This window comes from Papaver somniferum, chromosome 8, assembly GCF_003573695.1.
Source record: "Papaver somniferum cultivar HN1 chromosome 8, ASM357369v1, whole genome shotgun sequence".
Lineage (NCBI taxonomy): Eukaryota > Viridiplantae > Streptophyta > Magnoliopsida > Ranunculales > Papaveraceae > Papaver > Papaver somniferum.
The window spans coordinates 63,365,708-63,437,796 of record NC_039365.1 but is presented as its reverse complement, the minus strand read 5'-3'; the positions used below and the strand labels follow the sequence as shown (position 1 = coordinate 63,437,796).

The 72,089-nt window shown below is 37.8% G+C and overlaps 3 protein-coding genes and 1 pseudogene across 12 annotated transcripts; 3 read left to right on the top strand and 1 right to left on the bottom strand.

Moving 5' to 3' along the window:
- Positions 1-14,755: 14,755 nt before the first annotated feature.
- LOC113305619 (glutamic acid-rich protein-like) lies at positions 14,756-15,394 on the top strand. Its single transcript, XM_026554635.1, has one exon. The coding sequence runs from the start codon at positions 14,756-14,758 to the stop codon at positions 15,392-15,394; it is 639 nt and encodes a 212-aa protein (XP_026410420.1).
- A 1,500-nt stretch (positions 15,395-16,894) lies between these two features.
- On the bottom strand, positions 16,895-19,555 carry LOC113302429. 2 transcript variants are annotated; one of them, XM_026551330.1, is made up of 3 exons: positions 19,418-19,555; positions 17,622-18,992; positions 16,895-17,097 (listed from the first exon to the last, which is right to left on the bottom strand). In XM_026551330.1, exons 2-3 carry the CDS (start codon positions 17,952-17,954, stop codon positions 16,981-16,983), a joined length of 450 nt encoding a protein of 149 aa, XP_026407115.1. In that variant the 5' UTR covers positions 17,955-18,992; positions 19,418-19,555; the 3' UTR covers positions 16,895-16,980. Both variants share the same exon structure in this region; 1 of them encodes a protein (XP_026407115.1).
- A 19,215-nt stretch (positions 19,556-38,770) lies between these two features.
- LOC113301366 (phosphate transporter PHO1 homolog 3-like) lies at positions 38,771-47,340 on the top strand. Of its 9 annotated transcripts, none has more exons than XM_026550138.1 (18): positions 38,771-39,039; positions 39,512-39,796; positions 40,147-40,255; positions 40,386-40,428; positions 40,744-41,794; positions 41,955-43,054; positions 43,302-43,659; positions 43,760-43,808; positions 43,904-43,975; positions 44,075-44,204; positions 44,360-44,480; positions 44,635-44,893; positions 44,989-45,093; positions 45,185-45,229; positions 45,331-45,480; positions 45,655-45,933; positions 46,033-46,169; positions 46,478-47,340. In XM_026550138.1, exons 6-18 carry the CDS (start codon positions 42,346-42,348, stop codon positions 46,578-46,580), a joined length of 2,517 nt encoding a protein of 838 aa, XP_026405923.1. In that variant the 5' UTR covers positions 38,771-39,039; positions 39,512-39,796; positions 40,147-40,255; positions 40,386-40,428; positions 40,744-41,794; positions 41,955-42,345; the 3' UTR covers positions 46,581-47,340. The 9 variants fall into 9 exon arrangements, with proteins under 9 accessions (XP_026405923.1, XP_026405926.1, XP_026405922.1 ...); XM_026550141.1 differs by having other exon boundaries at positions 40,147-40,428; positions 40,744-40,851; positions 41,712-41,794; XM_026550137.1 differs by having other exon boundaries at positions 40,147-40,428; positions 40,744-40,851; positions 41,247-41,794.
- Positions 47,341-50,213: 2,873 nt separating this feature from the next.
- LOC113305618 lies at positions 50,214-63,906 on the top strand (annotated as a pseudogene).
- The last annotated feature ends 8,183 nt before the right edge of the window (positions 63,907-72,089 follow it).

Below are 72,089 nucleotides of genomic sequence, written 5' to 3'. Positions count from 1 at the left end.
TTTGCATGCCTTCCACGTGTCTCTTTCTGTACACGTGGTGGATGATGAAAGGTGTACATACAGCTTCGGTGAATAATGACGCTGTAGAGATGAAAGAAATGAAGACGTCAGAGTTGGAGTGGAGTTGTTGGCTGTTGATAGCGACAGAAAGATGGACAGAGTCTGGTTGGATTCGAGTGGAAATGTAAGGAGATGGTGATACTGCTGGCAGTAAGATCAAGTAAGACAGTTGGAGAAGTTAGAGAAACTCAGAGTTTGAGTTTTCAGAGTATAGTGACCGCGAGTGAATGAACGGAAAAAGTGAAACTCAGTGAAAAATATTTTTCACGGAGGAGGAAGTATCTGCGGAGTATTTTGGTCGAGATTAAAATCTTGTAACTTTTATTTTTCACGGAGGGCCTAGTGTACGTGAGTTCTGCCGAAGTCGAGAAATCCACAAGAAATAAAAGTTCATGGATAGTCTGGTATCGGTGGGAAAACTGAAAACATGTACTGTCAGTACCATGCAACTGACAGTTGAGCAAGGCAGTTTACACTGTTAGTTCTCCGAAACTGAAAGGCTTTCCATATTTTGCTAGTTTTTGGCAAGTGGTCGCAACCTAATTCGACCGGGATTCATGTACGGGAAGGTCTGCTTTTGGGAACTCTATTTAAAGGAGAGTTTGAAAATATCTCTAGGATTATCTTTTATCATACTTTGGAGGAGATAAAAAGAGCTAGGGCTTGGCGATTTTGGCGTTTGATCATCAAGATTGAACCTAGGGTTTGCTTTCTTTCTCTTTATATTATTTTTACATGGGGTTTGAGAAATACATGAGTAGCTAAACACTTCATATTGGTTAAGGATGTAGTCGGATATCATAAACATACTACTAAATTAATATCTTGGTTTTGTTATCTTAATTAAATAAATATTGTCTTGTTCTACCATTTATTATCGCCATGTATGATTGCATGAATGTTTGTTTAGGAACGTTATTAAATGACCATGAATGCATATCTATAACTAGACTAGGATTTTAAGATACGTAATTGTTGATAAACCTTGTCATAAGTAGCATATTGTGATTACCAATTGTATTCAAAACCTTTGTGTGATTGCAAGTAGAATCTTGACCTATATTAAATAGTTTACTCGTAGTATTTCTATTGCATGGATTAGTCTAATTCACAAAACTTAAAGCTCTTGGAAGATTAAACCTAATAGCACGTTGCATTAGGTTGTTCACTGAGTAGTATTCACATATTCATCGTTATGGTATGTGATAACATAAGTAATTTACCGGAATATGCTCTCGACTGGGTACTCTAGGACTCTTGATAACGAATGATTGAGTGACAACTCTAATTATTAGTCAAAGTGCATGCTTTGTGATTGCTGATGAACCCTTAACAAGTATTCTCAACCTATTGATTCTCTTTATCCAATCTTTGCTATTATAATTACTTTATACCTTAATAATATAATCCCCCAAGTTTATTTAAGTTTTCAAATACGAATAACAACCCGTATCTCCCTGTGGATCGAATTTGTTCTTATGACTATACTCTTATATAATTGTGAAGTGAAAGAACTTAATAAAATGATTTTTCTTAGATGATAACCGACCAAATTTTTCCGCCGCTACCGGGGAGGCATAGAAGATTGTTATTTTGTTTTTGATTTCTTACTTTTAGTTTTTAACTTAGTTTTCTAGAATTGTTTTTCAGGTACTTATCCTCTGGCTCCCAAACCAAAGAAACCAAAACCTGTTGGTTATCTGCAGATTGGAATCGAGACTCGTACGTGAACTGTTCTGAAAGACAAACAAGAGGAAGCAATGGGTGACGCAAACCGAACACTCAAGGATTTAGCTTCTCACAAGTTGGATACACAGCAATGGTGTATTCAATCAACATCATACTTTGAAATCAAGCCAGGGTTGATTCGATAGCTCCCAAAGTTTCATGGAATGGCTAATGAAGATCCAAATAAACATTTGATGGATTTCCACAACATAGTCATGGCCATGCTACCAAAGGATACAAAGGCAGATGAGGCTATGTTAAGTGCTTTTCCATTTTCCTTGATGGATACTGCTAATTAATGAATGGTTATACTATTTACCTTCTGGTAGTATCACAACTTGGAACGGCTTGAAGAAACTCTTTTTAGATAGGTATTTTCTTGCATTTTCCTGCATCAAAGGAAACTCATATTCGTAAAGAAATTTGCGGTATTAAGCAGATGGCAGGAGAATCGTTGTATGAATGCTAGGAACATTACAAGAGATTGGTGTCTAGATGTTCGTATCATCAATTCAGTAATTTGTTGATTATCCAGTATTTCTACGAGGGTCTTCAGGAAATTGACAGAAATCTTCTCGACGTTGTAGGTGGTGGTGCATTAGTGAATAACACAGTATCTCAGGCTAGAGAGTTAATTGAGAACATGGCATCAAATTCTCAATAATTCTTAAATCGTGGGTCAGAACCACTCGTCAGAAAAATCAATGAAGTGAGTGAAGTTTCTGAGCTTCGTCAACAAATGGGTAATATGGCAGCAATGATGCAACAAATTGCAGTTGTAGGGGTACCATCTTCTCCGCAAATTTATGAAGAAATCAATGATCAATTCAATTATATTTTCCCAAATAAACAACGAAATATCCTTATTCAAATACTTATAATCCAGGATGGAAAGATCATCCCAATTTCAGTTATGCAAACAAGCAAGATGCAGCTCTAGGACCGGTTTTCAATCGTCCTAGGGGTTTCAAACAACAACAACCACAATAAGTTCAGAATTCAGAATCATCAGAGATGCTTGGCATGATGAATATGACTTCAATGATGCATAAAAATCAGCAGACAATTGATAATACAATCAAAGAATTACAAACACAATTGGGAACTATGGCAACTGAGATTAATCATCTAAAAGAATATAATAATGGGAAACTCCCTTCTAAACCTCTTAATCCGAGAGATTCTGTCAATGTTGTGATATTGAGAAGTGGTACACGAACTGTGCAACCGGAAGATGCTGAGAAAAACAAAGACCCCAAGGTGCCGATTTTGGAGATAGAGATTACTGACTCTTCCAAAAGATCCCATAAGCATAATGCAAATGGCCGCCAGCCTTCAACATGAATATTCATGGGCTCAGCACAACCTCCCGCCGGTGCTACCTTGAATGCAGTTATCTGCAAACCCTGCACATATGATTCCAGTTCAACTACAATCTTAGTGGGGTGGATCAAACCTCGCTTAGATTGAATCAAAATCAATACAGACGGTATAGCTAGAGGACACCCAGTACTGGAAGGATCGAGTATTATATCCGGAAACAATGAAGCCACCACAATCTTAGTAAATTCCCAACCTATGGGCTTAACCACCGCCCTCATAGCTGAAACGTGGGATATGTTTATCGCGTCAACAACGGATATAAAACGAGGATGGCCAAAGGTGTAATTTGAAAAGGATTCGGAAAATCTTATGAGGTTTATAACCTCGACCACATAACCACCTTGGTACTTAAGCAATATGATAGCTGAAATTAAGCTTAGGTTGTCCCAAATCCGACACTGCACCATAAAGCACAACTACAGAGAAGGAAATCAGGCAGCAAACGGATTGGAAAACAAAGCAGCGGATGACAACGCGATAGGAAATTTATCAATAAAAATCTGGGACCATAAGACGCCCCCATGTATTAGTCCTATTGTAATGGCTGACTCTATAGGTACAACGTACACCCGTGTAATTTCTTATTAATTCAATATATTATCATGCTTCAAAAAAAACATGAAAAAAATGGGGATCCCCAACCGTTATTCCCTTCTTCATGATCGTTCCGCGCAATTAGCAATGTCCTCGTCCAGGGCCTGCATCATCAAAAGTACCTCCTCAGATTGGAGACTCGCCGAATCAAAAACTTAGCAAGCCTTACCAATCAGCTTGTGAACATCTCGAAGGACCTTTTCAGAAGCCCGCATTTTTTACACAATCTTAAGGGTCTCTTCGTTTTCATCACGGAGCTTAGGCGTCTTGTCGTGATGAATGACCCATTGAGTTTGAAGCATGCCCACCTCATACCTCAACATCAATAAACGCTCCAATTCGTCCCGTATATCGACTGAAAACACGAGTGCGGATACTGCCACCATGGTTAAAGTATACCCATGAAGTCGCAGGGTCGCTTGTTCAGTCAAATATAAGCGGTAATCGGCTACGGAGCGGTCTACATTAACGACTGTCGCAACAGATTCTTTGAACATCCTTCAGCCTTAACTCGAGCTATAACGACATTGTTCAATACACGTTAAACCTCAAACGTCACACGACCAGACGCCTGGTCCCTTTGGGAAATCAAGTGTGTCTCGTACTGCTCGTCCCACGACCAGACGCTTTATAATCTCTCTCAATTCCCGAAGCATCTCCACCTCAGCCTTCACGAGCAGCTGCCGCTTCAACTCCCCTTGCTTGTCCAGGGGGTAACCAACATGAGTACATGTGCCAGAGTCAAAACATATCCGTGAAGGAGGCGCGCCATTTCGTCAGAATATTTGTAAAATTCGAGGCGAGAGAGAGAGAAGGGGTAAGGATTCAGGGTAGAAGAAACTACAGGAAGTAACTACGGGAACCATAAGCCATCTATTTCTAGATGAGTTCATGCCATAAGTGATACAGTAACCGTACATATCCACCAATGCATGTAACGGGATACAACCACCCCAATAAATGCATGACGGAAATCCTAGAGCAGTAGAACCATATAAAGGGGAATGGCCATGAAAAATTAATAATCAGAGAATGGAAAGCGAACGTCTCCTGTGCTTGCGCTTTGCAAGCAAATCAACAAGCTACCTCCACTTAGGCCATTGGAACATCAGAAAATGGCTAAACGGAAGGGTAAAGGAGATAAGAAACAAATCTAGGATTAATCCCAAGGTGTCTATTGGGTTATTTGAAAATTAACCCAATAGTTAGGGTACTAATGTTGATACATTAAAATAATTACCCTTTAATAGGACTAGGGAGTTCTAAGAGAGAGGACAAGCCCACTATGAAAATTGGTACTTGGGGACTAAGGCCCAAGTCCAATAGAGTATGTTCATGAAATAGCAAGGATAAGGAAGGAATTAATAAGGAAATGAGAGTTATGTTAAGAAGAATGGCAACAATAATAAATAAGAAGGTTCCAATGATATGTGGCATGATGTCATGAGAAGAAGGTATTTTGGGAATATCCTATAAAAAAAGATGTAGTACAACGGAAAGCAAGCTCTCTATCATATTATTTTAGGAAAAGGTATAGTCATTGTTGGGACCAGGACGTGTAGGACCTATATCATCTTTACCTCTCAACACGCTGTATTTTATTTTATAATTGGGTGATAGCGTTCTCATGTTCTATCTTTGTTAAATGTGGATATTGAAATTGACCATGATCAAGATATGCCAGAAAGAGATTGTAAACTTCTCATGTTTAACTTCAACATGTCCCATTCAAGCTCTTTGTAGTTTAATTAGATCTAGAAAAAGCCCATTAGTTGATGAAATTGGAACTAATGGTCAAATCCTTTAAATTATTAAACCTATTAGGTCTTACAATGAACCATCAACTAGAGTTACAATATTGGATTGGTTTTTTTTCCTAATGGAAGAGGAACAGAAGGTGTTCGGTTTAATTATTTTTTTATCCAAGTGAAATCAGTGAAAACCGTTAGAAAAAATCGAGCCGAATCGGATCGTTTTTAAAACCGAACACTGCCAATACAGTTCAGTTACGGTTTTGAAAATGAAAACGTAGTATGTACGATTTCATCGACGGTTTTGCCTGAAAACCGGACCGGCCGACTGTTGTGCATTCTCAATCTTAATCTATTCAAATACTAATTAACATCCCCTTAATTCTTGTCCAACTAGGATACTTAACTCCCAAAAGACCAAAAAAAAAAGCTCTTATTTTCAAGTCCAAGACAAGCACAAAGCGCATCTCTTCTCTCTTTTCACGCATAGGCTCGAAACAGACCCGTGAGTAAACAAATCCAAGTTTGGTTTCATTGTTTTGCTCATAACTTCTTCATCAAATATCATATTTGAGTGATTCTTGGCTTGTTGTAATCTTGTTATCGTTCTCTACAAGATGAAGGTGATTATTTATAAATTTGCACAAGTTCCGCCATGTCTTTGATTCATCTTCAGTTATAGTACTTCACTTCTTCATCACTTTTATAGCGTTCTTTATTTCTTTTTGTATGATTTGTCATAACAAAGGCTACAAAATAGAAAATAAAATTAATACAATGTGCAGAAGAAAACCATCAAATAAGCATATGAATCTGAAACTAAAATACGATAGAATATGCACTTATCAGTCATCGGTTGGAGTTTCAAGGGGTTGAACGAGTTATTTTGGAAGATTTCAAAGAGGCTAAGAGTTAAAAAGGGCGTGATAATAAGTGGATGAGTTATTTTTGGAAGTGTTTCTAAGATACATTTTTAATAATTTTTTCTTTTTTAAATAATTGAAATTATTTTTTATTTATTTTTTAAGGACTAAAGGTCATTTCTGTAATCATAACATCTTATTAGTGAGTTTATAATAAACATATAAAAATATAAATTGGGTTACTTTTCCCAATCAGTTAACGTAAAACCATTACTAACTTGACATGTTATTCAGTGTCTGATGGAATCATTAGAGTCAACGAACCATCGAGAAGGAACTACCCAGTATTTAAATTTCATTTCCCTTCCAATACATTTGCACAAAATTTTATGGCCTTGACAAATCGGGGATTGGATTAGAAGATTATTTTTTTCTGACTAGTTTGAGGCCTACCTCATCTATTTAAGACCTACTAATTTCTTTACCCACCTAGATGAAAGGGATTAGGGGTGTCTAAAAAGGGTGAACGTACCAAGTTACCTTCAGTATTAAAACTTAAAAACTTAAACCAAATCGATTAAATTCCACTCTCTTAAGTACTTTTCTATCAACGCACTCCTCTTAATCAAGTTTTTGATGACATCATACATTCAAAATTGAATATTTTTTCGTTTTTGAACAATCTACTGATGTTCAAATACATGTCGACCAATTGTTCTTGATGTTCTTCGTGGTTGAAGAACATCAATCCATAATTGGCCAACACGGACACTCATAAATTAAGACCGATTCTGGTTAGCCTTTTTTTTTCTTCAGTTAATACATGATCATAGAATGAGTATGAAATCATACTTATTCCAAAGCCGAGTAGTGTGTACTCGATATCAAATCGAGCGTACAATTTATACTCAAAATGGAAAATAATTTTAGACCTGAATTGAAAATGAGTATGAGTACAATATTTAAACCCCTAATATGATTTTATACTAGTATGATTTTATACTCGAACTCAAAATGAGTATGATTTCTCAAGTAGAATGTGATTTCATACTCGATCTGAAAATGAGTATGAGATCATACATATTTTTAGCTCGAGTTTGGATTTGAATTATGTTTGATATTGTTCAACATCAGCAGATAATCAGTCGATGTGAAAATTCACATCGACCGATTCCGGGTAAAAGATTTGTTTTATTTTTTTTTTGTTTTTGAAGCTACAATCGGTCTATTTATTAATTAGTATCGGTCTATGTATTAATTAGTATCGGCCGATTCTGGATTCTATATATAAATGATGAACATCAACCAAAGTCGGACTACAAGAGCATCGATTCTTGGTTGATGATTTTACAAAAAAAGATCAAAAAGATGTTATGTTTGATGATCATTAACAACAATTGACTTTTATTTTTAAATATTTGTTTATCAATCGAATTAACAATATTAATAACACACACACTAATTAATCATTAACTATTTTTTTTATTTTTTTTTATAATCAAAGGCCTTCAAAAAGGCTAATGGTCCCCCTCAACTGTTGGTGCTAGCCAGGCAGGAGGCACAGACCAGTACATGGAGGATTTCTTACGTTTTTTCCCATTGAGCTAGCTCATGAGAAACAGAATTACAAGTTCTAGGTTGAAAACTAAAAATACAAGCCGATAACTTAGAAGAATACAACTTAATGTCTTTGAATATGGCACCCGTACTAGAATCACCATCAAAAAGTCCAGAAGAAAATTATTCCACCAGTTTTTTTGCATTGCTTTTTATGATGATATGCGTCATCTTCTGATCCACTGCTTTCTTTAGAACTCCCCAGATAGCTCTAGCTTTCGCTTCTTCTGCAGATGAAACTTCAAACACCATAGCAGCACATAAAGAAGATTTACTAATGAAATGTCTCATCATATAACCTGCACAATTTTCTCTAATAATGTCATCAAAGGCTCTATCTGTGTTACATTTTATCCAACCAAACGAAGGGGGCATCCATTTGTCACTTAGAACAACAGGGGTAGTAGTGGTAACAACAGGGATAATTTTCCTGGTGAGTAACATGGCTCTGTCTCTGTCTATAACATCATTATGATTTTCAGAAAAATTTTGAAAAATCAGGTTGTTTCTACTAGTCCAAAGATACCAAAGGATAGCAACAAAAAGACCTTGAGAGTCATCAGGAAGTCTGGAATTTTGATCCAGAAGCCAAAACATAAGCCAATGATGGAAATTTTTCTGAGAAAAAAAAGAGGTGCTTATGTAGAAGCTTGATAAAAACCATACCTTAGAAGCAAAAGGACACAAAACCAAAGCATGCATGATGTTTTCATGAGGATCCTTACACCTAGCACAATCAACAAAGTGCATAGGCATTCCAGTGTGAAGGACAGTTCTAGCAGGTGGAGCATTTTTAGCAGCTTTCCAAAGGAATAATTGAATTCTGTAAGGAACTCTAATTTTCCAAATATGCAACCAAAGATTTTTACAGGAAGAGGGTTTGATGCCTTTGAGTCCCAAGTAGGCAGATTTTGAAGAAAATTTACCATTCTTTGAAAGATACCAAGCCCTCTTATCAGGAGTGCAAAGCTAGCTTAAGGGAATAGTGACAATCTTCTTAACAGAAGCATCATCTGGGTGTTAAGTCTAGACGCATTCCACATTCTAGTGTTCTCATCAATGAAGTAGTCAACTTTGATACTAGGATCAGGTGGGACAAGAGGGTTGGGGGTTGCAGAACCCAAAGATGGACTCCATTTATCACACCAAGGATCAATGAACTTTCCATCTTCAACAATCTAGGAAATAAAAGGTTTTATCAACTCTTTTATAGCATGTAAGCATCTCCAGGTCCAAGAACACTTATCAGGACACTTAGCGTTTAGAAAATCAGTTCTATGAAAGTATCTAGCTTTTAAAATCTTGGCTAACATGCAATCAGGGTTTTCAATAATTTTCCAGGCATTCCTGGCTAACATAGCTAGATTGTTTATTTCATCCTTTCTAAATCCCAAACCACCTTCAGATTTAGGAGAGCACAGAGTATCCCAACCCAAAAGATAGAGCTTCCTATCTTTTGGGTCTAGGGTCTCTCCCCACCAGAATTTACAAAGGTGAGCATCCATCTGTCTACAGAGATGTTTTGGGATTAAGAAAGCACTTATCTGAAAAAGAGGAATGGCTTGACCAATATGTTTGACCAGAGTAGTTCTAGCAGCCTGAGAAAGGAGCTTATGTAGCCAGATAGTAATTCTGGCATCCGCAGCTTGCATTTGATTTTTGAAGCTGGAACACAGTTGGAGTCCCAAGATATTTCTCCCCTAGATCTCTGTTTTGAATATCCAGAATGTTAGCTAAAAGAGCCTTCCTATGCTCAGGAATTCTTCTACTGAATAAAATGCCAGATTTATCAAAATTAATTTCCTGTCCAGAGGCTAGGCAGTACTTTTGGAGGTAGTCTTTTATAGCAGTTAAGTTTTCTATGGTAGCAGAAGTAAACAGGAGAGAATCATCAACAAACAAGAGATGAGTCATCTCAGGGGCATTTTTACAAACTTTGATACCACTCAGGGTACCTTTCCTCTGAAGATTATCTATATAAGAGGAAAGAGCCTCAGAACAGATGATGTAGAGATATGGGGACATAGGTTCTCCTTGCCTTAATCCTCTTTCTCGTTGGAAAAAGCCAGTAGGACTACATTTAAAAGAACAGAATAAGAAACTGTGGAAACACATTGGTTTATGAGTTTAATCCAATTTTTAGCTAGACTCATTTTCTCAAAACTTTTTCAAGGAAAGACCACTCTAATTTATCATAAGATTTAGACATATCAAGTTTAATGGCAGCAGTACCCTCAGCTTTGTCATTATGATTGACAGAATATATGGCTTCATTAGCTAGAAGAATATTTTCAAAGATACTCCTCTTTGGTATGAAGGCACTTTGGTTTTGGGATATGATATTGTTCATAAAGGGTTTTAACCTGTTAGCTAGAGTTTTAGAGAGGATTTTGTAAATGAAATTACAGAGTCCTATGGGTCTATACTGGTTAACTAACTCAGCTAGAGGGAATTTGGGGATAAGAGCAATGTTGGTATGGTTAAACATTTTAGCAATATGCCATGTTCTGAAGCAGGTTTGGGTCATATCAATAACTGCTTCTCTAACAATATCCCAATTTTTTTTGATAAAAAAAAAGCCTGTAAAACTATCAGGTCCAGGGGCTTTTTTCCCTCCATTTGAAAGACATCATTTTTAATTTCCTCAGCTGTAAGAGGTAGGTTTAAAATATCATTATCATCAGCAGAAAATTTAGCAGGAAAATCATTCAAAATCTCATCCTGGAATTGTTGTGGTTGAGAAGAGTAAAGATTTTTGAAATAATCTATGAAATAATTCCCTATACTATCTCTATCAGTTAGAATAGTATTAGAAGAATCCTTGATCCAACTGATAACATTTCTTTTTCTCCTGAAAAGGGTGACTCTATGGAAATAGGGAGTTCTTCTATCACCTTCCATAAGCCACACCTCTATAGACTTGTCTTTCCAATAAATTTCTTCCAGAGTGTAAATATACTCTAGCCTGGCTTTAAGTCTGGCAGTAGTGTTAGTATCAGTAGGATCAGAAATTTGCAAATCTAACAAATATTTCCTAATGGTAGATATATCAGTTTGAATATTACCAAAAGAAGATTTGTTCCAATCTCTGAGACCTTTTTTGGTACTAATAATTTTAGCTCTTAGTTTGTAGGCTGGAGATCCTATAACATTAACAGACCAGGAACTGGCTATAATGTCCCTGCAGGTGGGATCCTCAATCCACATAGCCATGATATGGAAAGGTCTAGGAATACAAATATCCTCATAATTGAATCATATATGCATGGGGCAATGATCAGAAAAATCCCTAGGAAGGTTATTAACACAAAAATTTGGGCAAAGATCTTCAGCAATTTGGTTTAGGAAGCATCTGTCTAACCTTTTAAGAATTAAATCAGGACCTTGTTGCATATTGGACCAAGTGAATCTAAGACCAGAAAAGACAGGATCATGCAGGTTAAAAACAGAACAGAAGTTTCTAAGATAATCAAAATCAGAATCATTCATTTCAATGCCCCCATTTTTATCTTCAGTTCCTAGAAGGGTGTTGAAATCTCCTATGAAGAAAACAAGGTCATCTATGGGAGCATTAGGTTGTAAGCACTGTTGTTCCCAAAAGGCAAGTCTAAGACTAATATTAGGTTCCCCATAAACAAAGTGAATATGGAATTTTTTTTGAGTGTATGATGTCAATTGAAGTAACATAGATGCCCCTCAAGTTGGAAGATATAACATTTAGGTGAATTTCCTTTTCCCAAGCCAACACTATACCACCACTTCTACCCGCACTAGGGATATTGAAAGTGCAAGGAAAACCCATATTTTTAAGTTTCCTAGCCGCCATATCTTTCCCCATTTTAGTCTCAAAGAGAAAGATGATATCAGGGTTAACATTCCTACATAGAAAACTAAGTTCTTTATTAGCAGTTTTTTTTCCCAAAGCCTCTAATGTTCCAAGCAACAATGTTGATGTTGTTAACAGGAAACTGGTTTATAGTAGAATTGATGTTATCAGATAAAGGGTTTGAAGGGATAGAGTTTACCTGAGTGGTAGAATCAGATCCACCACCAAGAGAATCAGTGGTACCATCACTACCCTGAGAAGTATGTTGGGAGAAATCGAGACTAGAAATAGCAGCATTGAGAAGAGAATTTTTACGACCACCATTGTTGCTTGGGAAACTGTCAACAGGTACATTATAGCTCCCAAAAGAGTTAAAAACTGGTTGGTATTGAGGGAACATGTAGATATATCAATGGATGGTAAATCCCCCAATTTGGTAATTGGAGAACAGAGTTGAGCATAATCAGGTTCAGTAGAAGCTTATTCTTCAGGGATGACCACTGTACTATCTAAGCTAGAGTTAGCTCTAGTGCGTTTCCTTAAATCAGCTCTGGGGTTAATTTTTCTTTTGAGATTTTCTAGAGAATCTTGTTAAGCTGAATTGACTGTTCCTCTAGTGATGATTGGATTGGTATTTGGGATAACAGCAGTTTTGAATCGTCTTGAAGAATTTGTAGTACAGATCGGACCACTAGGGGTTGACTCAGCACCAGAAATAGAGGCAGTCACAATAACATTTTGAGTGGTAACTTGTTTGAGAATAATTGTCAAACCACTCTCCAGATGAGTCAATTGTTGCTAAACAAGACCAACATCAAAGATCTTTAGGGTGGTGGATATGTTTACGAAGGGACCCATCTGAAAAGTGTTAGGTAAGCTCTTCTATATAGTATTTTCTATACTTTGATCAATAGCTTCTGCTTTTCCTTTGTTGCACATTTCAATAGTAGGAGTTTCAATCTGTGTTTCTGGAACTGTTATAGTTTGTTGCATAATGGTATCAGTAATGACAGCAGAGGAGGAATCTACTTGCTTGATTGTATGAGGCATCATTAGCTTTGAGACAGCTGGGAGAACATACTTGCTGCAGGAAGCATCAAGTTCTTTGATCTTTTTCTGTTTCAACTTCCAAGCAGGATAGTTTTGATCTTTATGATCAAGGATACGACGGGAGGTACATAAATACCTTGGTGCTATGATGTGTCTATATTCAATCAGGAAAGGTTCGGTTCTTCCACTTGTAAAGAAGGGAATACCTGTTGGTAAAGCTCTCTGCACTGGGATTCGAATACACACTTTGACATTCTTCTTAACAGGATGTTTACCAAAGGATTTTGAGCTTCAATTAGTTCCCCCATACTGAGAGTGAGTTTCTGTAGATCCTCAAATTCTGTGCATTCATTTAGAATGTTGCATAGAATGAACCACATGATTTCTTCATCAAACTGAAGTTGATGGTTTGCAGGCCATCCTTGAACTGGAACTACTTTCAACACCATAAGATATCCAAAAACAAACCAAGTTTTTTGAGAATTGATTCTGTTAAAATCCTCTTCAGATAAGAAATGGATAAGAACTTTATTTCGCTGTCCATTAAAGGTGGTAATGGTGGGATGTTGATCTAATGGCCAGTTATTGCAGATGTAGAACCTGGTTGAGGAGGTTGGAATCACGGTTTCACAGAAAACGTATCCCTCCATGCACCATTTCCAATTGCTATCAGCTTCAGCTAGAATGTCTTTTTTATCAATGAAAACTGGTTTGGCGAGTGTAGATGGTAAAGTTAATTTCTCAGTCATTTGAGCAGAAAGAGTTTGGATTTCTTGGTTCAAGGTTTGAGTATTTCCTGAAGAGTTTGGGATTTCCATCATGTAAGAGAATTGGATATATATGAATATGGTTTGATGGAGGTCAGTATTCCAAGTAACTAATAAAAAATACAGTTGTAGAGAAAAGAATCTTTTGTTGATACTATGTTGGTATTAATTACAGACAATATGGATGAAGGAGAGATGTGTGTGTGTGTGTGTGGGGGGGGGGGGGGGGGGGGTTTTGTTTATGGATTTGGACCTTAAAAAATGAATGAGGAAAATGTTGACTATGAACTGGAAAGATTGTAGGAGAAATTTGGTGTAAGGTAGTTTTTGTTGTACTGCAAAGCTTGTTGTGTGGAATAAAGTTATCATAAGGAATGTCACTTTCGTATCCTTGCTTTATGGACACTATCATATTTGAGATATTCACGTGAGTGTTACGGAAGAAAAGCCGTGTAAGTACAAACCCAATAATACATTGTTTGTTTTTCTGAGATAGGTTTGGTTGGTAATGCATGACGTACTTTGAGGTTGTTGTATATTTATTGGGTTTGTCTTTTCTCAAGCCGCCAAACGTAATAATGTCAATAGAATTATAGAATGAGAGGTAAAGCAAGAAGAGGGGGGAAAATATTTGGTGTTGATGATGGTTTAGAGGGTATTGTTGTGGTTTAATAGGTAACATAGATTTTGTTTTGTTGCTAGTAACCCATCTGGAAGACATACCCCAGGCCGCACTGGTGCCTCTCAACTGGTGCTGCACTCTTCTAGTCTGCATAAAACACAGAATTTTAATTAGACCCCAACTTACTTTATTAGTAGATAACCTACTAATACACCTCTTAAAGTCAGTTCCATGGGGGGTTATGAGTAATGAAGGGGTTAGGTGTTGAAAATAGGTGTTTATAGGGCAATTATGGTGGGGAAGTTGGAAGGAGTACGCATGGCTCTGAAGAGGCGTGAGGAACAAAGTGAAGGGACTGATAACCAAAGGCCTTAAATGACAGTTAATGAAGGCTTTTTTCCCTTTAAAAGGATGGTTACAGATGAAATTAGCATAACCATTAGCAATTTTTCCAGAAAAAATAAAACATAGGTTTAAGATCTCTAAATTAGATAATGGCAAATCAAGGTAGTGAGAATGCTTCCAACAATGGTGTTACCAATAATCAGAATGATCCCCCACTTTCAAACCCCTTTGAACAAGCCAAAAATCTAGTTCCGACTTTGAGTACCAGTGAACTTCAGCAATTGATAGATCACATTCAAGCAGAGATTGATTATCGTCATCAAGAAATGATTCATCGACGTGAAGAAGAAGAACAAAGACGAAGAGAGGAGAAGGAAAAGTATGATCGTAAGTTTGCTGCATGGAAGCCCAAGTTTTTGGCATATGATCAGAGGAAGGGAGAGGAATGGATGGAGAAGCATTCAGAATGCAAGGGATATGGGAGTGCAACAGATGAGGATTATGATGAATCAGAAGAGGGGATGGAGTATGATCTTGAGGAGGTGAACACCAGCGATTTGGACTTTGATGCTGCAGCAGATAAAGCAAGGACAATGCGTGAGGGGGAGAGTAGCAGTGATAGTGAGGAGACCCTAGAAGATGAGACCGATGAAGATCAGGATGGAAGTGATACTGATGATGTTGAGAGTACTCCGTCATCTGTCGACACATCTCCTGCACCTACTGAAAGTGCTGATGAGTGGTTCCGAGAAGAGAAGGATTGGGATTCTGATGATGATGACTATTAGTCGTCTCATCACAAGTACTGGGATAAGCCAAATATTCAATGTTAGAGAAGATTTTGAAGATGGTCAACAAGTTTTTCACGCTATGGTATTTCCACTATTTCTTCTCGTTCCTCCTAGCTCTATGGTTTATGGTGTTACTCTTCTTTTGTCGGACGGTTGCTGCTTTCTTTTGTTGGTGCAGGTCGTGTGTATAGGAAAAAGTGGTTGAACAGTTGTTTTGGTTAGTTCTTTTAAAACTTTCCTGGTGGTTATGTTCTTGAAAGGATAGAAGTTTATCTTGTTTTTTTAGTTTCAAAACTGTAGTGGACAGGGAGGTATTGATTTTGTTGAATGTGCTGGAAAGATACTCTGAAGTAATGTAATGGTTTAAGTTTCTGCTTTGAATGATTTCAGTGATGTTAATGGGATTGTAACAAAATTTCTTAGTGCTATTTTCCTCTTGTGTAAGAACAAAGGTATGAACTAACTGTGTATTACTGAAAGAGATGTAATTTGAAATTGGTTTTAGGTTCTTGTGTTTGAAATTGTTGTAGATAGTATTACAAATACAGAAATAACAAGCTTTTAGAAGACTAAAGATGATTGAATGAATTAGAGTAGAAATCAGGAGATCTAGTGCATGAATTGTGAAACATATCAGGGGGATTGAAAAAACTAAATTGCACACATCAGGGTGACGGAGCAAAGCTTAATATGAGATCGTGTTATAATAAGTGGAGCAGGAAAACAATTTATCATTGACTAAAATAGTTGGATAAAGTTTTTTATTTTATTTCAAAATGTCCCTTTTATCTTCTAGGGGTGATCTAAATAATTGAGATAAACCTCAAACTGACCATGTTTTTGTTTTTCCTCTTTCAACTTTACAAAGTATCCACTTGATCAAGGTGAGAAAAAACAACTCCCTAGAAATGGGCTCTAAAGAGCCCGGAAATGCACAGTCGGGATAAGGACATGACTAATACTAGAGTAATCGAAGCTGCTAGAGACCCCGGAATCTTACACCACATTTTAACCCCATGACTAATACTAGAGTAATCGAAGCCGCTAGAGACCCCAGAATCTTACACCAAATTTTGACCCCTATGTGTCATCTCCATCTATCGTTGATTTCTCCCTAACCCTACCCCACCAAAACAGTGTCATCTCCATCTATCTTTGATTTCTCACTCACCCTACCCCACCAAGAAAAAACAAAATGTCCGCTTTAAAAATGAGCTAATAGAAATTTGACACATGGGGGTAAATTTTTGGTGTCAAAATTTTGGGGTCTCCCTAGCATTTTCGTAGAGTAATGCAGTGATCCTGTCTCATATGCAGAGTACCGACAACTTTTTTCTGCACATACTGTATCATAAACTTCCAAGAGAGAACAAAAGATTTTTGGCTGGATCTTTCAGTTGCCTACCACAAAATAAACTCAGCAGAATAAAATTCATTCAGATTCAGTAATAAGTAACTAAGCCACGACTAGTAGATATATTATGTTTGTTCAGATTTGTTTTCCAGTCGACCGTAAAAATAAGAAAAACAATTACTGTGAAGCAAGTGGATAATGAGATTTGAAGTTGTAGGGCACCATAAGTTTAATCTTCATCTTCGTCATCCTCATCCTCATGGTATTCCTCTTCTCCATCTGCTTCTTCAACCCAAGATGACTTGCAATTATCACAGATATACTCATCATCCTCCTCCGAACTGGCCTGAAACCAAAAGTTAAATCTCAATACCAGATCAAGTTTAAAAGATGCTTAGGAAAGGAAAGAAATATTTGCAACAAAATCAGCAATTCAGTTGGTTGGTTCAAGTTACATTCATGGATATATGACAAATTCATCATGAGACTTGAAACCAATTATGTAAATTTGATTTGTGTACCGGGTGGCACTGGTAACTCAGCCATGAATTCAATCTAATTTAAGTCATAAAACTAAGAATACTGTACAGTCTAAAGACTGCGACAGATAATGGTCAAGTACTTGTGATGTAAGACTACAACAATAAGCAAACGATTAAATGAAATTTAAGAAATGCTTCATTTATGATGGGTTCTCCAGAAGACTTTCCAAAATAATTTAGCTTTCACATGTGGCACAAAAATACGAATATGTTGTGCATGAAGGGATAAAAGGCTTCCTATTTTGTGGGAAGGCATAACCTAGTAAAGACATTTAAGCTCAAGACCTGATTATAAGATATGCACAAGACGCAAGTGGAAATTTTGTACCTCTGAGTTACTTTCCGACATGTCGGAGTCTAGTAGTTCTTCCGCGTATGGAAGTTTGTTTACATCACCTTCTCCTAGGGCTTCCAATGAAATAAAGCTGTTCAAGTGAGGAATTGCTTCAAGATGCATAAAAGCAGTAGCAAACTGATCGATATGTACATAACCACAACCATAACCATGACCATCTTCAGAACCATAACCATCGTCAGAAACATCTTGATCACAATCATAGATGAACAGAAGGTTGTGATTGTAGTCATCTGGATATTTACCAGATTCACCATACCACAGCAAAACTTCATTCTTCTTTGTAAACGCGAACGGGTCATACATGATTAGAGTACGATTAGGTATACTAACTTCCAGGTGCCAGCTCCATATCTGGTGTTGTTGTTCTCCCACCTTTAGATTAGTACTATCTGTTTTTCTGAATGACCATATATCTATGCTTTTATTAAGCTTCCTGTGAACAGCACACAACCACCTAAAACCCGTAAAAAAACATCATCATCTAAGCCAACATCGGCACCAAAAGGATTTTCATCATTAGGGTCCACAAAAGGAGGTGTTTGGGGCGTGCGGAACTGTTCATCTGCCAAATCGAATGCCATGATATTCAAGTTTCCATCCAACCAGTGAAGAGCCCCGTTTGCATGGAAACATGATCCTGATAGTGAAAACATAATCTTACCTTTGTCTCTCCACCCACTGCCACCACCAAGAGTGTATACCTGGATGTATCTTTCAACCATCTTTCTTGATGGACGTTCGTGTAGCTTAATAAGCTCTTGGCAAAAGATAATCCTAACAACCTTGTATTCATTTGTCGCAGGAAGGTAACCGAATCCACAAGACATCGAAAGCAAATCATATTTATCCGTAATATCTTTACTCTCATACGAAGGAAGATTAACAAATTCTCTAGTGACGGGGTTACATATATAGATAGACCCACCAATGTCAGACTCATCGACACAAATTAAACCGTTGCACAAACCCATGATCTTTCCTTCCATGTCAAGAGGAGGGTGGATGATTCTTTTAAAAACCTTGGTAAACTCCGCATCATTCTCATAATATTCTCCATAGTGCAGTCTTTTATCATGACCATTAACCTCCGCATGTAAGTAAAGAAGACTCACCTTACCAAGCTCAAGTGACCGAAGCAGGTGCATATCAGCAAAGCTAGGACTTTTGAGGAGAGCTAGCCACGTTTTGCATACTTGTTCACACTGAAAGACTGACTCAGCAGGTAAGCGGGAAAATATGTCTAACTTGATCTCTGTTGGAAGACGGTTCTCCATTGAAATATTCATGTCTGTTAGAAGACGGTTCTCCATTGAAATATGATCACAATATATCCACAGTGTTCTGTTTTCCCCACATAGAGAAGCAAACCAAACCGTTTATAAGAAGAGAGAAGCAATTAACCGACTACAAGAAGGAAATTGAAAAAACAAATGAAACAACAAAGATCAACAAATGACACATGATTTTTGATTTCTCAAAAACTAAATTACCAAGGAAAACCTAATAGAAGGTTTCCGAATACTACTACACTAAAAATGATAAACGAGAACAATAATGCCTATAAATATGTAGATGCTCGAAATCAGTAGAATGGAATTCCCAAACCCAACTTGTTGCATGTAAAAAGAAGATATAAAGAACTCTAACACGCATCCGTATTTCACAGAGCGAATCAAACAGTTGTATGGTCAAGCTCATTAACTATGATCTCAACTTAACTTACGAAGATGATCAAAGGATTACAAGGAGAAAGAGCGAGAGATTACCTTGGTTAGAGCATGCCTGCGGAAACTCAAGAGTCAAAACCCTTGTTGTTTTTTTTCTCACGATTTTTCTTCTCTTTATATTTATCAGTCTCAATCAACTCTGTATGGCGAGGAGAAGAAATCAGATTTCACCGATCAAAGCAGAAGCAGAAGAAATTAGATTTTGTGAAACAGTGACAACTTCTACTATGGGCTGGTGGATCGGGTATAGTTTTAACCTGACCCACTACTTTGTCTTTTACACCCGCGATTAACCTGGGATGGACCCGAAAATATCTGTTACCTTTCTGCATACTCTGTTTTTTTTTTCAGTTTGGAAATTCTTCAATTTGATTTGTTTTAGAGGCATCATCCTTGAAATAGATTGTAGCTATTCTCCGTTTTATTTTATTGGAAATAGATGTATAAATTGCCTTGTTTAATCAGCTTGATCTCTCTTGCAAAGATCTTGAAAACTGATTTCTTTTCTCTATTTTGAATGAATATATTAATGAAATTGATCGAGATGGATTCAATGGATATTTTGATAAGCTTTGAACTATCAATATGTTTATTTGGTTGACCGTGTTTGGTTTTCATTTTTAAATGTTTTTCCTCTTTAAGAGCAAGTCTCATGGTGGAATCCATCCATCTTCTATCTTCCACGCCACCTCAGCATTTGGAACCGTGGATGGAAGCGCAAGTGTAATGGTGGAATAGTAGAAACGCTATTCTTAATGGAACTAAAAAAACGCAATTAAGAATGAAGCTTTTTTTTCCAGCCATTAGATTTCAACAACTCATTTTAAATCTATGGATAAAAAAAAAACGCAATTCTTAATTGCGTTTTTTTAGCTTCATTCTTAATTGCGTTTAACGCTATTCTTATTGGCGTTCAGATGGATTCCACGAAACCGTAGAACCTTGTTTGGATTTTCTGTGGAAGACCCCAACTTGGAAGCCACTAGACTTGACATTCCATGATTTTTCCACACTTGGAATAGTTTGGATTCCACCATAAGACTTGCTCTTAAACATAATAAAAAATGGAAAACCTTCGTCCTTCTTTCTCAGTTAATTAGAAAATAGTCCACCTATATTTACACCCAACTCTTCCGACGAGTCCAGTGACTCTAATCCACATTTGTTACTCTTGAAATGAGCCATGAAGGGAGCAGGTGGTTCTCTATGAATCGAGAAAAACAACCACGTAAAAACAATCCCTCTCACATGGATAGGCTTCACCATAATGGGGATAGTATGGGCCATCTTTGGGCCCACAATTAAGAGAAAAACAGAAGAATTAAGAGTCAAATTGAAAAAATAATACTAGTAAATGACAAGAAAGAAAAAAAAGTTTCTAATTTCAATAAGGAGTCGGTGTTTTTTTGGTAGTAAATAGACTGTCCAGTCCAGTCTAGTTCCAAACCTTCGTTAAGCCCTAGGCTAGGAAGAAAAATGAAGGTACCGAAGAAATCAACAACTCTGTGTGTTTTATTTCCTAGCTTAACAACGTTGTTTAAATTTCCCTCTCTTAAACCTAAGTTTCAGACATTCAGAGATCACCAGTATTCAAATCTTCATCATCTTCTTCCCCCTTTTCGTCTTCATCGCACCACCATTTACAACAGCTTACTTAATTAGATCACGAGTCACTAATGCAGTACAGAAGCGTGAATAAATAATTTTGGTAGTAAAAGTAGGAAAATAGTTGAGAAAACTCAATATTGATTGACAATAATTATGTGTGTAATATTTTACAAAGGACTTGTCCCCTATTTATATAACTCTAAGCCTCAAACTTGGAAAATAAGAAATCCCTAAAATAAATAACGTTATAGAATTAAATAACTTCTAAAAATAAGAAATACTACTCTAAATTAATTAGACTCTAAAAATAATAACAAAAATATTAAACCTAAATCTAACGGATGTCCTACATCAGGCCCGCCATCTTGAAAATAATTCGTCTCGAATTAACAAAGTACTGAAGAACATGTGCTACATCAGGCCCGCCATCTTGCAAAGAAGTCGTCTTCGAGTTCACCAAATATTATAAACGACCCGTCCAAAAAATAATATACTTTGAATATGTGGATGACCGTACAATAGAGCACCATAAAACAGATCCTTGAGCACAAAAGTTGATGTTGATATTGGTGACAATTGGAGTAGTAATTATTTCGCATTACTTTTGACCAACAAAAATATTCTTATTACCTAGGTCTTGATCCTCCACAATAGGAACGGACGATACTTCGACTTGGCTAACTTTGAAAACCTGCATAGAAGGTGTTGATGATAATTCTATTGTTGGTGAAGAAAGCGTTGGAGCCGGAGCTTCTACCATTGGAGGAATAACCTCACGAACGGTATCGAATTGTGACCAATCTATTTGATTCAAAATGAGCTTTGCTTCTGCGAGATGTTGAAGACTTTTCTTTTGTGATTCCGCAAATTTACGTTGGAATTCGGCTTGGGATTCGTTACGATTAACAACATGAGCAACCAAATTGGTTGAAATTAATTGAAGTTGACGTTAAGTCTCGAGTTGAGATCCCTAAATTGACGTTGGAAATCGGCTTGAGTATCCGTAAATTTCTGTTGGGACTCTGTAAGTCTCTGTTGGGACTCCGAAATAGAACGTACAAGATCGTCAAAACCAGGAGGATTGTCTTTCTCTTTACCGGTCATGATTAGATAATGAATTGATACTGTTGTTTTGGTGCGCTGGATTGATTAGCTCATACACGAGAAAAGAAAAGCCAACGGTTAAAGTAATGGATGGACTTAAGTGATAGTTGGGTTTGTTTGGTGGTTGGGAACAAAGAACAGTAACACGTTTATGGTGGTGGAAGAGAGAATATATGGGATTAATTAAAGAAGTTGGGTACTGTACGTAGGGAGAAAGATTAAAATATGTGGGAAGATTAGAAACAGAAGACGTGATAGGAGTGGAGGAGGACGAGATGTGTTGGATGTAGAGATAGGCGGTAGTGGTGAGAAATTAAGGGTTTGGTAGAAAACCAACAGACGTCTTTTTTTTTCTTTTTCTTTTTTGCGAGTAATTGGAAAAATAAAAAGATAGTTGATAATACAGTTTGGAAGAAGAGATGCGGAGATCTCAATAAGTAAAGATTACGAAAGGGTAAAGGAAGTTTAGATGAAAAGAATAAGAGGACCGTAAGCCGAAGCTCTAGATGCCTCTTAATGCGGTATGAAAACGTGAATAAAGAATTTTGGTAGTAAACGTAGGAGAATAGTTGAGAAAACTCAATACTGATTGATAATAATTGTGTGTGTACTATTTTACAAAGGACTTGTCCCCTATTTATATAACTCTAAGCCTCAAACTTGAAAAATAAGAAATATGAGAATTTCTAAGGAATCTAAGTTTGGTCCCTCTCTTTTCTATAAACCCATCATTAAAGTATGATATATTTGTAGCCCAAAAGGTAAGATCAACGGCTGAAAACAATAATTTTAGATTGAATTTAAATTTTTATATTTTCATGAAGACTAAACTACCCTTTATCCATTATTATTAACAAATTTTCTTTTAAATATGCATTAACAATCGGTCCTTAAACATGGGCGTTATACAAGTGGGGCGGTTTCTCCTTTTGGTCGACATTAATACACGACTGTCTTTTAGTTTAGATCTGAATTTTAGGGTCACTAATCAATATCCTACGAATCATTTTTTCTAAATTCTGCTTATTCTCAATTTTTTGTCCATCCCTTAATCTGTTTCTTTTCATTCTCTAAAAACATGGATGGCTCCTAACATGGCAATGGCGGCACCTATTACAAAGTAGTAATCCAATCTCTTTTTGGGTACTGTGAACACGTAAATCACGAAGGCATCTATATGTTCACAAACAATGTTCGCACTCTATATACACACTCGTACTAATGAGATGATTGTATTGATTCCTTGGCTCAAAACCTTCGGGTTTATCATAGCCTCATCTAATATCATCACTAGAGGTGTTTACATAGAGGAAGATAAAGAAACGTAGTGTAAAGTAAAACTCGTGGAGTATCAAATGAACGTAAAGTGATGAAATGTAAATAAGACTAGGATTTACGTGGTTCAGCACTAAGGCCTACATCCACGGGGTTGTCGTTTCACTATGCATTAGATGATTACATAGGTAGTCGAATGACTTTGGAGTTTACATAGGTCTGTGAATTGTAAAAAGATAAACTTACACTCACAATCCTTCTCTCTCCCCTCCTCTCTCTGTTTTTCGATCCCCCCTCTCTTGGTGGAGAGGGGGTATTTATGGGGTTAGAGTGTGGGACCCGTTTCTGTGGGCCGTTGGAACCTTATCTTCTTGTGCTTTGTGTCCATCACGCAGAGGTCTTCGTTCAGAACTTGATCACGCAGAGTCATCCTCGTTCGTTCCACGGGTTGATCGACACGTATACTGCTCAGAGTGTTTAATGCGGGTAGTTGAGACGCATGCTCGTGTCAGACAAGTGTCTTCTGCCCCTGTCACGTCCATGTCAGTCAACCTTCTCTTCACCGTTGATCTTGGCTTCTTTTGGGGATGAGATAAAGTAACTCTTCGGCAGTTATTTAGTGCTCCGCATTACATCGTGTTTTTGATACATCTTTTAACTTCTGCCCTTGGATTTGTTCGGGCAAAGATCTGACGTCGACGGGATGAGCTTCTTGGCTGTGGGCGTGTGTCATCATGTTTTGATGACTTGGTCCGCATGCTCTCCACGTGTCTTCCTACATACACGTGTTTGATGATGAAATATGTACACACACTTTTCCCCTTTTCTTCGGGCTTGAGTGTTTAGTGTGAGCATTGAAGAAAACAGACGTTACATATTCTTCCTCTCTCCTAATAACTTCTCCTAGATACTTGGGCACGTTTCTTACTCGTGTATTAACTGCTCATTTAATGGGCACGTTTCCCATTCCTCCATTAACTTCCTTCTCTTTCTTTCGAGTATATTAAGGAGAGGAGAAAAATTAATTTCATTCTCCTTGAAAATTAATTTCATTTTCCCTGTCAGTCTTCATTCTTTGTTCTTCAACCATTAAATTTCTCTGCCCTAGCATTAATCACGCTCGTTTCTTCTTTGTTTTGTTTGTTGTCTTCTTTTGGGATTTTGTTTGTGGTGGTAAGGTTTCTTTTCTTCGTTTCTGTTGTTTTAAGTTTTGTTGATTGTGTTGATTGTAAATTTCTGCTGCTGTCGTACCTTGTTTGTGATGAAGAACATCTTTTGATGCATGTATGCTAGTTTGCCCCTGTTCTTCTTCTCAAGTCGAGGAGGCCATTGTTTCAATTGTATTGATTGAACTTTTAAGTTTAGGGTTTTAGGGTAACATGCATGTATGCTAGTTTTAGGGTTTCTGCGTTATGTTGAGATGAACTGCTAATTTTGTGGTTTTTTGATCTTTGGTGATGCCCTCTGTTTGCTTCTAACTTGTTTTTGTTGCCTCCTCGCAGCCATGTCTGACCGTCCGCGGCTTCCTTATCAAACTCCGGCTTCCATCTACCGAGATCCCTCCACGTAGAGAGTCTGATACATATCCACCTGGGGAGATCTCTAATTGTCGCAAATGGATCCCCGTGGTAGTAAAGTTTCGTCTTCTTCTGGGACGAAGGCTCTCCTCCTAGGAAAGGGGATCCATCGAAGGTCCTTCCGGGTCTCGATACGCTGCCGGCCGTGCTGCTTCTCGTCCTCGTGATGACTCTAGGTGTACGCAGACACCTCCTCGTGGTGGCGCCTTCGATATTCCCCTCTTCGTTCTATAGTGCCCGTGCAGAACCCTCTGCCGCCGCCTCCAGTACTTTCTTTCAAAGGGAAGAACTCCAAAGGTGTGTGCCGAGAGCGAATCGTCTAAGAATCCTCCTTTGAAAAAAAAGCTTCCGAAGCTTTTGTTGGTTCGTCCGATCCCGCGGAAGAGGATGAGGCTGCCCCGGTGATACGCAGCGTTTCGGTCAGCAAGAAGAAAGTCACGTTCAACATATTGACCTTGAAGTTTTCAAGGAAAAGCATGAGCTTCAAGCCTTCGAGGTTCGTTTCTATGCCCCTGAGGATGATATTACTTACGAGCTCATCTCGAAGTATCAGTTTGATGAGTTTCACCTGTTGACTACGGTTGGAGCCTTCGAGGCGGGTCTTATGCTGCCGTTGTAGTCTGGTGATTCCTTTTATTACGATGTGCTGGCTGGTCGTGAAGGCTCTTCCACCAATACTCACAGTCGTTCCGTGTCGCAATTATCGGGGAATATCTCCGTGCACTGAGGGAATGTTATCTGCGGAGTAAGGGGGAGACGACGATGACATGTTACGTTCCAAATCCCGCTGAGAGGGAATGGTATACTCCTGAAAACTTCAACAACTCCTTTGGGGATTATGTCAATAGTAGGAACCGTAAACCGTGGAGTGTTAGCCTTCGGAACCTCGCTGCTCCTCGGGGCGAAATTCGTTTAAGTGAGGTGAGCGATGCCAAACTGAAATACGTTCCAGGCACCGAGGGGTCGAGTCAGCGGAAACTTTTTCCGCGCGCGAAAGGATCAAGCGTGACCATGATTATGAGTGGCACGCCACTGTTATTGAAATTGTTGGTCCTTGGGCGTATGGTTGGATTCCCGGTCCGCGCGGTTGGCGTCCTTCTGAGAGTAGCAGGCCTCGTGAATCTCCTCCTGCTCGTTATGGAGATTTCTGTCCCTGGCGTTTAAATTTCGAAGGCATGAACTTTCCTTATGCTCTCGACGTGTTGAAGGAGACGAGGAAGGTTCTGGTGCTACTTCCCGAAGAGTGCCGCTACTGCCAAGGTATGGTTATTGCAGATTCTGGCCGCGCCCCTCCTTTTTTGAAAATCAAACTGTGTATGAGGAAATAACTCTTTTTGTGGAACGTGTATTGGTTTGCAGGTGTCGAAAAGAAAAAGATTGGGCCCAAGCAGTCTTCTACCATTGTGACGGGTGAGGCTGAGGTTCATGAAGAAGTTACCAGTCCGGTGAACGAAGAGTTTGCCGAGGATGAGGAATGTCTGATGGGGAAGAACGCACTGATACTTCCCCTCCTGATGTCGAGGAAGAGGTTGGTGCGGTTGTGATGGTGTGATGTGTTGAAGGAGAAATAATACCGCGGTGGCTGACGAAGTGTTATCGCGGACATGTCTGCTCCTGCTGGTGAGGCTGCGGAAACTCTCCCCACCATTTCTCAAGAGTTCTCTTTGACAGGATATATTCGCAGGGGAACTCTTTGACGATGCCCTCGATTTTCCCGAAGACTTTTCTTTGCTTTCCCCCAATGATGATTGGGATGTGCTCGGGGGTTCTGGTAAGGAAGATGCTGCTGTTCAGAATGAGGGCGCGGATGATCACAATGCGCGTGGTGATGCCGAAACTTGTGCCGATGGGGCAATGTCAGCAAAGGGGAAGTCTGTGGTTGACTCGCCGTCCGAGGATTTCCCTCATTCGCTGATGTTTGAGGGTGAGGATGCCATAATGGATTGGCTCAAGAAAAAGAGTCTGTTGTTTGTTCCTCATCCTGCCCCGGTGGTTGCTGGTGAGAAAGATTCCGATGCTTATACCCGTCGGATGATGGAACTATCTTCCGAGGCGCGTGTTGCTGAGATGTGGGGGAAAAGCTTGAGTGTTCCAGAGGCTACCCTCGTATCGGACCCTCCCTCTTCTGTTGCTGACATGATGGCCATAGCCGATGGGTACCAATATGGTTTTCCCCAGCAGCGTGTCTTGGAGGTAAGTCCTCGTACATATCTCTTCGTGACAATTGAATCCTTCGGTGTAATAATGTTTTTGCCGTTTGATGTGTAGATGATGAGGAGTGAGCATTGTAACCATGTGTGTATCAATTCTTTAAAGCGAAATCTTTGAAGCTGGAGGCTAAGCTCGTCACAGAGAAAAGGCATTATCTGCGGCTGAGGTGGAGATAGAAGAACTGAAGAAAAGCCTTAAAGAGAAAAGGTTGGGTGAAGCGGAGGCTGGTCTTCGTTCAGAGCTTGCCGCCGTTCGTGCTGAGTTAGAGCAAACTCGCGGCCAAGTTTCAGCTTTCACAGGTTTGGTTCTTCTTCATCTTTTATCCCTCGTAATTCCTCTCACTACTTAGTTGTTCTGTCTGAGTCTCCCCACCCTATCTTCAGTGGGTGGCGTCCCCGAGCTGATATGGCTTCGAAACGAAAGGGCACGGCAAAAATCTCGTATCAAAGAGCTGGTAAAAAATTAAGAGCGAAGCCAAAAAGTGGGACGCTCGAGCTGAGGGATGGCGCGCAAGGCATGTTCAGATGGTTGATATGCAGAATCTGTATAATCATGACCGTACTTTGTTCAATGGTACGCTGCTGTGGACACGTGAGAATCTGCGGGAATCCCGTGAGCGTACTTCGTTGTTGGAGTCTAGAATACATCTTCTGGAAGAGGAATTACAAAAGGCTCGCTCCCTTCCTTTTCCGGGAATTAAGGAGAGTATGTTGTGTCTTACCAGAGAAAGGGACGATGCCAGAGCCGAAGTTGGGGCTCTCAGCAAAGCCCTTGCTGCGTCTCGCGCTGAAATAGCCCGCCAGGCTGAGTCTGAGAGGAATCTCGAAGTATGTATGTACAGACTTAGCAAAGGGGTAACAGAGATAAACAACGAAGTCAACCACCTTCGTCACATGGATTCGATGAAGCAGGTAGAATTAGATGCCAGTCAATTTACTCTCACCAACCTTCAACTAGATTATAAGAAATTATCCGAGGAATATGACTATCTTGATGAAGCGCGAGATGCGGTTGTTAATGAGTATGAAGAGGCTTCGGCTTGTGTCGAAGGTATAACCTATTTCGTCGAGTGTGATTGTGTCTTTTCTGTGCTAACTCCCTTGTGTTGTCTTTTTCAGAGCTCGAGGGACAACTCCGCGCTGCAAATGAAAAATTTGAAAAGGCTCAATCTTCCTTAGCGCAGGAAGAACAGACTAATCATTTTAAGAGTTTGGCGGCATCCCGCGAGGAGGCCGTTGGTGCTGCTTCTAAAGAAGTGAATCGTCTATCGTCGTTGTTATCCAAGCCCACCAGCGGACGACAGTTATTATGCATAAGGCTCGGTGTCAATTGGCTGAGGAGACAAACAAGATGCTGGAGAAGATTGAGCTTGGCCTTAAGACCGAGCATGGCCTCGTCAAGAGCTATCCGCGTCGTCCTGTACCTGCCTCCTTGCCTGGCTCCTCGGGACCCTCTTCTGGTGGGAGCGTCCCTTCAACTCTTCGGAACAACCCTGCTGATGGGCGGCATCATCTAAGTAGAGACCCGCATTAGCCTTCCGTTAGATTTTGCTAGTATTTTGTAAAAAGAATATTTTTGATGTGTTTTCCTTGAATTGGCCTTGCCGCTTTTTGTAACCAACCTTTATGAAATGGATCTTCTTTTGATATACCTGCAATATCAGTTTGTTGTTTATTTTAAGCATTGTGAGGAAGGACACTAAAAACAAAAGAAGAGTGTTTTAAGTGTTTGGGTGCGATACCGAAGGGAGGTACCTTCGTGATCGTCTTGAGACCTGTCACCCCGCTGGCGAACCCTTGGCCAGAGGATTCCCAGACGGTGGGGGCCGAGGCAACGTTCTAGGATATGGGGTTAAAATATTTACATACACCCATTCCGTCGACCCGTTGCCTTAAGATTGGTTGGGTATCTCTTTCTGCTGGGTGCCTTCCCCCGGTCTTACACTATGGACACTGATGGGGGAGCCCTGAGAGATTGTAGATTAACTACTTTCCCCAATATTGTTGATAAGTTTTGTTTACTGAATTTCAGAAAGCTTGTTTGATTGATAGGTTGAGGCCTGCTACTCCTCGTCCAGAGATAGAAACATGTAGAGCGGTTACGCTGCCTTCTTCTTCTGGTATTCTTCACGCAGATGCAAAGCTGCGTTGCTCCTATGGGTAGTACGGTTTGAGCCACTTAGCATTCCAAGGATGCCGGAGAACCTCGCCTTTCAGATTGCGAAGATAGTAGGAACCTTTCCCGCAATGTCGTGTATTATAAAAGGTCCTCCCCACGTAGGTGCTAGCTTTCCCCATTTTCTCGTTGATACTGTGGGATTGTTCTTAGCACATACTGCCCCTCTACAAAATTTCGAAGTTTTACCTTTTTGTTGTACTCCCTTGCTAGTCTTCGTTGATAATTTTCCATCTTCTGCAATGCTGCTTCCCTTCTTCCTTCCAGGTCGTCCAATCTCTCTAACATCATGTCTGTTGTGAGATTTTTCTCCCATGCTTCGGTCTTTGTGGTTGGCATGAGGATCTCTGTTGGGATGACTGCTTCAGCTCCATAAGTGAGGAGAAACGGGGATTCCCCAGTGGCAGATCTTCGTGTTGTCCTGTATGCCCATACACATTGCAACTGTTCACACCATCGCCCCTTATGTTCGTCTAATTTATTTTTGAGGATAAGGGCGAGGGTCTTGTTAGTGGCTTCCGCTTGTCCGTTGCTTTGAGGGTATATGGGGTGGATTTGTTCTTTCTTATTTTGAAAGTATCGAAGAGCATGTCTATATTTTTCCCTTGTAACTGCTTACCATTATCGGACACGATTTATGCTGGTATGCCGAACCTGCAAATGATGTTTTGGAATATGAAAGTAAACACATCCCCGTCTCTGATCCTGGCTAAGGCTTTAGCTTCCACCCATTTACTGAAGTAGTCCGTGGATACTATCAAGAATCGTCTTTTCCCTGATCCTTCGATGAAAGGCCCGACGATATCTATGCCCCATTTTGCAAATGGCCACGGGCTACCTACAGAATTTAACGTTGTTGTTGGCGCGCGTATCTTTTTGGCGAAACGCTGAAATTCTTCACATCGTCGGGACATTCTTGCGGCATCCTGTATCATTGTGGGCCAGTAATATCCTTGCATTTTTGCTTTGTCGGCTAGTGATCTCATGCCGCTATGATTCCCTGCGTCACCATAATGGATGTCATTTAGAATTCGATGCCCCTCTTTCCTGGACAAGCAGCGCAGTAACGGTACGAGGAAGGATTTCTTGTACAGGATTCCATCCCGAAGGTCATATCTTCCTACTTTGGAGAGTATTTTCCTTGCTTGTTCATGATCCGCGGGTAAGGTTCCTTCTTCAAGAAACGCATGGATCACCATTCTCCAATCATCTTCGTTGCTGAAATCTTCGTCTTGATTTGCTCTTGACAGGATATCTTCTTCGTCGAAATCGTTATGGATGTCTTCTTCTACCTGGTCTTCGATATTTTCTTCCACTGTATCTTGATTGGTAGCGAAAGAGAATTGTGATGCAATCGAAGGCTCGTATACCCTTGTTATTTTAATAGCTTCGACGCTTTTGTCCTTCAACATGGATGATATATATGCTAGGGCATCCGCGTGCCTGAGATCCCTTCTGCATAAGTGCCGGAACTTGATGTTTGGAATTTGTGATTCCAATGTCTGGACAAAGTCCATGTAAGCTGAGAGGGTGTCGTCGTACACATTGTACTCGAGCCCTATTTGCCATACGACAAGCTGCGAATCACTTGTCAGTCTTACATCGGTTACCCCCATCTATATTATTAAACGGAGGGCATGTACGACTGCCTCGTATTCGACGATGTTGTTAGTATGCTCTTTGAATTCTAACCTGAGTGCTTGTACGATCCTTTCTCCGGTTGGGGTGGTGATGACGATGCCTATTCCTGCTCCTTCCTTATTTTTGGAACCATCGACGAAGACTTCCCATTGTCTTTGACCCGCGGGTTCGAGGATATCCATTGGATCCTTGATTTCTTCCTCGGCTTCTGGTATTTCCTTAATCTCCTCGTCGTTGTCCAGGGGGAGGTCTTCTAAGAAATCCGCCAAAACTTGGGGATTTTCGGGAATGTTGAATTTCATGAATGATGTTGAATTGGTCCAGGTGGGTGTTCCACTTGGCTATTCTGCCCACTTTTCCTGCGCTTTTAAGGACTGCTTCCAGTGGTGCTTTGCATGGGACCCAGATGAAGTGAGTTAGGAAGTAGGTTCTCAGCTTTTGAGTATCCCATACCAATGCTAGGATAACTTGTTCGATCTTCGTGTAGTTCCTTTCCGCAGAATTGAGGATCTTACTGACATAATAGATAGGCTGTTCTATCTTCGTATTGGTTTTGACCAACACTGCGCTAACTGTGTCTTCCGTCGCTGCTATGTACAATGCCAAAACCTCATCAGGATCATACTTCTGCAGGATTGGAATTGAGGCCAGGTGTTCTTTGATTTTTTGGAAGGCTTCTTCGCATTCTGCGGTCCATTCAAACTTACTCCCTTGTTTGAGAATATTGAAAAAATGTTTGCATTTGTCCGAGGATCGGGCAATAAATCTGCCCAAGGCTGCTATGGACCCATTGAGCTTCTGCACCTCTTTTAAATTCTTAGGGGATGGCATTTCTACTATGGCTTCAATCTTCGCTGGGTCTACCTCAATGCCCCTTTTTGTTACCAGATATCCGAGGAATTTCCCTGAGGTGACACCGAAGATGCATTTCTCTGGGTTTACTTTCATGTGATGCTTCCTCATTGCTTCGAAGATATCTCTCAGATCCTGATGGTGATCTTTGCGCAGCTTACTTTTGACGAGCATGTTATCAACGTAGACTTCTAAGGTACTACCAATCCATGGCCTGAAGATAGCATCGACCATTCTTTGGTATGTTGCCCCTGCGTTTCGAAGTCCGAAGGGCATTCTAGTGTAGCAATAAAGGCCATGTGGGGTGTAGAATGCTGTGTGTAGTTGATCTTCTTCTACCAGGGCTACCTGGTTGTAACCAGAATATCCATCCATGAAAGACAGCTCTTCGTAACCTTCTACTGCTTCAACCAGCTGATCTATGCTTGGCAGGGGATAGTTGTCCTTTGGACATGCCTTGTTGAGGTTAGTAAAATCGATGCATATCCTAACCCCTCCATTTTTCTTAGGAACGACGACCATGTTGTAGATCCATGTAGGGTACTTGACTTCTTTGATGAACCCCGCTTCTAGTAGTTTCCGAAGTTCTTTTTCCACTGCCTTGTGGTACTCCGGTGCAACTTTTCTTATTTTCTGCCTGAAAGGTGGCGTGCCTGGCTTGATGCGCAGCTCGTGTTGGATTATTTTCGGGTCAATCCCCGGCATATCTCCTAGCTTCCAGGCGAATACATCCGTGTATTCTTTAAGTAATTTGGTTAAGGAATCTTCTCTTCTTTCGTCCATTATGGTCCCTACTTTGATCATCTTCGGGTTTTCTTCCGTTCCTATGTTGATTTCTTTCACGGGCTCTACTGGTGTGAACACCGGCTTCGGATCTCCGAGGACTGGGACGTTCTTTGATTGCTTTTTGGTATGTTTCTGTCCTTTGTTGGTTGCTGAAGTACCTGTTTCTGTGTTTAGAACATTATCATCCTTTGTCAAACCCCTCCATGTGGTTTCCTTGAGGAACAGGTCTATGGCCTTTTCTTTCGCGGCTTCTTTGTTTTTAATTCTTCGGGTTTTTTGCTGCTCTTCTTGTTCATTATTGATACGATCCTGAGTGGCTTGGAACTCTCTTGCAGAGACCCGATCTCCCTTGATTTCCATCACTCCCTCAGGTGTAGGGAATCTGAGATATTGGTAGTAAGTTGCCGCCACTCCCTTGAGTTTATGTAACCACTTTCGTCCGATAATGGCGTTGTAGGGGGATGAGGCGTCAACCACGCTGAATCGTGTTTCTACTTTCATTGGTCCGGCGTTAACCTGCAGCACGATGTCTCCCAATGGTTTCGTGGGTGCTCCATTGAATCCGTAGATGGTGTAATAAGAGGTCATTAGCTGTTCTTCATGGAGTTTCATTCGTTTGAATGCGTCGTAGAATAGAACGTTTACTGATCTTCCCCCGTCTATGAGGATCCTTTTGAGGTTACATCCAACCACTGGTAGTGTTAGGACCAGGGGGTCGTTATGGTCTTCCATATCTTCTTCGATATCTTCAGCATCGAAGACAATAGGTGAGTTCATCCACTCTTCGTGCTCGTCCATTTCTACACCATCAATCTTATACAATTCGCAGTGGTCCTCGAACTGTTTCCGTAGCCTCTTTCCTATTTGTGTTGTAAGTGAGGGACCTGCGGCTTCAGAACACGAGATGGTATTGATTGTGTGGTTCCCCTCTGGAATTTGGACTGGCTTGGTCCGTTTGGATCTATCCTCGGCGACTTATTTTCGTATGTAATGTTGGAGTTCGCCAGCATCAATCAGTTTTTGGATCATTATTTTGAGGTTTTTACATTTCTCGGTCTGGTGTCCGTTGAAGCAGTGATATTCACAGTAATCTTTAGACTTCTCGGATCTAGGGGCTGTTTTCCCTTAGACCATGGCCACTCCAAATTTTTTCTTCCTTTTGATCTCTCGCAAGATCCGGGCATAGCTAGCATTGAGCTTCGTGTAAACTTGATCTTCGAATTTTCGATCGTCTTTTCGTCGTTCATCCCTTCGTTCCTTCCTATATTCGTGAGGCCGTTCTACTGAGCTATTCCTTTTGACCCCATTGGTTTGTTCTGCGGAATTGGTACGGTGAGACCTCTGCGGGTACGCCCTCGGGTTTTTACGCTGGATTTCTTCAAGACGAGCGTGTTTTTCAATAATTATTCGAAGATCTCCTTCTGTCTTAGGCAGGCTTCCATGAATCTCAACAAATAGTGGACTCATTCGGTCTAGTCCCCACTTGTAGAAGTTGATACTTACCACTGGGTCCACACTTCCTATGGCTTGGCAGATCTTGTGCCATCTGTTAGTGTATTCCCTCGTGTTTTCCTTGTAGCCAATTGCCAGCGAAAAGAGCTTATCCATTCCGGTGTTAACATCCTTGTTGTACATGTAAGTTCTTAAGAACTTTTCTGCGAGTTGATCGTAGGAGTGGATGGAGTCAGGCGGAAAATTATCAAACCAAGACAATGCCGATACCTTCAGGCTTGATGGGAAGTATCTACAGAGTACGGCGTCGTTCTGACTCCATCTGGCTAAGACACGGTTATAATACCGAATATGTGCGACGGGATCACTAGATCCGTCATAGCATTCGAAGGTCGGGACATCGCACTTCAGCGGAATAGGGGTGTTGGCCAGGCGATGAGTTAGAGGTGTGGAGTTAGCCTCTCTCATGACCTCCTCTAACCTTCCCCCGCCTTGTCTAGTTTTTAACTGCCTGATCTCGGCCATCATTTCATCACGCAGCTCTTCCATCGCGCGGTGGTGCCCTACGCTCTTCTGCTCGTGATATTCTGACTCTGCGTCATTATAATCCGGGTCGGATGCGCTACTTCCCCTAGCCGCGTCTCCATTAGCTGCTACGATGACTCTTCGGTCTCGATTAGGTCCTGGTGCCTTTGAATTGGATTCATCAAGTTGTTGGCTGGTCTTCGTGCTTAGGGCAATACGGTCTTTTAAATCTTGGTTTTCTCTGGCCAGCAGAGCTACAACATCTGCGTAAACCTGCTGGCTCTTCTTCAATTCTTCAAGCTCAACCATCAATCGATGTGATTGGTTTGACCCCTGATTGGGAGTCCCAGCTCGTGCTACTACGGCCATGGTGCCGCCTTCTTCTACGGTCTGTACTAAAGGTGTTAGAGGTTCAGCTTCGATTATTGGCATTTCCAAATCGGGCTGAGTGCCCATCTGCGGTGTTAGAGCTGCCGGCACAGTTTGATTCTGATCGTTTGTTGATGGCATTCCGAAGGTTGGCGGGTGCGCGGGTTGATGTGTTCTGGATTCATCCACCTTTTCTTTTGGCTGATGAAATTGATTCGTAGCAAAAGTTTTGCTGGCTTCTGCAGCCTTCAGGGTTGCCGCAGCCGTATTGTACTTTGTCGCCGCTGCTCTGAGAGTCGCGGCTGCAACGGAGTTAGCGTTCATCGGCGAAGTGATTTCTGTGGTATCCTGCCTCTGACTAGTCGTTTTGGCTTTGTCCCCTTTATGCTTTCTTCGGTGATGACCGGGGTTGTCCTTGGTGCTTCCTTTGACGAGGCTTTGGATTTTCCTGCTTCCTGCATCTTTTCCATCGTGGGTCCTTTTGTCGCTTTCTTTCTGCACAAGGGAATTTCAAACAGCGAGAAACAGAAATGTCCGTGCGGATCGGGTTAGTTTGCGAAATACCTTACTCTAAGATAGGGAAAAACTTCCCGAGGGCCACAGAGAAAACTCTTAGGGAGGCTCATTTGATTTAAACATATGAGTTAAAATACATGGGTTAAAGTCTTATTAAAAGTGTGGATTCATTGAAAGTACGTGGAAACGCGAGAAGATCCCTTTTAAAAATGCATGTAGATTCTTTGAAAATTTATGAAAACCCACCGGAAATACAGGTCCGTACGAGATCTAAAAAAAAATGTAAATCCATGGATCTAAGTAATAAATCTTTTAACCAGTAAACGAAGATACTGCCGGAGCTATCAAAGATAACGGGTGCGTTTTTGAATATGGTAAAGTTAAATACTGTCAGAGCTAATGAAGCAGAGCAATCATATGCTAGTTTAAGATGAAATCACAGGATAAGATAAATCTTTTACCGGGACGAAGTACCTGTTTCTAGCGCCAAATTGTGAACACGTAAATCACGAAGGCATCTATATGTTCACAAACAATGTTCGCACTCTATATACACACTCGTACTGATGAGATGATTGTATTGATTCCTTGGCTCAAAACCTTCGGGTTTATCATAGCCTCATCTAATATCATCACTAGAGGCGTTTATATAGAGGAAGATAAAGAAACGTAGTGTAAAGTAAAACTCGTGGAGTATCAAATGAACGTAAAGTGCTGAAATGTAAATAAGACTGGGATTTACGTGGTTCAGCACTAAGGCCTACATCCACGGGGTTGTCGTTTCACTATGCATTAGATGATTACAGAGGTAGTCGAATGACTTTGGAGTTTACATAGGTCTGTGAATTGTACAAAGATAAACTTACACTCACAATCCTTCTCTCTCCCCTCCTCTCTCTGTTTTTCGATCCCCCCTCTCTTGGTGGAGAGGGGGTATTTATGGGGTTAGAGTGTGGGACCCGTTTCTGTGGGCCGTTGGAACCTTATCTTCTTGTGCTTTGTGTCCATCACGCGGAGGTCTTCGTTCAGAACTTGATCACGCAGAGTCATCCTCGTTCGTTCCACGGGTTGATCGACATGTATACTGCTCAGAGTGTTTAATGCGGGTAGTTGAGACGCATGCTCGTGTCAGACAAGTGTCTTCTGCCCCTGTCACGTCCATGTCAGTCAACCTTCTCTTCACCGTTGATCTTGGCTTCTTTTGGGGATGAGATAAAGTAACTCTTCGGGAGTTATTTAGTGCTCCGCATTACATCGTGTTTTTGATACATCTTTTAACTTCTGCCCTTGGATTTGTTCGGGCAAAGATCTGACGTCGATGGGATGGGCTTCTTGGCTGCGGGCATGTGTCATCATGTTTTGATGACTTGGTCCGCATGCTCTCCACGTGTCTTCCTACATACACGTGTTTGATGATGAAATATGTACACACAGGTACTGTACATCTTGCTTTGTTACAATGCTTTTCTATCAAGAAGAATAAGAATCCAAAAAAGATAAGGAAGAAAATGAGAATGCCTCCTTGGGAGGTAACGATAACTACACATAGTCACTAATGACGAGTATGTGGTTGCTTGATCCAACAACCAAGGCAGAATGGATAGGTGTATCTCCATTGGAACATGTCTATGCATGAAGTTACATTAGGGTACCGATCTTGTGTTGGATTAACTTCAACATAGAAGTCACTAACAAGTTGGTTAGGACAAGATTAGGAAATTGATGTAATCCTAAGGGAATTAGAAGTCATCTAGTTCTAAGAAAAGGAAAGACATGTAATAAAGTAATAGGACTAGGAAAAGGAATTCATAGTTCTATATATATATGATCACCAAAGTTGTGGTTTGATCATATGAGCAAGATTAGAGTTTGTGTTTAGTTTTGAGAGATTTTCTAAACATCAATAAAGAGAGTTGTCTTTATATAAGCTAAGTTTCATCTTGCAGTTGTCATTTATTGGTATCAGAGATTGTCTACATCGAGCCATGGGAGACGAGAGCACCATCATACGTACAAGATTTTTCACAAGCACAGTTGAAGCTTAAGGGGGAGAATGTTGGATTAACTTCAACATAGAAGTCACTAACAAGTTGGTTAGGACAAGATTAGGAAATTGATGTAATCCTAAGGGAATTAGAAGTCATCTAGTTCTAAGAAAAGGAAAGACATGTAATAAAGTAATAGTACTAGAAAAAGGAATTCATAGTTCTATATATATATGATCACCAAAGTTGTGGTTTGATCATATGAGCAAGATTAGAGCTTGTGTTTAGTTTTGAGAGATTTTCTAAACATCAATAAAGAGAGTTGTCTTTATATAAGCTAAGTTTCATCTTGCAGTCGCCATTATCTTGTACTTTTGTTATGTACGTAATTTAGATTAAGCTAATGATAATTACATTTCACCGAAACGATCAAAATATCTTGAGTCGATGGGAAATGGTTGATGAGAATGCCAACTATTATCTAAATTGTAAAAGTAAATGAAGAAAGAACAAGTGTTAATATTACAGTGAAAATTGTGATTTTCACGATTAATGGATATGAAAAATGCGATTATCATCGATTACGTCTATGAACAGAAAATTTGAATTATCAGGGATCTCATATGTAAAAAAGGTGAAATTAAATTTACGGGTGAAATTTAGAATATTCACCAAGAACTTGCACGGGTGAAAACTAAAAATTTCCTAATTTCCATATGGTGATAATTGTATTTATCTTTTTATTTACTTTTCCTAAATTTCTGGCGGTGGTAATAAAGTTTTTTCTCTTTTCTTTTTCTTGTTTTAGTCGGCTGTGTTACTTAAAGGAGTTAGTTAATTAAGTCAATAATTATTTTGGGGAGTTTTTTCAGGAATATTATGATAATAAAAATAATTATTTTTCATGTTTTAGTTGTTCTACGGAATTAGTTTAGTCAAATCAAGAGTAATTTTAGGGATTACAACTAATCACTTTTTTTGTTCACGTTTTTATTTCTTTATTATGGAATTAATAAAGGATTATTTTTGTAATCATGTTATCCTTATAGATAATTGTGGGTTTGTCGTATATGGAATTTTAATGATGGGTTTTTGATATTTAAAAAAGTAATTTTGGGCTAGAAAAAAAGTTCTCCCAATAAAGAATCTCTAAAATAAATAACATTACATAATTAAATAACTTCTAAAAATAAATAATTTTAAAAATAAAAAATACTACTCTAAATTAATTAGATTCTAAAAATGATAACAAAAATAATAAACTTAAATCTAACGGATCTTACATCAGACCTGCCATCTTGAAAAGAATTCGTCTCCAATTAACAAAGTAGCAAAGAACATGTGCCACATCAGTCACTCGGAATAATCCTTAAAAGCATCGACTTCACATAAAAGCCCCAGAAAAACCAGGTTCAGTACTTGCCTCTGTACAATGGGTCTCTCTGAATCTCAACTTTCATTCCTAGTTCATCGTCATTCAGACGTTCTGACATCCAAAACTACTCGAATCCATTTTCTTTCTCACTGGTGAAGAGCTGGCTGATGTTGTTGCTCGTTCTGTTGTCAGCCTCGGAGATAATACTTAGTAAGACTAATTTTTTCCCTAATTTTCCTTCGTTAAATTTTACTGGATGGGAAAGGCTTCTTCCACTTACCGAACATGCTTTTTAGATTTTCTTCGCTATTATCATGAAATGATTCTATCGAGAAACGTTCAATTCTTGTGGTAAAAAGTCCAGATTCATCTTCTAAATCTTTAATTGTTTCTAAAACCCCAATTGTATTGGTTACGAATTTGGACTGTTGGGTTTTAACTCTAAACGATGTTATGTTAATGGTCTTCATATAGCTACAGCTTACAAGCTAACCTATCAAACAAATTGAAGCCTTTGAGTTATATTGGACCTAGAAATTTGAATATTGCATTGTTGCTTAAATAGATTCTTGCGTTCTTTAAAGCAAACGATGAAAGAAGAAATTAGGAGATGGGCCTTGATCAGCAAACTTTGCTTACAAAGTCGATATTTATTTGATACCCTGGTGTAAATTGTTTCCAGGTTTTACTATCCAAGAGTTTAGTCTCAGATGAAGCACAATCTGGCAATTCTTTTCCAATACAGGGTTGGTTATGTTAATGGGTGTGTTAAATTGAATTTTATGGTGGCTTATAAAAATTATATAGGGAATGAAAACGATGGAGCTGATAAATGAAGACTCCGTGTTACAAAAGAATTTGATAGCTTAAAAAGGAAACCCTAATTCCATCTGTCATCTGTGCAATCAATAACCAAAATTGTCACAGTCCGTAATAACTGGTTAGCATTTCAGTGCAGGCTACAGAGGTAAGCCTCTTTTTGTTAACTTAATGTGAAAATCTTGTACTGCTGAAAAAATCTAATACTAATGTAGATGCATATAAAGGGAACTATGCTGTGAAATAATAATCGCTTGATCCATTATTAGTCAGGTGAATAATTCATAATTCTCTGGTATTTGGCTATGTTTTCGGTTCTTAGCATCCTTAACACACAAAGTTATTTCGTAGTTTCTTGGCCTATAGTGCAAACACCTGGTGCATTCGCATATCCCTCGACATTAATTTCTATAAGATCAAAATTAATGGAAAGAGATCTGTTTCTTAATCAATTTGTATGCTATGACTGAACATCTTATTTGTGTATTTCATGAACAGAGTGAGTTCCTGACAGTAAACATGGTAGGTATCAGTAGTTGGAAGATGGAGCTAGAGTAGTAAAATGGCTACCATCTTTACGAGAACGGACTCTTCAAGGGCTCAAATGGTCTGTATATTTATGACACTCTGAATTGATTTCCTAACAGTGAAGGGGTTATATATACAGTTTCATAATTTACTCAAGCTAGTATGTCTGTAAGATGTTTCTTTTGACAGATACTGTAATAAGTTGACAGGTTACGAAAGACTCTTCAAAAACATATTCCTGATATGGAAAAGGTATCTAGATTCTTCTAATGATTGAAACTTATGATATATCGTAAGGATTGAAACAACTTTTCATTCGACAATAGGATGTACCTTTAAATTATTGCTGTTGAATTGTCCATAACAAGTTGACTTGAACTTTCATTATGTTGTCATTTATATTACATCTTTTGCAAGGATATTGCTTCTATACTCTTGACTCCAAGCAGGATCAGAGAATCAACAAATTAACCTGCCAGTTCTGATTTTCTAGCTTTAAGATAATTGTGCTGGCTGCTAGGTAAGATTAGAATTTTCTTAAAGCATTGGTTCTTTTATATTGTATAGGTGTTGCTCCTGGTACTGCCGCCTGATCCCCATAAGAGCGCTATTTTGTGCCTCAGTGATGCAGAGATACAAACATAATTGAAAAGACTCGGCGCTCAATACATACAAGTAAGCAGTCATTTGTTAGTTTGTTTCAATCGGTTCTTCTTGAAAATGGTTGTTTGTCATTTTAGCTTCATTCACGTTCTAGTTAGTACATTCTATTGGCTGCGGCTATTATTTCTGCACAAGTGCACAGAAAATAAAGGGGTGGAATTGGAACCCGAGTCTTCGTTGGGCTCACGAGGCATGAACCAATAACTAATTTTGGATGTGTCCTGGCGGCAATGTAGATCATTGTACGTGGCTTAGTAGATAGGAAGCGAAGTGTATTACGTTCAGCTTACTCTGATACAGAACTTCTTTTAGCAAGAGAAGCCTTTCATCTTGTAGTTGATTATTTGTTGAATAACCTTGAAACTTGATTTTGTCTGTGTAGATTAACCTCAGTAATAATGTTACAGGTTTAAGGCTTTACATTGCTTAAGTTTTATCCTACCATTCTTAAGCCAGAAAAGAGGTGATGTGTTCATACCATCTGCTACTGCCTTGTTGTCTCCCTCTTTTGTAATCTTTGTCAGCTCATGTAGTCTGGATATTTTTTATGAATTGAACCATATTGATTTAATTGATCTAATCTAATTTTTTACCAAACAAAACCATCATAAAACTGCCACTACTGTCGATTCTTGGATTTAATTTTCCTCCAATATAAATGTTTGGTTTTCTTCTCAGTCACGCTTTTCTTTATCAAAGTCTAAAACTAATGGTATTATATTTGTTCAATGGTTTACTTTTCTATTTTCGTGTAATATGTGAACTAATTTGGATTGGGTGACGTTTAGAAAGGCTTTTTTTTTGTTTTGTTTTGTTTTGACAAGGCGTCTTATCTTCCTGCAAATATGAGCTACATCATCTTTACCGTACAGATAGGTGGCGCTGCCTTTAGTTCATAACCGATCAGCTCTCGAGAATGGGATCGAAATGAGATCAGATCTGATTCATCATGGATGTAAGATATCTCTCGGTTGGGGGTTGATTTCACACTGTTTCACTAAAATATTAGTGGATAGATATATATGCACGTGCTTTAAATAGTAAAAGACTGGCAAAGTTGTGATGTTTCTGACCCTTTTCCCACTACATTTTTTTGTCACCCGAAAATATTATAGTTTGTTCAATACAAACAAATGATCGATCAAAAACCAGCAAATGCAGCAGAACCAGCAAATGCAGCAGAACCCGTGTCATTTTTGAACGTGACACACACCTCTCTCTCTCTCGTGGTGCAACCCGAAAGGAGCAATAAAGTAATTGTGCTAATCAAACTTTAGTAGGTTGAATTGAATGTCCAAATTCTTGATTAAGTAAATAAATTAAGTTGAAACATCAAAGAATTTTTTTTCTCTTCTCTTGCTATATAATAACTCCATACTAGAAAAATCATCACATCCATCCTTATAATCAGTTGCTCTGTTTTCCTTTGATAGAAATATATTTGTGTATGTCACATATAAACCTCTGCCCATCTAAGCTACTGTGATCATCTAAGCTAAGCTAAACATGAAGTTTGGGAAAGAATTCAAGTCTCAAATGGTGCCAGAATGGGAAGAAGCATACATGAATTATGATTATCTCAAAACCCTTCTGAAAGATATTCATGATTTTAATCATAAACATAAACCGCATCCTACTGCTCCAACCTTGAAAAGAACTATGACATTGTACAGAACTTTTAGTGGTCTTACTAGAAGATACAGTAATTCAACAAGTCCTACTACTAAAGTATCTGGAGAAGCAGGTCATGGTGATATTGAAGATCAAGTCATACTAGTTACTGCCGTTGATCATGAACATAATCATCATCCTCACCAGCTAGACAAAAATCTTGATCATCGTTATGAAACCAAGTTCTTGATGTCATCTGAAAAAGGAGCTGAATATGAACTTGTGTATTTCAGAAGACTGGATGATGAAATCAACAAAGTTAATAAGTTTTACAAAAGCAAAGTTGAGGAAGTTATGAAAGAAGCTGATTTGCTGAACAAACAAATGGATGCTTTGATTGCTTTCAGGATTAAGATTGAAAATCCTGATGGAACCAATCATCATTTCGTCAATTGGTCTGTTGAGATGACTAAACTTGCTTCCGATGTTGCTGCAGCTGTTTCGCAAACCTCGCCTCGAGTTACTTCTCCACAAACTAATTCGCTTCTTTCTCCAACTGGTACTTCAAGATCGAACAGCAGATCGTCAAATGTATCTAGAGAAGGTATGTACACAACTTTCCCAAATAATTTTGGTGGCTAATTCCTTTCTATTTTGATCAACAAATTAGTGTATATATATAGGCAAACTTCGACCTCCTGTCGTGACAAATCTACTGCTAATGTGTATGCCTTCATGTTGCCAGATGATGTTGTGGATGATATATGGTTATACTGTTTTTTAATAGTTTTTAACTTACATAGTGAGATATCAAATTATCAAATTAAAACTATGTGCTGATGTTGATGTAGCAATGCCTCATATGGATGCCATTAAAGAGATTGAGCAAAGCCTTGAAGAACAATCCGAGGAATCCGGAGATGATGTTGTTCTTAATGGTACCCGAGTTATTAGTTCAACTAGTACTACTGTGAGCGAAACGAAAGCAAAGAAGATGGACGTCAGTAGACCAGCTTCACTAGACGTCCTTGATCGTGTGACCATTAGCAATACTCTTGAAACACCACGGTCAACCATAAAAGGAATACTTAACGTTAACAAGAACAACGACATTGTTTTTGGAAGAGAGAACTTGCAAAAAGTTGAGCTACAACTGCAACGAGCATTCATCGAGTTCTATCAGAAACTTCGTCTCTTAAAGAGTTACAGGTAACAAATATAGTTATGTACACTTTGATTACTTTCCTGGATCATTATGCTTACAGTTTGTTTGAACCATTTATTCTTTTCGAAATGCTATATGAAACAGTTTTCTGAACATCTTGGCATTTTCTAAGATCATGAAGAAGTATGACAAGGTGAGATCTCCTCCTCTTTACATCGGTTCAGAACTACGCAAGGTTACCACAAATCACTAGTGAACACAATTATTGATCTTTTTATCCTGACATAGATCACTTCAAGAAATGCATCAAAATCTTACCTACACATGGTGGATAACTCCTACATTGGCAGCTATGATGGGGTATGTTTGTTCATTATTGCTCTGATGTTTGTCTAACCAAACCAACCAATCACTATAAAAAGATGAAGTTAATTGTGTCATTTGGTTTTCGCCTTATAGGTTACTAGGCTTATGGAGAGAGTTGAAGCCACCTTCATCAAGCACTTCACAAATGCGAACCATAGCAAAGGCATAAGCATTTTGAGACCAGCAGCAAAGAGAGAAAGGCATAGGACTACATTTTCCTTGGGTAAACTCATCCATAACCAAGTACTAGAATTTGACTGTTGCACAATCAGTTAGCTCCTGAATCACCAGTTTCTTTTAAAGTGAGAGAATCTATTTCGTATTGAAATGTTTTCAAGCTGTAATACACTAATTGTAACTGTTCGAATGCTTCTTTAGGTTTCTTTGCTGGATGCGGGTTAGCCCTCTTGGCGTCTCTTATATTGATTGTACGTGCTCGTAACATATTGGGGATGGATGGAAGTACGATATATATGGAAACCTTGTTTCCCCTTTATAGGTAAGTCAAAACTTCCGTTCTGAATTTTTTAGAATCTTTGATTTTAACTGCATTAATCAATGACATCAATGTAGGTCTTGTTTTATTATCATCTATTCAATTCTTGTCATATATTCTCAGCAGCACTTAAATTGATCTAAATTGTGCTTTGCAGCCTATTTGGATTCATTGTCCTTCATATGCTCATGTATGCAATTAATGTCTATGCTTGGAGACGTTATCGGGTAAATTATCCATTTATATTTGGGTTCAAACAAGGGACTGAATTGGGCTACAGGGAAGTCTTCCTCATAAGCTCAGCCCTAGCAACACTTGCGTTGGCAAGCGTACTCGCAAACTTAGATATGGAAATGAACAAGCATACCAAAGACTACAAGACCCTAACTGAGTTAGTCCCTCTTATTTTAGTCATTGTAAGATACTTTCTCTTTCTTTCCTAGCTAAATCAATCCCATGTTAATTAAATCACGAACCAACTAAACTAACAAGTAAATATCTCTCTGTGCAGTTTGTATTTCTCGTAACAGTTTGCCCTTTCAATATTGTATATCGTTCAAGCCGATATTTCTTGCTTGTGTGTTTCTTCCATTGTATATGCGCTCCTTTCTACAAGGTAAATAATCAGACTATATTCCATTAAGAAATAATGATGCGGACAGTAGGAACAATCTATTGATCTTTAATGTGTCTCTTCTAAAACGCAGGTTCTATTACCCGATTTTTTCTTGGCAGATCAGTTAACTAGCCAGGTTAGATCTTGATTGTTGATGCATAGAAATCACAGCGTAAAACTAAAGAATCACTCGAAACTATTAATTTTAGTAACTATATTCTTCTTCTTCGTTTTCAGGTCCAAGCCATTAGAAGTATTGAATATTACATCTGCTACTATGGTGGGGGAGGTTTTAAATCCAGGGATAGCTCGTGCAAGAAGACCGGTGTTTTTAAAGTTTTCAATTTCATCATAGCCTCAATACCATATTCGTTCCGTTTATTTCAGGTTGGTTTGCTTTCCTGTGTCTCAGGTCCTGATGAAAGATGATAGCATTGCATATAGCTTAGGAACCACAGGCCTTTGAACAAATTAGGAAGTAGACAGTATTCGGTAATATAGCTTTATGTGCACATTAATTTTCCCATATTCTCATAGTAGATAGCTTGTTCTGTTTTACAGTGCCTGCGCCGTTTATTTGAGGAGAAAGACCGAATGCAAGGATATAATGCGTTGAAATATTTCTCAACAATTGTTGCTGTAGCCATTAGAGCAGCTTATAAGCTGAATGACACAACCGCATGGCTCGTACTGGCATTGCTCAGTTCAATAATTTCCGCTGTTGTTAGCACTTGCTGGGATATTGTTATAGATTGGGGACTCTTTCAGAGTAACTCCAGGAATCGCTTTCTGCGAGATAAACTTCTTGTCCCACAACAAAATGTATACTTTGGAGCCATTGTAAGTAATTGATTAAGCTAATAAGCTGAATGTCTCAATTGCTTGCTAGATGTTGATGCAGTTCGTGAAACATTAACAATATCATTGCTTTAAATGCAGGTACTGAATATCTTGCTTAGATTTGCCTGGTTGCAAAGTATTTTTGATTTTAAACTTCCTTTCCTACATATGGAAGCCATGGTCACGATCTTTGCTTGTCTAGAGATCATTCGTCGTGGAATGTGGAATTTCTTCAGGTATGACATCAAAGATTAAAATTCATTAAAATTCATATTGAATGAGTTGCATAACTATAGCCTTTAGACTGTTAAATGATAAGTTCATCAATTGGTCAGCCAGTTATGACCAAGTTTCCCCGTTATCGGTGTTTGGATCTGAGAGATACTGATTTGAACTTGATAATTAAAATTACACAAAGAATAGCCTAAAAATATTGCATTTTTCCAAGCATAGAAATAAATACGAAAAACTTGCATGAATAGCTACCAATTCAGATACGGCTATGATGACAAAGGTACTAAAAGTATATAAATTGATGTTTCAGGTTGGAGAATGAGCATTTGAACAATGTGGGAAAGTATCGGGCATTTAAATCAGTGCCACTACCTTTCAACTATGATGAAGATGATGATGATAAAGATGAGTGAAGAGTTTTCGTCTAACAATGGGCCAGTAGATATTGTTCGGTGAGGAAATGACGTTGGTTTTTCAATATCATCAGTTAAGCTAACCTTAGTCAGTAGTCATTGTCTTATCTTTTATACGTAGTTAATGGATGTAGTTTTGAGTGTAAAGTAAAGTTCTTGTAAGATTAGAGAGAGGCAGATAGTAGCCACTGCTCCAGTCGTAGAGAAAATTCAGTCACTCCTCCACATCATTCGTTCTGGGAGGATGATGCCACCTATCGGAGAAGGGTTTGATGGAAAGGATTCGGGGATATGTAGCAGCTTCGGTAGTAAAACCACTCACAGCCTCCAAATTATTACTTAACCTGGCTTCCTCTTACACCTTTATTCGCATTATTCTTCTTCTTATAAAAAAAAAGACATCCGCAGAAGGGGATAGTGTCCGTCTGAATCTTTGTGATTATAAGACCGACTGATGTATGTCAGATGTAAGAATAACATCGTATGCTAGGCGCCCCCACTCATACCCCCACCATTTGCCGCGTGAAAGATTTGGTGGAAGAATTTCGGGGTATAAAGTATTTTCGGTATTTTCTTTACTTGTTTGTTTCTTGTCTGTCAGATTGGTGCCCTTATCTTAACTTTACTTCGTTTCATTATCATCTTGGATTGTATAAATAAAATGCCTCGCCAAATTGGGGCCTATAACTACATGATAAAATAGGGTCATTGGGAGACAATTCATAGAAACTCCTTATCCAATATTTATATTAATATCCAATATACCTTATTAAATTAGTGCTAATTCGGATTATTAAATAATGTTTAATCAAGTTAATCCTGAAATTAACTTTCATTAATCGATAATCAAAATTTGTAAAAAAAATTAATTTTTACTCGATCCAGAATCGGTTTATGTTAGTGCATTTGTAAACCGGTTCTGGGTTGAGTTTTATGCTTAGGAAGATGTAAACCCAGAATCGGAGTTTGATCAATACCCACATAACCCGATTCCAAAAATCGAGGCTTTTGTAATGCACATGTAAACCGATTATGCCTTACTTTCAGAAACAAAATATTCATTACATAGTTTAGTAAATTAGCCAACTACATATATATAGGACTCAGTATGGGAATTCTTGAATTTGACACATCAAATGCTCATCAATTAACCTCCGAGCACGTCGGTACAACGTCGTATATTCTTTGTGGTGAATGAACTTTCTTTCCCCATTACGAATTCTCCATAGCCCGTTGAAATGTTCCAGCTGAAATTCAATGAATTCTTATATGTTAGTATGTGAACTAGTGTAGTTGACATGGGTATAAAAATGATAGCATTACTCACTTTTTCCCTAAAAGGAGCTCGTGGATGATAGTGGTACACCATATTTCTAACTATTACATACTCTCGCATTGCGCGTTTTATGTAGTTGAATCGAAAAGCCAAGTCTCTACATTTTTGGTTATTGGGATTCGCGGTACGCCCGTAAAAGAACTCTTTAACTCTCTTCCAAAACATTGAATAGATTTCATTCGGACGTTCGCGGAACGTATTAGCAAAGGATTTAACGAGAAACAAATCTTCAAAGGGTTCCCATTCCATTTTCTAGGCTAAGTGTGTGATATGGGAGTGGCTCAAAGAGGTTGTCCTCATATAGATGAAGTCTCAACGGCTATTTTTTTTTTAATTCAATCCAAACAATCGGGATTTTGTAATGTACATGTAAAACGATTCTCAAAGTTATAGAACTTTTCTTCACCGAAATCGGAATACATATTTATACACGTAAACCGATTCTAAAAGTTACAGAACTTTTCTTCTTAGCAATCGGATAACATATAGGTAGATGTAACCCGATTACGAAACTGAACATTTGGGAAACAGTCAGAATCGGGTTACATATTTTTATATGTAAACCGATTCTGACAGAAATAATGCCAGGATCCTCCATTTTTTCCACACACATTAAGTCATTCATAAACTAGAAACCAGATTAAGTCATTCATAGAATAAGAGTGTAACTAAACATAATTCGACAATAAGTTTAAGACAACACATAAGTTTTGACTCCATAATTATTCATACTTAAAGTCATAAACATGAATATAACCATTCATTCATGAACATCCCCACCACGACCACGTACACCGCCACTACCACGTCCTCGTTTACCAGGTTGGGCGCTGCTCGATGCACCTTCAGACATCTTTTTTTTTTTTTGGGGGGGGGGGGGAGGGGCGCTCTCTTCCTCTTCTTCTTTGGCTCCTCCTCCTTCTCTTATCTCTTTATCACCTTCTTGTCACCTTCTTCTTCATCACCTTCACTATCATCACTTTCACTCTCATCACTTTCTTCTTCACCACCTTTCTTGTCACGTTCTTCTTCATCACTTTCTTCTTCACCACCTTCCTTGTCACGTTCTTCTTCACCACCTTCCTTGCCACCACTTTGTTCCTCATTAAATCCCTCATCACATTCTTCTTCTTCAACTTGTTTGTCACCACCTTCTTGTTCAGTAGGTGTTTCGGAATCAGATTCTTCATGTGTTGGTTGCTCCGCTTGTGGTGGTGGCGGGTCATTGATGATGATCCCTTTGGCTTTACTCCCCGTGCCCCTTGGGTTTCGGTGGGAAGCATTCAAATTTTTACCGTCTTTTCGACGAGGTCCCAAAGGCTTAGGAGTAGCATGGTCATATTTCTTCTTATATTTCTTTTCGGCTTCATTTTTTTTCCTGTAGATTACGGATTTAAGCGACAAAAAACAATTGAATGAAATGCATTTTTAAAGTCAGGGTATATAATCGGTTTACTCGATATACATATGAAATCTGATTCCAAACATATAAAAATAACAATCGGATTTTTACAAGTGCTAATGTAAACCGATTCACGAAATCGGTTTACTCGATATACATATAAGGTCCGTTTCTGAACTAAACAATCGGTTTTTGTTGAGACATATGTAATCCTGATTCGACCCATTCCCTCCTCTTGTGCGATACGATCGTCTTCGGCTTGTTGTCGCATTTCCTTCATTTTACTTCGAATTGCTTGAACAAGTCCGGGATTGTCGGCACTAGAATGATTCATGTTAGTAGCATACTTAGTTCTTGTTGGTTTCGACATTTTATGGAAGAAAGAAAACGATTAATCGTTTTTGAATCGTTCGATCATCGACGATTTTTGGTTTCAAAAAAATGGAAAAAGAGGGAGTGGAGGAGATGATCGGTTTTTATGTTAGAAATAAAAATGATTTTTTTAGTTAGGTTTATTAAGGATTGATGGAGATAATTTAGTAATATTAATATTTTTTTGAGGATAATTTTGATAGTTTACATAAATATTTGACACCCCTTATCATTGTGAATTGGGTAGATAAAATGGGGTTACCGAAGCCTCTCTTAAAAAATAAAATAGAAAGTAAAAAATAAGGAAAAATTGTCGCACGATCACCATTAGAAACAAAATGTAAAACAAGTACAGAAAGAAAAACATAATGTATAGTAAGTGAGTCTAGAATAGCTATCGACTGCCTTCCTATTGAAGTTGTTCTTTAATAGGTATACTCTCTCCATCTCTGGTCTCACATATTTTCCATCCGCGTTACTGATCATCATGACCAGTAAGATCTAGATAGTGAGAGTCTGAGAGATGAAATTTGGAAAAGAGTTTGCCTCTAAAATGGTGCCAGAATGGCGAGGGGCGTACATGGATTACACATCCCTCAAATATGCACTTGAAGATCTTAAACTTTTCAAACTCAAAACCCCCCACCAAAACCACAAACATTCTCATGATCCTACCAATGCTGCTGCAGGTGGAGATGGGTTAAGCAGAAATTTTACAATGTACAGAAGTTTCAGTGGTCTCCTGAGTCGTATTCCTAGCATCAGCCTAACCAATAGTCCTAGCCATGGCCATAATCATCATCACCACCATCATGCATTTATACACCATGAGGAACCAGTCATATTATTGCAATCATTTGATCATAGAAAGATCTAATAACAAGCAAGGTTATCACAAATATGAGACCAAGTTCTTGATGTCAAATGAAGAAGAAGGAGGGTTAGAACATGAATTTTTCTGTAGACTCGATGATGAATTCAACAAAGTTAACAAGTTTTAGAAGGATAAAGTTGATCAAGTTATGAATGAAGCTGCTTTGTTAAACAAGAAAATGGATGCTCTGATTGCATTTGGGTCAAGGCTGAGCATCCTGATCAAGGCAAGTTTGAACAACTCTGTAAAGAAACTGCTGCTGCATCAATAGCCCCAAAACCACAGGTAAATACTACACTGAAGATTTCCTTTAATTTTGATATTATTTTATTACCACATTTTTTCATGTGATTAGTTAGTGTTTGAATTTTGCCTCTGCATTTGGGAAAGACCGGTGTTTTCCTAGCTTGCATTTATTTCTTGAATAGCGTGTTGAAAGTATACAAATTTCTGACAGTCTTTTCGTCTTGTGTTGTGGACTTCTTGCTTTCTGCTTTAGCTAGGCTTTGATGAGTTGATGATTCTATCCACAACCACACACTGAGTAGTAAAAAATAAAATAAAAATATGTTTTATTTTGTACAATTGAGTCTTGAAAGTCTAACCTTCCATGAAAGAGGAGAAGAAGTGAGGCAGTGACAACATATTTTACATTTCAAACATAAAGTTGATACTACTGATTACATAATGAATTGTCGTCACCTTGATATTAGAGTGCAAGCACCCTAAGCTAAAACCATGTCTCAGGGACGGCCCTGCTGATTTGTGATGTCCATAGAAAGATTCAGAAATGCTGCCCTATAATAGGGACCCGCTCTCCCCTGTCATCATGGATGAAAACATGAATATGAGCATCTACGTTTGTCGGTGGGTTTACACTACGGCACTGCCACGAGACCTTCCGAGGCATAAATTAATATCTTATTTTTTGTTCGTATCCAGTTAGATCATGTTTAATCATGGTTAAACATATTTGCATTTTGCGTCAAACTTTTAGTTCTAAAGTATAAATTATTGATCAAAAAATTCTTCAAATGCATGCATGTTCTTTTTTAGTAAGTATCTAGGGCTTGACATGGTTTTCCTTTGAAGGAAAGACAAACTGCACGTGCAGTTTGGAATAGTTGTTTCTATTTTAATTTATTTTTCTCATGAAGTGATGGAATATTTGTTTCAGATGAAGTAACACTTATGAAAGGCCCTGGAATAATAATCAGATCTTATATCTCCGGATTTTGCTATCTCAAAATAACTATTCTTTGCCAGCATTGGTAGTTAATATTATAGAATAGTTCAAGACACATGACATATTTTGAATAAGAAAAAATTCCACCTTTTTTTTCTTTTTTTAATGCCCTACTAGTGGTCCCTAGACTACATCCAAACTCCTTAAATTGGAGCGGATTTTAACGATTACGGATTTCGAACTCTACGGTGGTCCAAACTCCACCAAAATAGATCTTCCTAAATGTGGACTTATTTGAACTTGGTAATTCAAGGGTAGTTATTTACTTAAATTTGGTATACATGGAGGACATTTCTTGGTTAGCTTATGAGGATTTTTTCCTTAAACCAGTAAAAAAATAATGTTTGGTCCAAAATAAAATAAAATAAAATAAAAAAGACTAAAAGGCTAGTTTGATACTATTTATGGAGGTATTGGAGATACAAAAATGAAGAAGATAATTCAAAATTCTTTCACCGAAAACTAAGAGAAACTAGTTGTTAACAAACCATTAGCAAAAATGAGTGTGCAAAGCACAAACTTACAATACAAACTGAGAGTAGTATACTGATACCCCAATTACACTTTGAGCTACACAACACTCTTTCCACCGTACCTCTAGTGCCAGTTATATGAGTGCTAATATCCCCCTCAAGCACAAGGGAGGTACAAACTTGAGCTTGGTTTTGAGAAGAGAAAATCTAGGGCACGCAATCCCTTGGCAAATATGTTAGCTATTTGATGACAAAAAATACATCCAAAGCCTTGTTCCTTAATAAAATGATAGTCTATGTGCTTCATTCTAGAATGTTGAACATGATTGGAAACTAGAGATGTTGAACCAACTAGGAATAAAAAGTAAATGAAAATGGAGATCCTGAAGAAGATAACAAATCTATATCATTCCAGTTGCACTGTGTGTAAGAGTTCTGAATTCAGCCCGAATGCTAAACCTTGCAACAATAGTTTGTTTCTTAGATGAACATGAAATGGGATTTCAACCGTAGAAAATTCAGTTTCCCTAGTAGACCTTTTGGCTAGCAAAATGAAAATTGTGAGTCAAACTTCCCTTAATATATCTTAGATGCAGCTACCATAGAAAGAACTCTAAGATGCTGCATATGTTGGCAAACAAAATAAATCCATGGCCCGGTCAGTATTAAGTATTGAAGAGGACTAACAAGTGATCTATATTCAGTTGGATTATCTAGCAATTCCCTATCAAATTTGATGAGCTTTGTATAAGTGACAATGGGAGTCTGACAAGATTTGGCTCCCTCCATATGATGTTTCTTTAATCGATCAACTGCATTTTAGTTTGTGAGAAAAAAATGGCAACATTATCTCTCCTCACCTCTAAGCCCGAAAAATAATGCTAGTGCCTTAAGTCTTTGATAGGAAACTGAGCTTGCAGTTGAGTAATGAATTACTGCTGAAGTATATGACAAGACACAGTTGACACAATATTAACAACATAAATCAATATTATAGTCATGTTAGATTTATGTTTATAAACAAAGAATGAAATATTAGCAGTAGAGGAAATGAACTTCAGTAAGAGTAAAGCATAACTTGAGTGGTCATACCATGTTTTTGGTGCATGTTTAAAATCATATATGAATTTGTGTAGCAAACATACATGATTGGGCCTAGTGGGATCTTCAAAAGCTTGGAAATTGAGTCATATACATGGATTCTTTCAATTGTTAACGCCAAGATGATGTGTTTTCCAGTTAAATTCAACTGCTAAAGATAGAATAATTTTAATCGTTGTTGGCTTTGTTAGAGCACTGCTTAATCGAACTCACAAGTTTTACTATTTCAAGTTTGTTGTCAATGTTTAATGAACAAAACTATATATTGATTTATAGTCTACGTTAAGTCTCGGACTAGGTATAAAAGTTAGTAGTTGAGTATCAGACATCACTGAATAACCCTCAAAGATTGAAGATCGATGAAGACATTTGGAAAACTTAATTAACAAGGTGTGTGAAGATTGAACTATTCTATTTACTCAAAAGCTTTACCATTCTATCTTTATGAGACTATGTCGTATGACTTCCAGTAGATTTATTGCAGAGAAGAAATTTTGAGTCGAGTTTGTCTTGTTAAACATCTCAAAATATGATTTAAGCATTGGATGTTCATTGATGCTTAGCAATCTTAGTTCAAAACAATTTATTGTTCAAGAACTAATGTTGTGCATCATTTGGAAATTTCCCAAGCAATGATACTTATACCCATGACATTTGGGAAGGTTTCAAACATGAAAGAGATTTTTTTAGAACTACTGTAATTTGGAAGTTTGGCAAACCACTTCGCAAACTATTGATATATGATGTTCGAAATATAGGAAGGTTGGCGAGCCAGTGGTTCACGAACCATAAACATCTTAATTTTGGGAAGCAGGACAATTCACGAACCATAGCACCCTGAATTCACGAACTAGCTAGTGGTTCACGATCCATTCCACAACCCGTCCTAGTGAATATGTTTATTAAATATGTTTAACATTGCTATGACTCTCATAATTAAACACCGCTAAGACATTTATGATCCCTAAAACACTTTTTGTATGTGCATCATGATCAAGTTCTCAAGTGTTTATATGAACATGATATTGCTTATTAGTTCGAAAATGTATATTTTCCAAGAATTGTCATTATACAAGGTTCACATAGCCGGATCACTATGTATATTCTTCTATGTTATTTCAAGACAAATTTCTCACATACTTACTTGAAACCCTAATTAGAGTTTCGTCTAAACAAAGAAAGTGTTTGCTTGAATTTCAAGTTATCTTATCTTGAATTCTAAATAACCTTTAGTCTTGAACATCTATAAATAGAGATACTCACTCAACTGGGAAATTCAATCCCCGGCACTTTGTGTCATGGCACAATCATTATACAATCATTTTCACATTATACATGGGTTCTGTGTAAGATGTTAATGCTTTTGGTTCAAGTTATTGAAAATCCAGAATAGGATTATAGGTAATCTAATTCTAGGAATTGGATTCCTAGGAATAATAAACCTAATTGAAATTTTATTGTTTGGTTGACATAATTCAATTGAAGGATAATCAACATCTGCCAAATCAATATCTACCTAATTGAAATTTTATTATGGCAACACACCAACACTTGGAATAGATCATGGAAGTGTTAGTCTAATGGTGGAAAAATTCCAACTTCTAAGATTGGTGTAGAACGCCAATCGGATTGGCACAAAGCGTTAATCTGATTGCCACTCACTCTATGCTTTTGAATCCGTTCTATCATTTGGAGTTCGACCTATCTTCCACGAAACTTTGGAACATGCCTTGTAAAAAAAGTGGATGACCACAATTTGAAAACCATTAGACTTTACATTCCACACTTTTCGTACTTGGAATAGCTTGGATTCCACCGTAAAACTAACTTTTATACCCTTCTTCCCCTTTGAAATTTTAATACCTAAAATCAAACCAATTTCAAAATTTTAAATTTCAAATTTCTAAACCAAAGTATTTTTTCTAGTTGTTCCACAGCATTCAAATTCGAAAAATTTTAAACAAACAATTTGTAATACTAAAGCAGATGGTAATTTACAGTCGATTACATGTTCTCGATTGAATTCCCTTGGATTTGAATTCCTGGACTCGCAATTCTCCGAACCAAGCACGCTCTTAGTGTTAAAAGCTCTCCAAAGATAAACTTGTATAGTTCTTGGAGCCATCCATTGTTTCCCATTTGACTCTAAAATATTTATTAGCTCCACTGTTTCCCATCGAACTCTAAATATCTGTTAATACGTTAACATACTTTCCGATCGTAGATATTCCCTCTGTCCACTACTAGTATGATAATAAAATAAAAAAAAGTCACGTCACAAAGATGATAGCTAAACCACTGCTCGATTAGCTGCAAGAGAAACCTAGTTAACCAAAGATGATAGCTACTCTCTCGACTTTAACTAGATAATGCATGTAATAGTGTACATCTTGATTTTTCATAAATCAGCTTTGTTTCACATTACTCTTTTGCAAATTTGTAGAAATGGTGCATATGGATGTGATAGAAGAAACTAATGAATGAAGAAGTCGTGGAAATTGTTCAGAGGAAAATGATCCAAGTAGCCATAATGGAAAAAATCATACAGAAGAGAGTGAACCAAGTAACCAGGAAAACCATTTAGATGATAATGATAAGTCTAATATCATTGATTGTGGAGGCGAAGAGAAGCCGAAAAAATTGAAAATCAAAAGACCTGTGTCTCTCGATATCCTTTACAATGTCAAGATTAACAACACATTGGGGACTCCAAGTTCGACCTTGAAAGGGATTCTCAGTAAGAACGGAAAGTACGGAGAATTGAATTTTGGAAAGAAGAACCTAAAAAGGGTGGAAGAACAACTTATGTCTGCTTTTATCCATTTCTATCATAAACTTAAACTCCTAAAGAGCTATAGGTAAACTGTAAACAAAGTTCATTTATTGATACATTTTGGAGCGTGTGATGTGCATAACTTTTCGTCTTTTTATATTTATCAATGATCTTCAGATTTCTCAATCTCATGGCATTCTCCAAGATCATGAAGAGATATGGCAAGGTAAGATATCCCGATGTATATAAAGACACAAGATAGTTTTTCTCTGTTAACATTCTAAATTGTTCAGGGAAATGAGAGATAAAAGTCTACTCAAGTGACAATTGATTTGTAACTTATCCTTCCATTTATGCAGGTAACTTCAAGAAGTGCATCAAAAATATACTTGAAAATGGTGGATAACTCCTACATCGGCAGCTCTGACGATGTAAGCTTATAGTGTATGCATTAAATCATCATTACCAGTTGATGGAAAAGCTATAGACAATGTTATCTGTGAATTATATTCTTCTACTAATGTATGGCATCTGTGGGAAAATTGAACCCCAGGTCAGTAGACTTATGGAAAGAGTAGAGGCTCCATTCATCAAGCATTTCTCAAACTCAAACAGAAGTTCAGGCATGAACATCTTGAGATCGAAAAAAAGGAGAGAAAGACATAGAACTACATATTCCTCAGGTAAAATGAGAAACATATAATATGATCATATGGATTGATTAAACAAAAAAAATGGATTCTTTCATACTTCAGTTTACGTTACATTTACATCACTCTTTCACTAAATCTGAATCCATTCTCTGAAATACATAACTTTTTATTTCCAGGTTTCTTTTCTGGCTGCACAGTTGCTCTGCTGGTATCTCTTATTTTAGTCATTCATGTGAGGAAACTCATTAAAAATGAGGGGAGTACCCGATACATGGAAACCATGTTTCCACTATATACGTAAGTTACTGTGACTCTTTGTAATGTCATCCGAATTTTAAATAACTAATTTATATGAATTCTCTTTGCAGTTTATTTGGATTTGTAGTACTACATATGCTCATGTATTCGGCGAATTTATTCTTTTGGCAACGTTACCGAATCAATTATCCATTTATATTTGGTTTCAAACAAGGAACAGAGTTGGGTTTCAGACAAGTCTTCCTTTTAGGTACAATTCTTGCTACAGTTTCACTTGCTACTGGCTAACCTAGACATGGAAATGGATATAACAACAAAAAAATATGAAGCGCTTACTGAACTAATTCCCTTAGCATTACTTGTTGTAAGATATTCTACAACTAAACTGAATTTATATTTTAATCATTTTCTGCTATAGGTAATATTTTTTTTAACTAAGGTCTTTGCAGCTTGTTCTTCTCATAGCATTTTGCCCACTCAACATTATGTATCGCTCAAGTCGTTTCTTCTTTATACGAACCACATTCCACTGTGTCTGTGCTCCTTTTTACAAGGTATACATTCAAAGGATTTCTTCCACCAGAATCATTATGAAATAATTCTCAGTTACATTGATTTATAATTGTGCTTTTTATTCATTGTTTTCCCTTCTTTGTAGGTCACACTGCCAGATTTCGTGCTGGCAGACCAGTTTACTAGTCAGGTTAGATGTCATAAGTTTTTCTACAAAACAAGACACATCATGTCACATTCATGTTAATGAACTGTTTCTGTTGATCAAGTAGGTACAAGCTCTTAGAAGTCTTGAGTTCTACATTTGTTACTACGTTTGGGGTGACTACAGATACAGGGAAAGCAGTTGCAAAACTAACAGTGTTTACAACACATCCAATTTCATTGTTGCTACAATACCATTCTGGTTACGCTTGCCCCTTTCCCTTTATGTTAGATTAATGTAGGAAATATATGCGTGTTACCCGATCAAATTTCCTTAAAGTACACTTCTCTAGTCTCCCTAAAACCGCGATTTCCTATACCTTAGCCATCTTATATGAAAAACATCAAGATCCATGATCCATGCTAAAACCAATGCATGCCTAATTAAAGATTCAAGAATTGGAATGATACACCCCCGATAAATCTTTAATTTTTTTTTAATGTGGAACAAGGTAAAAGAAAGCAATACTAGATTGCTATAAGCAAGAAGAGAAGAGAATTCAAGCAAGAAGAGAAAGATAAGTTTTGTGTTTAATAATTTGATTGAGTAATAGATTGCTCTTACAAGACTTAATCTAGCCTTTATATAGGCTTGAAGAATAACTAAACTAGGAAACAGAAAATTAAAAGGAAATCTAAAAGAATCCTAAAAATAAGAAAGACTGAAACTAGGAAACCATGGAAGCCAAACCTCTAAGCGGAATCTTCTGGAATTGTAGTATGCCCTGCATCAGTCCCCCCTTCTAGAGTAAAGCTCGTCCTCGAGTTGTCCAAACAAACCAGAAGTTCATTGTCACCATGAAACGTAAAAATCTCTTGAACATTAAATGTGTTGGAGATATTCCAATCATTTGGTAGATCAATAACATAAGCATTATCATTGATCTTCTTTAAAACCTTGAAAGGACCATATTTCTTCATCTTGGTTTTGTTATAAGTACCCACTGGAAATCTCTCTTTTCTTAGATGTATCATCACGAGCTCCCCTTACTTGAAGGTTTTAAACCTCTTGTGTTTATCAGCATCCTCTTTATATTTAGAATTGGACTTCTCCAGTTTAGATTTTACTTCATTATGTAATTCAGTTGCTTTGTCTACAAAAGAGTCGGCTGCAGTGTTTGTACTCTGTGTGGTGGGTAAGGCTACCAAATCAAGAGTATGATTAGGTACTTTAGAGTACACAATCTCAAATGGAGTTTTCCCAGTAGAACGATTCACAGAAGTGTTGAAAGCGAATTCCATATGTGGAATAACACATCCCACTGCTTACTATTATCCAGGCACTTAGCTCTAATCAAATTCCCAAGTGATCTATTAACAACCTCAGTCTGTCCATCAGTTTGCGGATGTGAAGTTGTGCTGAATTGTAGAACTGTGCCTAAGCGCATCCATAAACTTTTCCAGAAATAACTCAAAAATTTGGTATCTCTGTCAGAAGTGATAACTTTGGAACCCCATGCAATCTTACTACTTCTTTAAAGAACAAAGAAGCAACATTAGAAGCGTCAGTTGATTTCTTACAAGCTACGAAGTGAGCCATTTTAGAGTAACGATCAACTACGACCATAACAGAATCATTACCTCTAGCAGTACGAGGTAAACCAAGTATAAAATCCATACTTATATCAACCCAAGGTGCATCAGGAACTGGTAAAGGAGTATACAACCCGGTATTTTGAATTGTACCCTTTGCTCTCTGACAGACCATGCATTTTTGTACGAACTTTTGTACATCACGTTTCAAAGATGGCCAGAAATATCTTTTTCAATCAGGGCAATGGTTTTATCTCTCCCAAAATGACCACCAAGACCACTGCCATGTAATTCTCGCATAAGATGTAAACGTAAAGACCCTTGAGGAATACATAATCGATTCCCTTTAAAAAGAAAACCTTCTTGTATAAGAAAATCATCAACCCCATGAGTTTGAGAACTGCATTGATCCCATAGTTTGCCAAAATCTTCATCTTCTGGATAAATGTCTTTGATATAGTCAAATGCATAACTCTCATTACGAATTGTAGTTAATAGATGACTTCTTCTACTTAAGGCATCATCAACTTGATTCAATTTGCCACTTTTATGTCTCACGGAGAAAGTGTATTTTTGAGTGTGGAAAGCCATCGATCATGCATTCTGTTAACTTTAGCAGAAGTATTCAAAAACTTCAAAGCATGGTTGTCAGTGTTGACAACAAATTCCCTATGTATAAGAGTATGCCACTGCTTAAGAGATTGAACAAGAGCCAATAACTCTAATTCATATGTAGACCATTTCTTTTGTGCATCTGAATTCTTCTCACTGTAATATGCAATTGGATGACCCTCCTGTGATAATACTGCACCAATACCAACAACATGCATCACAATCTATTTAAAAGGCTTGTTGAAATTCGGAAGTGCAAGAATTGGTGCCGTACAAAGCTTTTCTTTAAGAAGAATAAAGCTTTTATCCATTGCTTCCGTCCACTCAAACTTCTCCTTCTTGAGACAGTCACAAAGGTGCAGAAATAGAGCTAAAGTTCTTCACAAATCTTCGATAGAAAGAAGCCAAACCATGAAAACTACGAACATCACGAATAGAAGTAGGAACTGGCCAATCTTCAATTGCTTGAACTTTAGAAGGATCGACATGAATACCATCAGTAGAATCACATCCCAAAAATGTTACTGAAGAAGCCATGAAGGTACACTTTTCAAATTAACATATAAAGAGTTGTCAGCAAGAACTTGAAACACTTGTGAAAGATGTTGGAGGTGTTCTGGCTCACTGCGACTAAAAATTAGTATGTCATCAAAATAGACAATAACGAATTTACTGAGAAAGGGTTGGAGAACCTGATTCATTAGTCTCATAAAAGTACTAGGTGAATTAGATAACCCAAATGGCATGACCAGCCATTCATATAAACCTTCACGTGTCTTGAATGTTGTTTTCCACTCATCTCCACCTCGAACGCGTATTTGGTGGTAACCACTGCGTAAATCCAACTTAGTAAAAATAATAGAGCCCGACAGTAAATCAATCATATCATCAATACGCGGGATCGGAAATCTATAAGGAATGGTGATGCGATTTAATGCTCTGCAATCGATACACATCCTCCATCCATTGTCTTTTTTACTACGCAAGAAGGCAGGACTGGCACAAGGACTGTTGCTAGGTCGTATCAAACCCTTTGTAAGTAAATCATTTACCTGTCCCTGTAATATCTCATGCTCAGCAGGACTCAAGCGATAGTGTGCTTGGTTTGGTAAAGAGGCTCCAGGATAAAATCGATGCAGTGTTGAATATTCCGTAAAGGAGGTAATGCAGTTGGTAGTTCATATGGAAATAAAACATTATATTGAAATAATAAGGGCTTCACTTTTGCAGGCAACTCAATCATAGGCTTAGAATCTTCATGGGAATGTAAAGAATGTTGTGGGTGCAAAGAACGAATAACAGTGGCTACGACAGCATCAGTCTGCGCACAAGAGTTTGAAGTGGAATTGGATGGACTAAGAACCTTGGTTTTCCCATTATGAACAAAAGTGTAAGTATTCTCGAATCCATTGTGAACCGCGTGAAGATCGTATTGCCAAGGTATGCCAAGAAGAAGATGGGTTGCCGTCATATTAATGACATCACATAGAACTGTGTCTTCATAACCCTCAAAAGAGAATGACACATAACACTGAAGAGTAATCTTCTGTGTGCTAGAGGCATTAACCCATCCTACAGTATAAGGTTCTGGATGAGAAGTTATTGGTAGTTCAAGCTTCTTAACTACGTGATCAGCAATATAATTATCCACACTGCCACTATCAATTATCATCTTGCAGATTTTAACCCCAATATAACATCTTGATTTAAAAATACTGTGTCTCTGAGACTTGCATTGTTGAGTAAGAAATAATGGACGAATCATACCAACAAACTCGTCGTCATCACCAGGTGAGTCTTCATCTTCGAACTCATTAAGCGCACCAGTGACTTCATTAATGAAATGAGGTTCACCAATCAAAGCATTGAATTTCCGACAATCACTAGAAGTGTGCTCCGATTGCTGACATTTATTGAACTTATCTCCACGAAATTTTGTATAAGCATTATTAGCTCGCTGTTGCGGTGGAAATTGTTGTTGCCTGTTATGAAACCGATTCCCTGTAGTAGGAGGAGTTGGTTGCAGAGAGTGAGACTGATGACCCGGCTGAAGATCAACTGGATTGGCTAAGATAGGTGTAGCCAGAGGTGGAGTATAAGGCACAATATGGCTAGGTTGTCGATGTGAATGGCTAACATCATCATTCTGTAAAAACTGAAGTATATCTTCTTTAGTTTTTCCTTCTAAGTCTACAATATCAGGCATATCCAAATCCAGATTTATATGTTTTGCAACCTTCAAAAGTTGATTCTGCATGGTGTCAAGCTTGGTATCTCTTAACCCTAATTTGTCCTCCATGGACTTCTCAAGAGCTTCAATAATGTTTTTTGCCAAAATCTCGGTATGAGATTTGATGAGAGCTTCGATTGATGCTAGAGTAACTGGTTGAGCAGTCATATTTTTTTTTGTTTTTTTTTTGTATACGAAAAGGAACTAAAAAAGGACTGAAAGGTGTTGCGGAAGCGATGTAAAGGATCAAGTTATATGATGAAAACCTAAAACTAAGCGGTTGATACCAACTAATGTGGAACAAGGTAAAAGAAAGCAATACTAGATTGCTATAAGCAAGAAGAGAAGAGAATTCAAGCAAGAAGAGAAAGATAAGTTTTGTGTTTAATAATTTGATTGAGTAATAGATTGCTCTTACAAGACTTAATCTAGCCTTTATATAAGCTTGAAGAATAACTAAACTAGGAAACAGAAAACTAAAAGGAAATCTAAAAGAATCCTAAAAATAAGAAAGACTGAAACTAGGAAACCATGGAAGCCAAACCTCTAAGCGGAATCTTCTGGAATTGTAGTATGCCCTGCATCATTTTTGGTGCTTGTAGTGTATTCGGCGTTACTTTGAAGAGAAAGATATAATGCAGGGAATTAATGGGTTGAAATTCTTGTCTATCATCGGAGCTGTTTGTTAAAGTCTGCGGGCATCCAATTCAAAACCAATTTGCAATGAGAGGAAAGGTCCAAGAGATTATAATCCGCAGGATCTTAGATTGCCCAAACAATGTGGGACTAATAATCTCAACACGTCCCCTCACGTGCCTTATTGGGTCTAACACGTGGATAATTATAAATCAGGTGACGCGGAGTAATGGCGCGATCAACTGACTCGACACAAATAGCCTTCTCTGATACCATGTTAAAGTCTACGGGCATCCAACTCAAAACCAATTGGCAATGAGAGGAATGGCCCTAAGAAATTATAAATCGCGGGATCTTAGATTGCCCAAATAATATGGGACTAATAATCTCAACACTGTTCTAATGAGGATAGCTTACCGTAAGTAGCACGGGATGGGATGGTGGGTAATGCATGGATCAATTCAGTCATTGCTTCTGTTGCTGCTATATATTGGGATCTCGTCGTAGACTGGGGACTCCTGCAAAGGAATTCGAAGAATCCTTAGTTGAGAGACAAGCTAATTTTATCACAAAAAAGTGTATACTTTGGAGCCATGGTAAGATTGAGAAGCTGTTGATATGGATATTCAGTTAAACATAATATTCACTATTAATATTCCGAAAATACTGGATATTGTTTTCTTCATAATTTCAGGTTTTGGATGTGCTGTTGAGATTTGCATGGCTACAGACTGTGTTAAACTTTCAAATATCTTTCTTACATAGTGAGGCTTTGGTTGCTATTGTTGCTAGTCTAGAGATAATTCGCCGAGGCATGTGGAATTTCTTCAGGTATATTTCATTGTCTTATTTTTCATTCAACCTAATAGATTCAGGTCCTATTTCACAGTCAATTAGATGGCTGACTCGCTTAACAATAATGGAAAATGGGCTTTCAGACTCATACTGTATTCTAACTGATGCCTCCTAATTTTTATAGCTGAATGATTTCCGTTGATTGTTATTAGGTTAGAGAATGAGCACTTAAACAATGTTGGTAAGTTTCGTGCTTTCAAAACTCTGCCACCCCCGTTCAACTATGATGAAGAAGAAGAGGATAAAGATGAGTAAGAAATGCTGAAGAAAACTCAGCGGTTCAGTAAGTCATGATAATTGGGAATTGACATGGTCCGTCTATGAAGAACAAGAAAGTTGTTTTTTCAATGATCGGTAGGAATAGGTGCTATTGAGTTGCAAACTAGATTAAAAGAAAGTCGAACACAGAGACAATGCAAATTTGTTGGAAGTTAAACCAAGATATTGTGATTTGGTTCGTGGATCAACAAGTATTGTTGACACGTCAGGGTGGGTCAACATACGTTATTGACACACTGTGTCATATTTGGAAGTCGAAGCAAGTTGTACCGGTTCTAGAGAGGTCTAGAAAAATTCTATTTAGAGTTTGTGTGATGTTAGGAAAGTTTGCTTTGTTTAGAGTTTTATTTTATTTGGAAAGTACTTTGAGTGATTGTGAAGTTTGTGAGACTATAAGCAGGCTGTTAATCCATAAGAATTGTACACGAAACTGATTATCAATGTAATCGTTTTATTGTTTCCGCGTTGTGCTCTCCTCTCTCTTGCTCGATCCTATATATGGTATCATAGCAAGGTGAGACCGTGAGAGGAAGAGGGAGGAGATAGTTAGAGTTCGAGAAAAATCAAAAGTTTTTTTTTTTCCGGTGGTAGAGAATTGTTCAAAGAGAAGATTGCGAAAAGTTCCGACGGAAGAAGAAAGAAGTTGAAGGTTTGTCAAGCCTTGTTGCTGCATGGTGTTTTTAGGGTTTCTTAAAAAAATTGCAAGGTTGCTGACGATCAAATCACTTAAATGATTCTTAGTTTGCAAGTAAAAAGTTATTTACGTCTTCATCAAGGAGACATACTTGTGTGCTGAGTTGTTGCTGTTTTAAGAAGAAAAATGCTGACATGAAAACAAGGTTACTGTCGTGACCTGTTGGATGACGAGCAGTGTTAGAGTTGGGTTCGTGTGAGTTCTCAAGGAAAAGGTGTTTAAGCAAGATCAAAAGAAGGAACATAAGAGATTGGAGAAAGGTTCGGTGACCGAAATTTAGAAGTTGAGTACAAGGATTTGAACTGGTGGTAATGGACAGAGTAACGGAGTTTGGTTTCTACAAATCTCTTAATGGGGTTCTAATCTGTTTTGTAAGAGGAATACAGAGAAGAAGTTCAGCAAATCAATGGTGAACCATATTTCAGTTTGAAGTAGACGAGGAGTTGTTGCTGATCCGTGATGGAGGTTAAAATGGTGACATGCTGCCATTGTCTTGATGACGTTGAGGGCAGTGTGCTGCTGTCTCCTAATGATGCCGTGAGCTACTCATTGCCATTATCTGTGATAATGGGTTTTTGGTATTTGAGAAGAACTCGGAAACTAAACAAAAGAACAGGGAAGACACATTAAGAGTATGTGGGTTAAGCCGTGTTCGTGTGGGCGTTCTCAAAGGGTCGAGACTCGAGAGTTTAAAAGAAAAGGAGAGTTTGGTACGTGTGTTCAATGAACAGAAGTAGGAGTTCCATATTTGAAAAGTTTGTCTCTGTTGTTAGAGTAGCAGATGAAGAAGAGGATTAGATTCAAGATTGTTGTTAAGCCAAAAGGAAAATCAGATGGAGATCGAAGAGATGACGATGCTGTTATTGAATAGCTGAAACTGGACATGGGTTTGCTGCTGTGTTCGAATGATGGAGCTGTTAACACAAAACGTAGGTTGGTGGCAGAAATCTGTCCGTATGGTTGGCTAGATTCTGGTGTGATCGACGAGTAAGTTCAGGGAAGCTTGAGTTCAATATTGGACAAAGAAGCGGTTAGGGTTTCACGACCTAAAAAAAAAGTATGGAGAAGGTGTTTGGTTAGTGATGAGGAATACATCACAGTTTATCATAGATGTGTGATAGAAACTGTAACATCTGTCAAGTGTTACAGAATGATGTCACAGTTATCAACAGAAGTGTTACTGAAGAATTGTTACAGAAGAAAGTGTTACAGTTAGTGAGTAAGCGTGACAAAAGAGTGATGAAGTGTGGCAGTTTCTGTCAGAGATGTTGCAGAAAGCAGATTTGATGTTGGTTGAGGTAAGAAGCTTAGGGTGAGTGGTGTTGATTTAAAAGGTTAGGTTATTGATTCGAAATAGACGCAAGAGAAGATCAAAGTTGGTATTGCAGTCAGGGAGGACTGGTACAGTTTGATGAATTTGATCTAATTCAGAAACATAGGATGACAAGGTAAGTTGGGTGGTTAAGATTGAGCTTAAGGGAGGATGGTAGGAGTTTAAGCTTAAACATGTTAAGCTTAAGTGTGGTTGAAGAGTTTGTGAGAGAAACTTGAAAATCCTACAAAGTGTGGCAGACTTTGTGTTCGTCATCGCTTTTGGCAGAAGCGTAACAATAGAAAGATTGTGAGAGAATCTTGAAGAACAAAGAAGTGTGAAGGTTTCGCAAAAATAGCGTGACTGGAACAAGAAAAGAAGAAAAAACGTTAAGGTTGTGAATAAAGAGAAATTAATCACCAGGTGGTGATGAGAAAGTGAAGAGAAGAGATGTCACAAGGTTGTGATCGTGAGAAGTGAAGCAATCCTAGTGTGGGGATTTAGCTAAGAGTTGAGTGAAGCAATCCCAGTGGGGATTAGGCTAGAGTTGTGAAGATATTCCAGTGTGGAATTTGTGTTTGGTTGAGTTACAGTTGGTGCTGCAATTTGAGAAGAGAGTGATCAACAAAAGGAGGTTATAATACCTATGAGCTGAGGAGAACATCACAACAATTCACAAGGTTGTGATCGTGAAGATATGGCAACATGTGTACTTTAGAAGAGAAGAAAGGTTTGTGAACTGTGAAAAGATCAGTTCTAGACATCACTAACTGTCGGTTGTGACTCTTGTTAAAGTTAACATGTGAAGAGAAGATTGAAAGAAGAAGATGAGCTACAATGCTCGGCGTTGAATTAAAGAATTTGGTTTTTTGTTTGGTTAGCAAGTTTTATGGAGCACAATGAGGTGTTTCTATCTGTTTAAGGTTTGTGTTCCGCTGCAATGAAGAAGAATGTGAAGTGAGTGTTTGATGATTGTTGTGAAGAAGATTGGTTTGTGAATTGAGTTTGATAATGATGACGAAATTTTGGTATGAGAAAAGACAAGAACGTGTTAACGTTTATCAATGGAAGAAGACGAACAAAAAAAGATAAAATACAAGGACGTGCAAACGTCTATCAATGGAAGAAGAGGGTTACGAAATTATCGTTGAATGATATCTTGGTTTAAGGGAGGATGTTGGAAGTTAAACCAAGATACGGTGATTTGGTTCGTGGGTCAACAAGTATTGTTGACACAGTGCATGGATGAACAAGTATTGTTGACACGTCAGGGTGGATCAACATACGTTGTTGACACACTGTGTCATATTTGGAAGTCGAAGCAAGTTGTGCCGGTTCTAGAGAGTTCTAGAAGAGTTCTATTTAGAGTTTGTGTTATGTTAGGAAAGTGTGATTCGTTTAGAGTTTTATTTTATTAGGAAAGTACTTTGAGTGATTATCAAGTTTATGAGACTATAAGTAGGCTATTAAGCCATGAGAGAATATACACCGAATTTGATTATCAATGTAGTCTATTATTTGCTTTCGCGTGTGCTCTCCTCTCTCTTGCTCGATCCTACAAATTTACTACTCTACTAAAGAGGCATTTCTACTTCCGGGAAAAATACGTTTTAGTCCAAAGATCAGTCCAAATGTACGGTTTAGTCCAACCCGAGTCGAATAGCAAATTAGTCCAAATATATGGAAAATACACTAATAACCCTTATTTATAATTTAGTCCAAATATTTGCATTTTAGTCCAAAATGATTTATAGTGATGTCAACAATTTTAAATAATATATAAATAATTTAAAAAACAATTTATCTTTCAAACCGCTCGTCCAAAATTCACAAACTTTATATATTCGGAAAGCTCTTTTCGAGATCTACAAAAAGAGTACTCATATGACTATATAATTTTCACTTTATAAATTTTTTTAATTCACGCTAGTGTATAATTATGTACACATCGACAACAATACAAAAAATTCAACATTCATGATATCTAGATTGCCACTCAATCTGCACATACAGAAAAAAATATCAACCACGCCAAGCTCTTGTTGTATAGTGGCCGGATTTTCATTGGATGGTTTAGCAGTTAACCTGCATCTAGGACAAAACAATAAAACATAAGAAGCCACAACTTGAAAAAGAAGTGATATCCTTTCACCAACAACCACATAAGAAACAAAGGAAAGAAAACGATCTAATAAAAGTTAGGCGATTATTAACTTTAAGAGACACAATCCATTTGGACCTAACTGCACAAAATTAATATGGCCTCATACGATCCCAATATAGTGATTTATTACACTTTACCGAAAAGGAGATTATTAAATGAACATGTTTCCACTTTCCACGTATCAATCACTAATGTTAATGAATCATTAGAATTCGTGAGCCAAGACAAGATGCACCTATTTGTACACACACAACTAGAATCTTGTACCTTAAGCACCAATAATAACAACATAAACACTACTACACGCTTATAGCCCTCAACTACTAGCTATACGAAGCAAAATTGTGAAATAGTAAGCTAAAAAAGAATTCATATCAGCAAAAACGAACCAAAGTTTCCCTTCGTGACAAATCAGTGACATGCTTCAAACCAAAGTGAAATATTCTAGGGTTCAATAAAACTTCCACAACACAAAAAATATAATATCAACGAAAAACCATAACTTTGAAAACATGCATAAAGTCGATCATTTGCAACCACACATAAAACTATTTTTCATGTGAATTATACAGGTGCACCAATATGTACACCGTTGTAAAACATGGGAAACCTATTTTTTTATGCAAAATACACAGGTGCACCAACATGTACACCCCTGCTAAACATGCACAAAACAATCACTCGTAACCACCCAAAACCTACTTTTTCATAGAGAATACACAGGTCCACCAATATGTACACCATTACAAAACATGCATAAAAAAGATCATTCATAACCACACACAAACTTACTTTTACCTTGTAATTCCACGGGTGCACCAATATGTACACCCTTGCAAAACATGTATAAAACCTAATCTTTCAGCTAAGATATCCTAATACACAAAATCCTATTTTCATCTGAGACCAACATTAAGGTGGGCATCAAAAAAGGAACAAGTATACAATTAGACCAAATACCTTTCATCGTGCTGCAACATCTTGGATTGCAAGCATAGCAGCATGAAGTGAGGACCCATCTTTATCGGTTTTGACCTTCATTCCCCCTGCAATTGAAAGAAAGAAAAATGTTGAAAATTTGAGACATATATATTTTACTAATGATCTAATGCCTACACAGTTATTTGATCCCATCCACATCAAAAGGTTTAACATATGAGATAAGTAAAAGACAAACATAAAAAAAGGCTCTAACTTATACGGGTCAACAAATATCTCATAATAACAACATTAACACAACTACATGCATAACACTGAAAACTACTAGGATAAATCAAGCAAAATTGTGAAATAATTATCTAAAACAAATTCATACCAGAAATAAAAATCATAATTTCCTTTCTTAACAAATATGTCACTTTGCAAATCAGGTTGATACATACTAGGGCCCAATACTGGTGTACAACCATATGCACAATAAAAATCAACTTGTGTGCAATCATGTGCACAATAACGATCAACATGTGTACAATTATGTACACATTAACTAATAAGTGTACAACAATGTGCACATAAAAAGTCAATATGTGTACAATTATGTACACATTAAGAATCAACATGTGTACAACTATGTACACATTAACAATTCAATATAAAAATAGCTGAAAGTCATATTTTACATGAGACCTGATTCATTCATAAACAAAATCTGATTTTGTGTAACTTGTTTACAACATTATTGCGGTTACAAAGTAGAGGTGTTTATGGGTTTGATTTGAGACCATCCATTAAAAAAAATGCTACATTCTTTCTGCTCATTTATGAATGAGTGAACCACAACAAAAGTAAAGCCTAATTGATATCTTCCGATCAGATGCATTTCTAAGTCCATTACTTGACATCTCCTAAAAGTGTTTTTCCAATCTAAATGGCTAATTTGCAGCAGATCTAGCTAAACAAATCATTTACTAAACCTGTTTGTCACGATCATAAAATTCATTATTACAAAAGGAGGGACACGCATAAGAAGAAATATCAACAACACCTAACTTCTAGGAAGTTAGGTCATCCAAGAAGTATCAAAGATAATTCTTTTAGAGAATTTGTAATAGCAAACTTCCCCCTGAGTTAACATCACATATCATGTTAGAGATGCAAAAAAAAAAGTTAAAAAAAAAATCTAATATAGAAGATTTTTGTATAGTGATAAGCATGTGTACAACTATGTACACTTTAACAATTATCATGTGTACAATTATGTACACATTAACAATCAATAGGTGTACAACATTGTACACATTCACAATCAACATGTGTATAATTATGTTGATAATCATGTGTACAATATCTTGAAAGGACCTTGGTACCTGGAACTAAGTAGGTGACCATCTTCATTTTTTCCAGCGTAAAGAACATTAACTCATGTTGCATTAAGCAATAACCACAAAACTACAAACTTCTTTGTGCCTCAAATAAAGTTACTGGTCATTATCACATTATCAGGAACTGTTCCATATTTCATTCAAAGAAACAATGTTGATAAAGAAGTTAACAAGAAACTATCAAATTGCGGCAAAGATATTAAATTTTTAGCACTGTGCTAAACAAAATTATAAATAAATGATATATTGAAGCCTCGAATGTCAATACAATTAGACTTCGTTTTGTTTCAAAAATTATAAGACAAACAACTGCCCACATTTTCAGTTGAACAATTTGTGTTTTATGACCAACTTGGGATGAAACAAGGACACTACCAACAATTATACTTCTAATCTATTTATTTATTTTTTAATTTTCTTTGGTCTTTCTTTTTCTCCTAATTTCATTAGCAGCTCGTATCTTCTACAGAGCGTGACGGCGTCGACTAACAACGATGATGAAATAAACTCTTTAAGAGCAACCAAAGAATCTTGAACATCTTTGATTAGTTGTTTAAGTACTCATAATCTAGAACATGTTATATGACAATCTTATAAACTGGTGCTATTAGTTCACCTGTTGATTGAAGCATTTAACTTATCTTTCGTCTTTATTTATAAGCTATGGATTTTGATATTAAAGCCTAGAGCTCATTCAGCTATGATCATATGCTGCAGTTACTTAATTTTGAAGTCAACTTACGTATTATGCTCAAAAGATGTAGAACTCATCTATAAAATTTGCTTGCATGAACTACAATTACTACATTTCTAAGTCTCATTACTATAAAATACAAATAAATTGTGTTCCTTACATACCATAAATTCCTAAGCTACTATATCGATGCATTCACAATTAAACAACACCAACCCAATTGTAAAAAATTTAACCTACTAATAAAATTCAACGATGACCATAACAAATTTCGAATCCGATGCACAAAAATGAAAACCAAAAATCAAATCAGGGTGAGATCTGAAAAAATTAGGTTATTATTACTACTACTTACATCCTTAAATTGTAGGAGTCCAATATCTCATACATAAGAAACGGCTCTATGACAAATGACATCTTCTCCTAACGCATTAGATCCATGCTCAATAATATGTCTATGACCTCCGTTTTCCATCAACCAAAACAAAAATTATTTCTCCAGATCTTCAAACCTAATGGAAAAAAAAGTTCAAAGGGTTTCTCTCTATCTGTTTTCTATGGGAGGGAGGGAGACAAACTCAAATTAAATGATAAAAACATGTTCTCATCTTTCAAATCGCTTCCAAATGATGAAATCTCCAAACTGATTCGCCAATTTTTTTCGATTTTGAGTTACTCTTCAATGACGACGATTTAGGTTTTTCAAAGATGAATCCATCATTGTTCGATTATCATAGAAACGACGAGATTGAAATTTCATTGAAACGAAGAGATTCAGTTTTATGATTGTTTTCTTCGCTAAGGAGAGCTATTTTCCGTGAAATGAAAATGAAAAGATGGAAACTGAATCACGGATAAGTGATGCTACATTTCACTGAAGAGTATTTTTGCCCACGGAAAAATAGTTTTGGACTGAATCGTCCAGGTTTAGATTAGCCCGTATAAAATTTGGTAAATTTGGACCTCCTAGTACT

Excerpts from the sequence above, each read along its gene's own strand:
- LOC113305619 (XM_026554635.1), top strand. The coding sequence starts at position 14,756 with ATGGCAAATCAAGGTAGTGAGAATGCTTCCAACAATGGTGTTACCAAT.
- LOC113302429 (XM_026551330.1), bottom strand. The coding sequence starts at position 17,954 with ATGTATGACCCGTTCGCGTTTACAAAGAAGAATGAAGTTTTGCTGTGG. Across the intron at positions 17,098-17,621 it reads TGTCGGAAAGTAACTCAGAG|GCCAGTTCGGAGGAGGATGA; the intron begins GTACAAAATTTC and ends TTTTGGTTTCAG.
- LOC113301366 (XM_026550139.1), top strand. The coding sequence starts at position 42,346 with ATGAAGTTTGGGAAAGAATTCAAGTCTCAAATGGTGCCAGAATGGGAA. Across the intron at positions 43,055-43,301 it reads GTCAAATGTATCTAGAGAAG|CAATGCCTCATATGGATGCC; the intron begins GTATGTACACAA and ends ATGTTGATGTAG. Across the intron at positions 43,976-44,074 it reads ACATTGGCAGCTATGATGGG|GTTACTAGGCTTATGGAGAG; the intron begins GTATGTTTGTTC and ends TTCGCCTTATAG.